The 72,089-nt window shown below is 41.5% G+C and overlaps 1 protein-coding gene and 1 pseudogene across 3 annotated transcripts; both read right to left on the reverse strand.

The window, feature by feature from the left end:
- Positions 1–1,829: 1,829 nt before the first annotated feature.
- Positions 1,830–9,920, reverse strand: LOC140738639 (potassium voltage-gated channel subfamily A member 1). 3 transcript variants are annotated; one of them, XM_073066243.1, is made up of 3 exons: positions 9,903–9,920; positions 8,233–8,353; positions 1,830–7,932 (listed from the first exon to the last, which is right to left on the reverse strand). In XM_073066243.1, the coding sequence occupies exon 3, from the start codon at positions 7,630–7,632 to the stop codon at positions 6,160–6,162; it is 1,473 nt and encodes a 490-aa protein (XP_072922344.1). In that variant the 5' UTR covers positions 7,633–7,932; positions 8,233–8,353; positions 9,903–9,920; the 3' UTR covers positions 1,830–6,159. The 3 variants fall into 3 exon arrangements, with proteins under 3 accessions (XP_072922344.1, XP_072922342.1, XP_072922341.1); XM_073066241.1 differs by lacking the exon at positions 9,903–9,920 and adding an exon at positions 8,675–9,419 and having other exon boundaries at positions 1,830–7,742; XM_073066240.1 differs by lacking the exon at positions 9,903–9,920 and adding an exon at positions 8,675–9,419.
- Positions 9,921–13,921: 4,001 nt separating this feature from the next.
- On the reverse strand, positions 13,922–27,313 carry LOC140738190 (uncharacterized; annotated as a pseudogene).
- Between the last annotated feature and the right edge of the window lie 44,776 nt (positions 27,314–72,089).

Genomic DNA, 72,089 nt, shown 5'->3' on the forward strand with positions numbered 1-72,089 from the left:
ATTGCGACAGGAGACTGTTGTCCAACAGTTTCAAACTAGAGTCAGTCATGTGCTCTTGTGTGGCTGTTAGATAGTGCACCATGCTTAGAATGATCAGTTTTTAAATAGCATCAGTTGTGTGTGTTTGTGTTCAAAAATCAGTGACTTTTGACACTGATAGTTGCCAAGAAATAAGCAGTAAAACAATTCAGAACTGTTCTGCCCACTGTGGTTTCAAGCATTCAGGCTTGGAGATACCAGAAACAGCAGGGAGTGAAGATGAAGCAATTTCACTACTTCAGCAAGTTAGGAATTAGGAAGAACTTGAAAATATCAATAATCATCTTGAATGGTGCGATAAAAATGAAGATTTGGAGGATGCAATCATCTAAAGCAGGGGCTCCCAACCTGGGGTCCATGGACCCTTTGCTAAATGGTATTGGTCCATGGCAAAAAAAGGTTGGAACCCCTCTGGTCTAAAGCATTGTATGAAGGCAGTCCATTATCTGCACTGGGTGCTTGTGTTGGTTTTGTTTACTTATAGTCAATCATAAGAACGCAGCAGATAAATTCCTCTGTCGATAGCTATTAGGAACTAATACACAGTTTTATAGTACTTTAGAGGTATTGGTAGTGTTCTAATTTGTTCTGTTTTTCATTTACGTACATAAATTGTTACTCAGTTAAATGGTAGTTTGTCTTTTTTATACATTTTAACTATTTTCAGGGAATTTTGATAAGTGGGGAAGCCGCTTAATTGGGCCAAAATGTATCGGTCCCAATGGTTCCCAATGAACTGGAATCCACTGTATTCAGTGTTAGAGATGCCTTTGTGAGTGAGCCCCAACCCCAAAGAAACAATGAGTTACTGTTGCAAAAAATAGCCTAAAAATACATCACTGAATTACAAAATTTGGAATTCTATCATTCCTGGTCTGTGCTGATAATGACTAAGGTAACCTTGAGGGGTGGTGAGATGGGGAGTGCGGTTTGTGGTAAAGACTCATCTAAGAAATCAGATTATTATCCAGTAGTGTTAATGGGAACAGAGCCTGCGTGAACAACCACAGAGGAGATGGATTGGTTGCAATGACTTCCTACCCAAGCACTGACAAATGAAACAATTTGTGGCATATAATAGAATTAAAAGTGTAGGCTGAAGACTAAGAGAGAAAGGCAGGAAAACTGGATAAAGTGATCTCTATATTTCAGATATCATTCATACTACCACTGCAGTGTAAAATCATTTAATGTGAAAGGAGTAAATGTTTTAACCTCTGAATTAAACAAATGTAAGGATCAAGAAACTTTTAAAAAAATATTTTGTAAACCAAGTTCTTGCACACAAGTAGCACCATAATATTATAAAATAAAACTGAAAACCTTACCCGAGACTGCAAAATATGGTAGTCTTTCACTCACACAAAAGAACATCAAAGCTTGCTCATGCCACAGGTCTTCCACCACATAAAGCTCTCTGTGATGTGCTAGCCTGTATTGTTTTGGAAGGGATGACTTCCAGAGAACATGTTATTTTACACAGTATTTATTTTAATTAACCCAGATTTACAAGTCAGAGTCAGTAGAAATATGCACACAATAGTCTTGATCTATTTCATTCATAAAAGATTTAAAAAAATTAAAATCTAGCTCAGCTTCAAAAAAAATATTTCTCACTGATATGAACTTAAAGCAGCTGTAAGGTTGAATGGATACAAACGAATTTTGCATGTGGCCCAATGACATATTATTAGTATACTGCACACACTATTAGTTTCAGATCATACATTGCCAATATATGCTGTACACTAATGATTTTATTGAAAATAACCAGTCAGGACATAGCTGAATCAGAGCCTGGAAATTCATCTTTAATTTGTTATTTGGTTGAAGGGGAAGGTAAAATGATTAATACATTGAGCAGATTGCATCGGGCAAGGAACTATACTTTTAAATAGCAATTACTTTAAAAACCCAAATTATAGGTATGATTATGACAGTAAACAAGCAAATTAATAGTAAATCAGAAAATTGAATCAATTATATCCCATTGAGCAGGGATGTCATAATATGTTTTGATAGTATAATATTCAACTTCAAACTAACTATCATTTCTATAGGAAAATTGGAATAAATCTGGTCAAAGTTACCATTTCTTTAGAAATATAACCCATCACAATTGATAGAATGACATTTCCTTTCATGTTATAATTCACATAGTGAATTACCATGATCTTTATATTGTCCTTCTGGAGGAATATTAATGAATGTATTATGAATATGAGGATTTATGAATCAAAATATATTGGTGAATCAAAGTATTATGACATCCCTAAACTGGAAATAAACAAGCCTGACAACATAATAATTGTTTTCAAAATGATATCACTTGTAAATGACAATAGCAATACTATAACCATTCAAACTTGAAAGCCCTGGACCTGATGGTACACAGGCTGCAGAACCTCTTTTCACTTTTAAGATCAATGTACCTGTTAAGGCAATTTGTGCTGAATTTTAAAGTGCATTTTTATGCTAAATGAAAGTTTGACAGTACTTAGGATTTAAGTTTTTTTTTATTCTCTACTTCAACGCCCAATATTATCTTATCAAACTAGGTGCAAAGCCTCTAATGTGGCACCTGGACCACACCAAATAAACCTTGACTTCATGTGGTGCAAATCTGGCTTATTACAGGTTTGATTAAAGAGAATAAAAAACCTATATGTCCTCACATGTATAAAATATCAGATCAAGGCTGAAAATATATTCAAATTGTAATTCTAACAACACTTAAAACTGAAGGCCTCCATCATTTATTGCTGAGCTGAAATGAAATGTGCTCATCAGCAATAGTTTGTGCAGCAGCATCACAATCACACTTTTGTCTCCCACTCTCTCTCTCTCTTACTCACTTCTTCGATCAAATGAATACAAATTTTACCTCAGATACAAATGACAGAGTTCCTCGTTTTAATCATGTCACTTTAATGCATATTATTCAGTGCAAACCACTTTAAACTGGGCAAAATAATTTAATGAAACGTTACACCAAGACAGCAGTCCTTGTTATATTGAATTTCTTCATTTTCACTAATATTATTAATGATTCTATTATAAAAAGAGAAGAGGCTCTTTCATGACTTTGTTCAGAACCAGCCGCCTTGTGTACATTCAGGCCTATATACAATACCTTTGCCAAGCTGGCCCTGAATTAGGAGTATTTACCAAAACTTTATAACCAGAAAGACATGCCTATATTACATCAGCTTTTCTCTCTAGCCATATCTTGTACTTAGCTGTTTTGGTAATAAATAAACATCACCAAACCCTAACCCATCCCACTGGTTTTCAGAACCATCATTATCAAAAAACTGCATGCAGCACACTTCTCAATCACATGCAGATAAATGTTAACCTAAGGTGCAATTTCCCAAAAACTAGAAACTCAATTGCTAAAGTAAGCATGAGCTGCCAGAAGCCACATAGATTTTTATCAAAGCAGTTCTGCAGCATTGGATCATTTATTGCTGTTTATTAAGTGCAGTATTAAAGTCATTTAACACAGGGGAAAATTTTGTCCTACCTCAAGGTTTATGTGATGTGGAAGGATCGGGACAACCAGAGTATGGGTGGTTTACATATTCTAAATGAAGAAGTTAATGCCCTGTTGCCAACAGCAAACGTAGTTCAAGAGTTATTCAAAATTCCTCGGCGCAACTTTCAATTATACTCTCAGTTCAGTTGTCTCAACTAATTCAGTCACATAAAATTGGAGTAGCTTCATTCTTAGTCAAATCCTTTTCCTTTGCATTCCTGAGATTTTCAAGAAAGTACAATTTATAATCAACCCATCATTCCTTTTGGAAGTTAATTGTGTGTCATCCAGTTGTTTCAGTCTGTATTATCCTTAGACAGCAAGTGGTGTCTTCCATTAACACAACCATATCCAGGTAGGTTCCTCTGCTCAAGAGTTGCATGATTTTAATTACAAAAATGTAACGCTTGTTTCTCCGGGTCTTTGGGAAATTGCCATACAGTTCTCCAAATATTGATGTTTCATGATATCTTTGAGAGCTTCTGGGCTTAAGTAGCATGTCAAAGTGAGCTGTGACAAGTTTCTGCATTACAATTAGGCTATGGAGAGTGACTGGCTAAACTAGAGATGTTGGCAACATATGTAAGCACTGAAACTGACTTGAAAATACGGCTCCACAAAATATGATAGGAAAATAACTCGATGATAAACCTCCACTTAAATCATTGTTTATGTGAATTCAGAAGAACCAAAAGAAAAGAATCCCCTCAGCTTGGAGCCACACAATAAAACAGTCCTTTCATCAAACTAAAACTGAGGTAGTCTGCTGAGGAAACTTCATTTTCCTTTTTGGTATATTGCAGATTATGCAGGTGGGCAGAAAGAGAAGAAGGTAACATGTTTTTAGTGTTTTAGTGTAACAATTTGTTCAAATCTTTAATTGCTGGGGACATCAAAGAGGTTCCAAAAATACTTCAGCAGCTGCAGTGTCCATTTGCTGAGGTGAGTGGAATTCCTCCTCCTCTCTCTCTCACCAGTTGGCTTAGATCTGCAGAACCATCTGAAATGTCTCTCCACAAACTTATCATCAAAATAACTGTCCATTAGCGCTCACAGATTTAACAGAATTCCGCCCCAGACTGTCAAGAGGAAGTGAGGTGGTAAATTTTCACTGTGCAACAGATTAAAAGGGTTTCTATGGAGTCATCTCATTCAATCATTTTTTGTGTATGGAGGCACTTCCAACAGTCCAGGAGTGAAGGATTTAAAAGGCACTAACAACTAACTAAGTAATTTACTGAGTTTCGGCCTTAATGAATAGGGAAGCTTAAACTAAAAGTATTTTATCAATGAGGATAAATCAGGAGATGAATGGCTTGGATTCATCATTTACATATATTTTACATTTACATTCTGTTAAAATGCACCAAAGGCATGCTTTCTTATCAGTGTGATTAGTTCCATTTAAATTAAATTATGTCATATATAAGTATATACATTATCTATCCTGTTTTCACGTTTTCCGTTTCCCCGTAAGTAACTGGGCTGATAGCACGATATTTTGAGCATTGTTAGGACGTGAACCAACTCATTTCCCTGAAATTCTGCAGGAAAATCATCAGGTCCCTCGATAATCAATCCTTACAGTTCAAATCTCTTTTGTAACCTAACGTCATGCATAAGTTATAGTGGGTTACATGTTACCATTCCCGAATAGGGCATAATGTTAAGTAGTTGAACATGCTATGATCTAAAGTTACTCTACCTCATACAAGTTAACATTCAGGCCGTGAGTGCTTGGAAATAATAAATGAAATAAGCCATTGCACTTTTGGTGAAAGCAAATGAGAACTAACTCTCCAGAAATATAATTTAAAACGCAGACTTGTTTCCTGGTGGTTGAGGTAATGTTCGAGGCATGCCAGACAAAAGTGAATGATGAATATCAAGGCATGCTGTTGCTTTAGGGGTTTGTGTCTTGAATTATGCTTTTCACATCCTATCGGAAATGGGCCTTTTGAAAGTTCAGTCCTGGAAGGACATGGGTTGCCATTATCTGAAAATTGCAACACTGAAGTGTTTTCAACCGATTCGTTGCCATGTCAGAAAGCAGTCACTTGTTCTCCAGAATAAAGGACGGCGATGTATATATTTTTTTTAAAATATAAGCAGACCTGAACAATCACCTTTCGCAATGAAAAATTCATCAGTGGTTGGAAAGCCGCAGACACTTGCACGTTTCACCAAAACTCCGGGATCTGGTGCTTTTGTTCGTTCGCGATCTTTGTTTGGATGCACGGCGCAGTTTGCAGAATCGTCCCTTAACACATGCATTGGTATTAGTAAATGAACTGTTAAAAACTTCCATTCAAGGTTTGCGAGCAGTTATCAGAACAAGTTCTTTTTTTTTAAAGAATGTACCTTTGCTCACGTGAATGGATCCGGAAAAAGATCTCCTTCGTCACGTAGTTGGAGAAAGAAAGCCATTTAAAAATAAATGAAAATATACCTTCCACGTAATTCTGAAAGCTTAATTCGCTTAGCATAACTGCAATGCAACAACGCATTTAAGGAGGTCAACAAAGCCAATACAAGGAACAGTATCTGGAAAGCGAGGCCTCCGCCACCGAGCCCGCAGATGTTTAAACATCTGTCAGCAGCTTGCTTTTGTTCACACAGTTTTGGTTCACTACAGTGCAGTTGCCAGTTCTGAGATTTGCTTCTCTGAAATTGTCTATGCTGTTGGTCACATTCTCTTCGATCTCCATGTACTCCGACTTGCTGATGGTGGAGGAGCTGCGGCTTCGCAGTTCGCTGTCCGAGGCGATGTTCGGGCAGCTAACGTGCAGGTACTGAGCTTGCTCCTCCCCCTCGGTCTCCCGGTGGTAGAAGTAGTTGAAGTTGGACACAATGACGGGCACGGGCAGCGCGATGGTCAGCACGCCGGCGATGGCGCACAGGGATCCCACGATCTTGCCCCCGATGGTGACCGGGTACATGTCCCCGTAACCCACGGTGGTCATTGACACCACCGCCCACCAGAAAGAGTCCGGGATGCTCGAGAAGTGGGATTCTGGGTCGTCGGCTTCTGCGAAAAACACAGCGCTGGAGAACAGAATGACTCCGATGAAGAGGAAGAAGATGAGCAGTCCCAGCTCCCTCATACTGGCTTTGAGAGTCTGCCCCAGAATCTGGAGGCCTTTCGAGTGCCGGGACAGCTTAAAGATTCGGAATACCCGGACAAGTCGGATGACTCGCAGGATGGCCAGCGAGGTGGCCTGCTCCCCGCTCACATTGCCCTCCTCCTCCTCCGCCAGCTCGGTGCCCAGCGTGATGAAGTAGGGAATGATGGCCACAATATCGATGAAGTTCATGATGTTCTTGAAAAACTCCGCTTTGCTGGGGCAGGCGAAAAAGCGGACGATGAGCTCGAAGGAGAACCAGATAATGCACAGGGTCTCCACGATGAAGAAGGGGTCAGTCAGGATGTTGGACTTGTACGCCATAGTGCTGTTGCCCACCTGCATTGTGCGTTTCCTGTCGTCTTTTAGCTGGGGCAGAGTCTCCAGACAGAAGATGACGATGGAGATGAGGATGACCATCACCGACACGATGGCGATGCCCCGGGCCGGTCCCGAACTCTCCGGGTGCTCGAACAGCAGCCACACCTGGCGCTGGTACTCGTTCTCGGGCAAGGGCCGCTGCTCTTCCCGGATGAAGCCTTCGTCCTCGCGGAATTTCTCCATCGCCTCTTCGCCCAGCTCGTAGAACTTGATCTCTTCCGAGAACATCTCCAGCGGCACGTTGACCGGTCTGCGGAGCCGGCCGCCCGACTGGTAGTAGTAGAGGATGGCATCGAAGCTGGGGCGATTCCTGTCGAAGAAATACTCGTTGCGCAAAGGGTCGAAGTAGCGCATCCTCTTTTTGGGGTTGCCCAGCAGCGTGTTGGGAAATTGGGCAAGGGTCTTCAGCTGGGTTTCGAACCTCAGCCCCGAGATATTGATGACAACTCGCTCGCAGCACTCATGGTCGTCATTGTCCCGTGGGTAGCTATCCTGAGGGTGGCCGGGCAGGGCCGACGCTTCGTCCAAGTTGTCGCCGGCGATCACGGTCATCCTGGTGGCCGGCTTGCTTCAGAGAGGCGCGCCGAGGCGATGGGAGGCTTTGGCTTGGTCCGATTCACTGGCTGCTTCTCCCCCGCGATCGGACATTCGGAGGCAAAACTCTGTAGAGGGCGGGGAGGGGGGGCAAGGGAAGGAGTGCGGGTGGATAGTGGGTAGATAGGTCTGGCCGGGCTAAAGGGTCGCTCTGGGCTTTCGACCTGACTTGAACATTGTGGGGCTCAAACGTTTCCAAGTGATCTCGGTAATTCAGCAAATTCCGTGGCGCTTTCCCTTCACCTCGGGGGCGAGGTGCTGCGGAACACAAACGTTAACATAAAACAGAACTCAGCTTGACAAAAGTGGGCAAAAAGAACACTAAAAATAAAGCTGGAGGGATGGGGGGGGGGTCTATACGAGTGCAGCTCATGCAATGCTACAGAGTTCTCAGGCAGCCCCGATCTCCCATCTTCGCATTAGGCACTGAGTGGCTTTCGCTATAGAGAGAAAAAAAACAGCTGCAGTACTCAGATAGGAGGGGAGGAGGAGGTACTCTGCAACCGCAGGGCTTCTCTTGGAGTGTATGTGTGTCGGGAGGGGGGATTAAACCCTTACCTGACAAGTAAAGGGGGACAGGAATGCGACCAAGCCTCGGAGCGATGCAAAACTCTCCTCCTGGGTACCTTCTACCCTTCCTTAATGTGGATATCGGTTTACAGCTATCCGTGCATGAGATCTGTTGAAATATTAATAACCTATATTACATTGGACCGACACTATTTACAACTCATCTGGTTCCTAACGTTTGCTGCTGCAGGAAGCGATTCGGTTGAGATTGAGAAGTCGCTAAAGCGCGACTCTAAAACAACAGCAGTTAAAGTGCACACACACACACACACACACACACACACACACACACACACACACACACACACACACACACACACACACACACACACACACACACACACACAACGCGCGCGCGCGCACACACACACACACACATACAGACACACACACACAACACACACAAACAGAAGATCATTAGATTACGCACATGGGCTTCATGGCTGGTAACGGGAAACAATCTCTTGGTCCAGTGTCCTGGCCCCTTGTTGAAATATCATGTGGTGCAGTGTGGAGGGCTGAATGTATTACAGCCAGCCGCTCTAGTCATCCCTTAACATTGCAGCATCAGCAAAAAGAAGCCAGGAGAAGAAGTGCTTTGTGGAGTGTAACCAGGGCACCGTCCTACGGACAGCAATCTAACAGCCCGAGCAAAGCAGTATCCACATTGCGGCGAAGACTGCCGCTTCCTATAACACAACTCTTTCTATCTCTCACAGAGGTAATCGAGACATATTAGACGCAGTGCAGCCTGCCCGGTAAGATCCTCACTGCACACGACGCCGACCACACTCGCAAAAATCCGCATCATAAACATCAAAACTGCTGCATCATTTAGCTGGATTTTACGACAATGTTCCTTTGACTGCAACGTACTGTGGCAAACCTTGGAACCCAATCACTGCATCGCGAGTTCAGCCCGCAGGTACCGTGAGGAAAAATAAGGACCATTTACTGTACCAGACATTCAAAGCAGTAGCATGGTTGCTCACATTTATTGTGAAGTTACAGGGGATGCTCGCTCTTCTTTGTACAATCAATTATTATTTTATAAGATTAGCAACGCGCATTATTTTTAAGATAAAACAAAATTGTGCATATTCCGCAGAATTTGGGTAACATCGCTAAGAGAACGCTGACTGCGTTTTCACTGAAGTATGGGGAGCTTGAGAAGTGGGATTTCATTGGTGCATCAAGATATTTTAAAATAAAAATGCTCCTGCTTTTGTATTCCGATCGCATAAACTTCAATAAGCCCATACTTTGTTTAAATATGCAATTGCAAATCAATCACACCTGACAACATCCCGACAATTAAAAGGGAAAGACCCATTGCCGGGCTCAACAGTCAAACGCTTCTCCACTTATGTAATTTGGCTGTTGACAATCGACGTTGCCCTAATATTGGAGTTTGCCATCTCCTACACCATAACAGCTTGATATCTATTTGCAGGAGATTTAGAGTTAAGATATTATATTAATTCTGAATCCTCTCAACTGCAAACAATATTTTTTTTTAAAACAGTGCTGAAACAAGGGTCACAAGAGCATATGGGACCTATGCCCAGTGTATCCTGTGATCGCTGGGGATTCCCTCTCCGCCACCCCCACCCCCCAGCCCCGTAGATATTAGAAAGAAATAATTCTCAGATAGCTACCGAAAGTAACCCGGAGTGACGGGTCATGTGGCGGCAGCAACTATTTTCCTCTAATTTTCTTTCAATTTGTTTTGATCTGGCGGTGAAGCATTGGAGGAGGCAAAGATGGCTGTTTGACAGACAGCCATGAATCTTCCAATGGGATAATGAGGAGACCGTTTACTATCCAATTAGCAAGGGAAGGAGGCAGCCAATGATGAGAGCTTTGAGGCGGGATATTGGAAGCGGGAGATAACTTGTTAGTAATTCTGGGATTGTGTCCAGAATCAGCTGGCAACGGTAGGAAACCCACCCGGAGATAGACCTCTTTTTTGTTTTTTTTTAAGGCCTGTCTGCAATAAGCAGTAACACCGATTTATATACACAATATAATTGAATTATACAAATATATGACACACTTAGAGTCCATCTGCTGCTGAACAGCATAAGGTGGGTTCAGCGTTTAAATTACTGGACCAAAAATCCAGAGAGCTAAGTTTAAATGGCCGCTGTGGAATTGGAATTCAGTTATTAATCCGCTTTATTAAAAAAAAATCGGCGCTGGCAGTAATGATGTAGTAAAAAAACTCATTGAACAAGGGGCAATATTTTATGTGCCTATGGACCCGCCAATATGCATCCTCTGATATGGCCCAGGAATTATTCAGTTCAAGATAAATTAAGAGGTATATATGTTCGGTAAAGCAAACCCCAATTCCCACTTCCCAGTTAATCATCCTTATATTTTTTTTAATGCATTGAGATTTCTGCATTTCTTTCCAAGCAATAAGTGGAGACCACCCTCCCACCAAAATCTCTGTTAATGCTAACTTTATTTAACTTTAAGCCAATGCTCCCCAGCTGCCAGAAACCAGATCACTCCCATTCACCTTATGTTGGCCTCATCAGTATATTAATGCATCCTAGAGAAGACTCTCCCAGTCTCAGCAATCATTTTTCATGTCCAAGGTTCCTAATAACATTGTTATTAGTCACTTTGATAGCCAGCTAAATTCTCATTTATTGTGGTATTCTGGCTGTGGCCTATCGACTGTTGGATATCTTTTGAGTATGATCTTTCTCATAATCTTCTCCTCAGCCACTAAAGTAACGTGTCCTGCATGCCTTGTCTTCCTGTTCTGGTAATGCCCAGCTACCTGTGAACCACAGCTATTTCCTTTATCTTTCTCAGCTGTTATCATTAATTGTGTATTCCCTTCCTTTAATTACCTACACAAATCCGTTACCTTAAACAACTTAGAAATTAGCTCTGTTTTCTAATTATCTGCCCAACTTGATAAATCCCGGCAATCTACAGCTTTCTTCCATTTGACCACACACCAACTGCTGTATCACTGCAAGCTTTTCAATCATGGTTCCTACTATTGAGTCTAAATCATTGATATATATCACAAAAAGCCAAGGTGTTAGCATGAAATTTATTATCGAAGTGCATATATGTTACCATTTGTAAATAGAACACAGAGCATTACAACACAGTCCGGCCCTTCGGCCCACAATGTTGCGCCAACCTTCTAATCTATTCTAGGGTCAATCTAACCCTTCCCTCCTATATATTCCTCAATTTTTCTATAATCCATGTGCCCATCTAAGAGTTTCTTAAATGTCCCCTATGTATCGGCCTCTACCACCACCCCAGGGAGGGATTTCCGCCCTGAGATTCATTTTCTTGGATGCATTTATAGGAAAATTAAGGAATACAAGAGGAATTATCAAAAACTATAATAAACAAAGACAGGCATATAGCCAATGCACCAAAGAAGGCAAACTCGGGTGAATAAAGAAATAATACTGAGAACATGAGTTAAAAAGAGTCCTTGAAAGTGAGTCTGTAGATCATAGAAGCAATTCAGATTCCAGTTTAAGATGTGCTACTGAAGGTGGGCAACAGCCTACTGGTAGTTCAAAAAGCAAGAAATTTGACCAGAACATTACTAATAACACTTTTCCAAAGTAAATAATGGTAAACTATCACTGCAAACAATAAAGAAGCAAGTGAAGGTGAACCCGATTGGAGGCATGAGCCATACTGGTGCGTTACAAAGCCAAAATGTAATGTGTTCAAAACAGGATCAGAGGTGGAGTTGGAGTGAGCAATTCAGAGAGGAGGAGTTTTGATGCCCGTCCAACTAACCCGCGTGCAAGGATGGATCGCTCTAAGCGCCAAGCCAATTTGGAGAGGTCGAGAATGGCTTCGGACTGGGTGGCGAGGTCAATGCCCAGAGCGTATCACTGTGATGGGGCCCTGGTCCTTATGCGAAGCATGATCTGCTGTTTGGACAATTTAAATGCCAGCCCACATAGACTGGAAAGGCAGGGCGTTGGGATTTGAGAGAGGGCCGGGCCAATTTCACTCTGAGGTTGTGAGACTGCCTCGACTGCTACGCGTCGTGTCTGCAAGCTTTGCGGCGGTTTACCCCATTCTGGGCTGCTCCAGAGATTTGGATCTAAGGACTCAGTTTGGTTCGGAATGCTGTCGCTCGCTTCTATTGTTTGCAAGGTTTGTGTTTTTTCTCTTCCTCTGTGCATTGGCTGTTGGTCTTTATTTTGTTTCAATTGGGCTCTTTCAGGTTTCTTGTTTTGGTGTTGCCTGTAAGCAGACAAATCTCAAGGTTGTACAATTTATACATGCTTTGAGTCTTTGAGAGTAGTGGTGAATGAAGCTATCCATGCAAGTTCACGAGCCTGATGGTTGTCGGGTTATAACTGTTACTGAACCTGGACATAAGGCTTCTGCACTTCTTGCTCAATGGTGTAAGTGAGAAGAGGGCATGGTAACAATGAAAGTCTTTGATGATCGATGCAGCATTCTTGTAGCTTTGTTCCAAGTGCTCAGTGTTGGGGAGGACTTTGTCTTCATATATGGGCTCTATCCACCACTTTCTGTAGACTTTTCTTTTGCTGGGCATTCGTGTTTCCCTACTAGGCCATGTTACAACCAGTTATGATATCGGCTGTGTGCCAATGGAAGTTTATCATTGTTGTTGGTGACATGCCAAATCTACAATTTGTTAATAGATGTATTATCACTGGAGATAAGAATGAGGATCGAAGGGGGAAATGACGATTTGCTGTTTTGTGTTTCACGGTTCATGGCTCACTTTGGACACACTTTGGCCTATGTCAGTAAGAACTAAAGGCTTCTTGATTTACAAGGTGGACTGGACTGCTGATTTGGAGAAGGCAGAAGGTGTGGGGTCTGTGTTTCATGATAAACTCTCTGTGATGTTCAGACATAGCTGTCTTGTCACACTCTTGTTCTCCCAGCCTGGAACATCTAATGATTCAGTGCTGAGCATTCCACTTACCAAGAGAGTTCACCTGACTGCAGTTTATGGGGATGGGGGAGGAGAGAGGGAGGGAATTACCGGAAGTTGGAGAATTCCTTCCCTCTCCCTTCCCCAATCCCACTTTCACTCTGTCTCCTCTTCTAGCTGCCTATCATGCCTATCAACCTCTCTCATGATTCTGCCTTCTTCTACTACCCATAGTGCTTTCCCCTTACATTGCTTCTTCACCTCTCCTGCCTATCCCCTCCCTGCTTCCTCTCCCCCACCCCTTGATCTTTCCTCTGATTGGTTTTCCACCCTCCCCCCACCTTTTTTATGGGGCCCCTGCCCCCTCCTTCTTCAGTCCTGACGAAGGGTCTCGGCCCGAAACGTTGACTGAAAAATGCTCGATAGCTGTGGCAGAGCTTTATTGCTATACCCTCTTATAAAGTGAAACCAAGCGACATAGGTGGCAACAAGGCTTCGCTCCCAGGTGAGCTCAATGCCTTCTATGTTTGCTTTGTCCATCAAAACATGGAGAAACTCCCACAGCCTTCCCAATGACCCTGTGATTTCAGTCTTTGAGGCCAATGTGAGAGCATCCTTCAGGATAGTGAAACAGTGGAAAACATTCAGCCCAGATGGGGCACCTGGCCAAGTACCAAGGTTGTAGAATACACCTCCTGGTGCTACTTGGACACGTCTTCAGTGGTGAACCCGGAGCCGTTGGATGTTTCGGGTCTTTACTCATCAGACACCCTCACCTGGGCGACCCAGCCGGGGATGATCAGCCCCCGATTTGTGTCCAAGTGGCGCACTAATCCACGGGACCCCCCTCCGGATCCACAGACACCGCGAGGCCTTTTCAGCAGCCTCCAGAATGTTCTTGGTGGCTCTTCTGCACTGCAGGCCTTTTTCTCCAAGGAGTTTAAGAGTCCGCTGTAATGAATGGCCAGGAAAGCTCTGGCTCCCAGCGAGCTCTCCAGCCATTGCTCCAGCATTCTGCAACAAGATCGGTGTATTTAGCCCTCTTGCGCTCGTTGGCCTCTTCAATCCGGTCTCCCAGGGGACAGTAAGTTTCAGCAGGACCACTTGCTTTGTAGACTCCGATATTAACACCATGTCCGGGTGGAGCGGAGTAGCTGCGATGATCTCTGGGAATTTGAGCTGCCTCCCTAGGTCGAGTTGGAGCTGCCAGTCTCATGCAGTGGCAAGATGCCCTCCCGAGGAGCTAGGCCGATGTTGAGCCTTCTCCCCCCGCTCTAATAAAGGTGATGGACTCTTTCGGAGCGTGCTGATTTTTGCTGTCTTGAATCGCTGTGCTGATTGCGTCTGACCGAGACCATAGGATTTGGTCATGGCGCCAGCGATATCGCTCTTCCCCCAACACCTTCGGACAGCAGCTAAGGACATGCTCCAAAGTGCCCCTCTTCTAGCACAATTGGCATGCTGGAGTGTTTGCCATGCCTCACTTGTGCAGGTTGGCCGGGCTTGGGAGAACATCATAGACTGATTGGATGAGAAACTTGATGTGCAATGGTTGGGCTCTCCAGAGCTCTGTCCAGGTGAGCTTGCGAGGTTCTGCATGCTCCCATCTAGTCCAGGCACCCTGTTTGTACATGCTGACCATCTTACTGCATGGATCTTCCTCCATTTCTGCTCGTATCTCGTCCTGAACCAGTTGACGCTTCTCCTTTCTGCGGGTTTTGTCGTAGGGTGGTTTAGAAAACCAACCCAGTCCTGCCCGCCCCACCGTCACAGTGCCTACCAAAATGTTGTGCCGCAGCCCTGCCTCTGCTCTGTTGCCAGCTTCCTGTCCCTGCCACTTCCTTCCGGTCTTTACGCGGATCCCTGCCGAAGCAACTTTAACATCAGAGGAGTCTTGGTACATCATAACCTCCCTGGCTCGAGTGACTTTGAACTCCTCTGATAGGCCACTGATGGGGAGCTGCAACTTGGTGGAATGCCCATACAGGGCAATGCTTCTTAACGTCCGGGGGAGCCCAACCACCTCCAGAGAAACTGACTGATGGTCTTCTCTAGAGCCTCCACTGTTGGCATTGGCACCCCGTAGACTAGAAGGGGACAGAGTAGCCTTGGCAAGACTCCATATTGGTACATCCAGGCTTTGAATTTTCCTGGAAGCCCCGATTTGTCAATCGCAGTGAGCCAGGTTATCAAGTCGCTCCTGGTTTGTTGAACTGCAGCTGTGTCCTTCAGGGAACTGTCAAAGGTCTTGCCAAGGCTCTTGACTGGTTTTTCTATCACCATTGGAATCTGGATCCTGCCCAGAGTAAAGCGAAACTGGTTGGCCACTCTTCCCTTCGTCAGGACCAGAGACCTGGACTTGGCTGGTTTAAAGCTCACCCTTGCCCATGAGATGAGCCATTCTAGCCCTTGAAGGAGCCATCTGCACCCAGGGGCGGATGTTGCCATCACCGTCAGGTTGTCCATGAATGCTCTTATGGGGGCTGCTGAGTGCCAGATCTGGACATGGGGCCTCTACCTTCCACCTCCACTGACTTGACAGTCATGTTCATGGCTAATGAGAAGAGTGACCCTGAGATTGTGCAGCCAGTGATTATGCCCTTCTCCAGCCGATGCCAGGCGGATGTTCATGACCCTGAGGAGACTCTCAACCTGAAGTTGCTTTAATAGTCCAGAATGAGGTTTCAGATCATCTCTGGAACATGGTGTCTTGTCAGTGCTATTTCAATGAGCTTGTGTGGGATGGATCCATAGGCATTAGTTAGGTCTAGCCAGAGTGCAGCAAGATCTCCTCTGTTTTCCCTTGCCTCCCGGATGAGCTGGGTCACCACTCCTGTGTGCTCTAGGTAGCCAGGTACTCCTGGGACTCCCCCCTTCTGTACTGAGATGTCTATGTATCCATTCTTCAAGAAGAACTCAGTTAAACGTTGGGCCACAATCTTAAAGAAGATCTTCCCTTCAACGCTGAGCAGTGAGATGATATGAAACTGCTCAATTTTGCTTGAATCCTCTTCTTTTGGTATCCAGTCACCCTCCTCTTGCCTCCACTGAGCAGCGACCTTTCCTCTCCACCAGATCACCTTTAAGATCTTCCAGAGTCGCACAAGGAGCCTTGGGCACTGCTTGTAGATCTTGTAAAAACCCTTGTTGATCAGCTGGCTGCAGTTCACTGATATCTTTAACCCCTTGCTTTAGCAGTCTGAGGTACCCATTTGCTTCAAGAACACTTCAATTAATCTGGTGCCTAAGCGGATTAACCTGCCTCAATAACTATCATCCAGAAGCACTCATGTCTAGTGATGAAGTTCTTTGAGAGACTGGTGAAGAAACACATCAACTCTTGCCTGAGAACTTAATTTGCCTTCCATCACAACAGGTCCACAGCAGATGTCATTCCTTCGGCTCTTCTCTCAACCTCGGAACAACTGAACAGCAAAGATACATATATCAGGATGCTCTTATCGACTACAGCTCAGCATTCAATACTATCGTCCCCTCAAAACGAATCAATCATCTTTAAGAACTTGGCCTCAATACCTCTTTGTACAATTGGAACCTCGATTTCCTCACTTGCAGATCCCAGTCGGTTTAGATTGACAACAACATCCCCTTCACATTTTTCCATCAGTACTGGTGATTCACAAGGCTTTATACTTATGACTATGAGGCTAAGCACAGCTCTTATGCCATATTTAAGTTTGCTGATGACACCACTGTCAATGGCCGAATCAAAGGAGGTGATAAATCAACTTGTAGGAGGGAGATTGAAAACTTGGCAGAGTGGCGCCACAATATCAACCTTTTACTCAATGTCAGCATGAATGAGGAACTGATTATTCACTTCAGGAGAAGGAAACCGGAGGTCCATGAGCAAGTCCTCATTGGGGGATCAAAGGTGGAGAGCATCAGCAACTTTAAATTCCTTGGTGTTGTCTTTACATAGGACCAGCATGTAAGTACAATTATGAAGAAAGCATAGCAGCACCTCTACATCCATAGAAATTTGCGAAGTTTCAGCATGACATCTAAAACTTTGACAAACTTTGATAGATGTGTGGCGGAGAGTATATTGGCTGGTTGGATTATGGCTCAATATTAACAGAAAGTCCTAAAACAGTGTTAGATAAGGCCCAGTCCATCTAGGGTAAAGCCTTCGCCACCACTCAGTATATCTACATAGAAAGCTGTCTCAGGAAGGCAGTCTCCATCATCAAGGGTCCCCAACACCCAGCCCATGTTCCCTTCTTGTTGCTTCCATCAGGAAAAAGGTACAGGAGCCTCAGGACCTACACTACCAGATTCAGGAACAGTTACTGCCCCTCGACCATCAGGCTCTTGAACCAGTGAGGATAATTTCATTCAACATTACTCGCTCCATCACTGAACTGCTCCCACAACCTATGGACGCATTTTGAAGGACTCTTCATCTCATGTTCTCGATAGTTATTGCTTATTTATTTATTTTTTTATTATTTTCTGGTTTGTATTTGCATAGTTTATTGTTCTTTGCATATTGGTTGTTTATCCATCCTGTTGGGTGCAATCTTTCATTGATTCCATTGTGTTTCTTGGACTTACCATGCATGCCTGAAAGAAAACGAATCTCAGGACTACTCTCGGAATGCTAACATATACAGTGCCTACAAGAAGCATTCACCCCCCCCCCCCCCCTGGAAGTTTTCATGTTTTATTGTTTTACAACATTGAATCACAGTGGATTTCATTTGGCATTTTTGACACAGCTCAACAGAAAAAGGTTCTTTTGTGTCAAAGTGAAAACAGATCTCTACAAAGTGATCTAAATTAATTACAAATATAAAACCAAAATAATTGATTGCATAAGTATTCACTCCCTTCAAGTCAGTATTTAGTGGATGTACCTTTGGCAGCAATTACAGCCTTGAGTCTATGTGAATAGGTCTCTATCAGCTTTACACATCCGGACACTGCAATATTTCTCCATTCTTCTTTAAAAACTGCTCAAGCTCTGTCATTTTCCATGGGGATTATGAGTGAATAGCCTTTTCAAGTCCAGCCACAGATTCTCAATTGGATGGAGGACTCTGACTTGGCCACTCCAGGGCATTAACTTTGTTGTTTTAAAACCATTCCTGTGTGGCTTTGGCTTAATGCTTGGGGTCATTGTCTTGCTGGAAAACAAACCTTCTCCCAAGTTGCAGTTCTCTTGCAGATTGCATCAGGTTTACCTCCAGGATTCCCCTGTATTTTGCTGCATTCATTTTACCCTGAACTTTCACAAGCCTTCCAGGGCTCGCTGCAGTGAAACATCCTCACAGCATGACCACTATGCTTCATGGTAGAGATGTGTGTTTTTGATGGTGTGTGGTGTTTGGCTTATGCCAATCACAGCATTCAGTCTGATGGCCAAAGAGCTTGATTTTGGCTTTGTCAGACCATAGAACCTTCTTCCCGCTGACTTCAGAGTCTCCCACATACCTTCTGGAAAACTGTATCTAAGATTTCATATGCGATTTTTCCAACCATGGCTTTCTCTTAGCCACTCTCCCATAAAGCTGTGAATAGTGAAGCACCCGGGCAACAGTTGTTGTATGCGCAGTCTCTCCCATCTCAGCCACCGAACCAAGTAACTCCTCCAGAGTTGTCATAGGTATCTTAGTGCCTTTCTTACATGGTCACTCCGTTTTTGAGGATGGCCTGATCTAGGCAGATTTACAGCTGTGCCATATTCTTTCCATTTCTTGATGATTGATGTAACTGTACTCCAAGGGATATTCAGTGACTTGGAAATTTTCTTGTGTCCATCTCCTGATTTGTGCTTTTCAATAACCCTTTCATGGAGTTGCTCGGAGTGTTCTTTTGGTGTATTTTTTGCCAGGATACTGACTCACCAGCAGTTGGACCGTCCAGATACAGGTGTTTTTTTACTACAATCAATTGAAACGCCTTGACTGCTCACTGGTCTCCGAAAACAGATCTCCATTTAACTGAGTATGTGACTTCTAAAACCAATTGGCTGCATAACTGATGATTTGGTGTGTCATATTAAAGGGGGGGGGGGTGAATACTTACCCAATAAATTATTCCGTGTTTTTTTAATTTTTAATTCACTTAGGTCAATTTGTAGGGATCTACTTTCACTTTGACACAAAAGTGTCTTTCTCTGTTGATCAGTGTCAAACTTAAATCAATGTTGTAAAACAATAAAACATGAAAACTTCCGGGGAGGGGGGTGGGGGTGAATACATTTTAGAGGCTCTGTATATATATATATGTACTTTGATAATAAATTCACTTTGAACTTTTACCTTTGAACTATGCAAACTTATCAGAAATTAGAAGCATTGTCTGTGGTGGCATTCACCTGCTAATTCCAGGAGTGATCTTTGATATGTTAACATCAAAGAATTTAAATTTACTGTGTTACGAAAACCCCGTAACCAGGTAACTTACCAGCAAAGATAGATGGATCAGCTGAGTCTGATGCTACTATTTTCAAACGTTTTATTCAAAAAGGGGCACAAACGTAAGGTTAATACAAAACATTCAGATCATATACGTCGTCAATACTCAATCTAAAACACCGGTGTAATAATAATTAATCAGAAATAAGCTCTATAGTTGTCTAGGGGTAATACTGAGTCCAATTGAATATTAAAGTCACTTAGAAATCTGCAGTCTTTTCCGTTTGGGAACCGCTGGCATTTCACGTGTTGGAGAGAGAGAGGACTGGTGAAAGAAAAACACTTGCCCGTTGTCTTTGCGAAACAATTCCCTGGAATCAGTTGTTAGCTAAAAGCGATTTTCCTTTGGCTTCAGCCACAGATTCCCGATCCGGAATCTGACGCACGTGGCCTCCTAAAAAAAAATGGCTTCCCGCTCCCACGGGAATCGGTATCATGCTTCCTTGGTGTCTCCTTGGTGCGTCTGAGGGTCCTCCCCTCAGACCCGCCTTTATACTTCTTCACGGGGTCGCAGGTGTCAATCAAGTTGCAGGTAATGCGATCTCTCTCTCAACCAGCCCACTTTGCCCGAGGGCTTTTCAGGTGGTCTCCATGAGACAATAGTCAAAGTCACTTTTTATTCTGCATCTTGGAAGAACGTGGTCTTTCGCACGTCTCTCTCTCGGGTCAGTTGACCCCCCCCCCTTAACTAGAGTTCTTGCGATTTTCACAAAGGAGGGGGCCAACGGCATAACAACTGACCCTCTCCATCTCCTATCCCCCAATATGGATTGGCCTCCAGACCTCCAGTTTCTTCCTCCTGTAGCTGATAATCAGCTCTTTGGTATTGCTGATGTTGTTTGAGAGATTGTTGTGGCACCATTCAATGAGATTTTCAGTCTTCCTCCTATATGCCATTTCATTATCACCACTATCAACACCCAGTATGAACTCCACTACTATCAGCTTTCCAATCATGAAAGTACTCCTCAACCATCAGCATTTGCCTTCTGCTACTAACCTAACTTTGGATCTCTGGGACCTTGTGGCCTTTTGCTTTTCTGAGCTTGTGTCACGTAACCTGTGACACTTTGCTAAAACCCACAGAGACAAGGAAGAAATACCTATATTTATGTAGAACTTAATGCATCCCTTTCCAGAAATCCATCATCAGTTTAACAAGGAAAGGCGTACCTTTAAAGTGCAATCTTTTGAAGACTACAGTAAATACGGTATCCATTTTGCAAATAGAAAATGTCTCCAAACAGCAATGTGATAATGACCAAAAAACTTACATTGATAATGTTCACTCAGAGTATTAACCAGTTTTCTGAGGCTGACCTCAGCAATGAAGAAGAATCTTCAGCCTGAAACATCAACTGTTTGTTCATTCCCATGGATGCTGCCTGACCTGGTGAGTTCCTGGTGTGTTGCTTTGGATATCCAGCATTGCAGAATTTCTCATGTTTCAGGTTGTCCTCTGCTGCTTTTTCTCTGAGTGATGCATTGGGGTCCTTTAAGTCAGCCAGGAAAGCAAATAAGGCCACAATTCAAACATATGAGTGAATGCACCTCTCACAGTGGTGAAAGCCAGTATTGTGTCCTGGATTGTGCCCGGAATCTTAAAAAGCGATAAATTAGGTCAAGAATATCACAAATAGAGACTAAACTGACAGAAAAATATGTTCCGTTCTTCAATCTTCCCTCTTGCCTCCTCAAACAAAATCAAAGTTATATTGTCCTAAAATATGCAACATGACAATGAAATATTGAGCAGCTCTTTCAAAGACAGTATCAGATAGAAGAATTAAGCCCCATGAAACCTCTATATCCCATGGTCCTGTTGAAGCACAGAGAGTCTCAACCATTATGTGTGTCTTAACCATAGTACTAAAATAATGTGGTCATTATTTTATTGGAGATGCTGGGACCTTGTTCCATGCAAATTGGCCATTATATTTCTTATATTGCAACAGAGACTGTGCCAGAGTATTGGCTGGCTATAAAACTGAGATGCTTTGAGGTCATGAAAACCACTATATAAATACACGTCTTACAAATCAAGTTGTTAAATCACATGGAAAAGCACAAGATGGAGATAAACAGATCATTAAAACAAGAATGCTAGATGATGAAGCCATAAAGGATATTGCTGAAATACATGCACACAATGTTGAACATGCCAATGTGACAGGAGGAAAACGTATCTACACCATGTGTGGCTAGAATAGAGAATACAATACTGGGGAGTAATGAAGGAGAAATTCAGCAGGAGCTGGATTGTTACTGAAATGAAAAATAAAATTGAAGAGTTATGGGGAGAGAGCAGTGGAGTGGAACATTTGAAATGGTCAAGGATGGATTCCACAGAATGAACTGCCTCGATCTTTTCCACTTTGGTATTTTGTGTTCAGCTGAGGATGCACCATTACAGAAGAGATGTAAACCGAATGGCAAGGATGCAAAATAGATTGGAGTGTTATCAAGATGAAAAATTTTCCTCAAGGTAACTACAGTTCACTTGATAGAAGTTTTCAATGTCGTTCATGATAATAGTCAGATAACAGAGAACAACATCGAGAGCGTGGGAATTGAGATTATACAAAGTGGAGTTAATCTTGATACAGGAGTTCATTTTACAGTTCTTTTGATTTTTATTTAAATTGAGTTTTAGTAAATGGCTCAAGTAAAAGCAAACACCCATATAGAATTGGGTTGAATGACAGGCTTCTGCATTAACTTTTTTTTTTACAATTTTCTCAATATAGTAATAGCTTTGCCCTTCTCCAGCTTGGATATTCCCTCTGAATTCCAAAGGGATTGCAGAGAGGCCATCTGCTTGGTTCCAAAGCAGGTATGGTGGTGGCAGTATACCACTTAGGGGTTCCAGATGGTCATCAATTCTGGGGCTCATTTGCAGTTTCATTGAGTGATTTGCTGGAGCTAAATGGCCAGTTTTCTGTGGTTCATCTGTGGAAGATCTGCTGGCCATTGTTTGTGGATTGGAAATAGATGCTGAGCAGCAGAGTGGCCAACAATAACCCAATATAAGTCTGGAAAAAATAGAGAGCATTATTTTGTAAGGCTTCAGGCGACTCCATGAAAGGTTAATTTCGGACCTTTCACGAAGAACATTAGAACATAAAAAATCCCAGCAGGAGTAGGCCAGGCAGCCCTTCCAACCGGTGCGGCCATTCATTAAGAGCATGGTTGGTCTCTACCATTTTCCTGCACTGTCCCCACATCCCTCGATTCCCTTAATGTCCAGAAAAAACTGTTGATAGTGATTTAAATGATCACAATGATTGAGCTTCCACAGTCACCACAGCACCCTCTTCCCCACCCGATTGAGAATTTCAAGGTTCACTACCCTCTGAGTGAAGAAATTTCTCTTCACCTCAGTTCTAGATAGCCTGTTCCTTCTGAAAATGTACCCAGGTCCCAGATTCCCCAGCCTGAGGAAAAATTTACCCTGCATGTAGCCTGTCAGACAGTTTAAGTGTATATTTCTCATTCTTCTGCAACACAGAGTGCATCTTCAGTCTACTCAATGTCTCCTGAAATTCACCATCCAGAAAATATAAACTTACTTTTTGTGACACTTCCTTGATAGCAACTGCATCCTTTATGAAGTCATACAGCACATATAACAGACCCTTTGGACCAACTGGTTCATGCTGTTGAAGATTCCAATCCAAGGTACCCCTTTGGCTCGTATTTGGTCCATATCTCTCCAATCTTTTCCTATCACTCAGGTAAGAACAAACTGCAGACTATACCCCAGATGCAGTTTCACCAAGGTGCCACACTATCACAAAAGGGCTTCTTTATTCATGCTTTCCACCAGGAGGAGGTACCTGTGGTCCCTTTCCCAGTCACTTCCACAACTCTGGGGATCTCTCTCTCCTGCCTTCAATGGACTGGTCTGCACTTTATCCTCTGCCGGCTCCACACTTTCAATCGCTGGCTCTTCGACTTTCTCAGGTCTTGCAAGGATCGGAAGATCACCCGGCTACCGACCACAGAATCAGCCGTCTCCAATGCTGGCAGGTATGGATGTCCCCAGATCGTGACACCTGCTGCCTTGACCAACAGCATTTCCAGGCCGGCTCTTCACACACTGCCACTGGAACACCCCCAACCCCGTCTCCCCTTCCCCCAGCCCACTCTGCAGTCCCACCGCCAGCTTTTGGGCCCTTGGACAATCCAGCCTCTCACCCCACTTTCCCTGAACACCCCAACCCTCCCTTCTCCTCTGACACCACCAACCGCCTATTCCCCTCCAATCCCAGCTCTCATCTGTGCCGGGTCTTCAATATTCCCTTTGACCTTCCCCTCTCTGAGGCAGTCCTCAGTAGGGACTTCAACTTTGTCACCCTGCGCCCACACCTCAGTGAGTTCCGCACCCACCATGATGCTGAGCATTTCTTCTGCCACCTCCATCTCTGGGCTTACTTCTTTGGCAAGGACTCCCCACCCCGAACTGATGACCCCCCCCCCCCCTTCTCCTGTCTTCAACCTCCCTCTTCTTTCCTGGACACCCCGCTCTGGTTTTCTGCCTGCTCCGCACTAATTCTAACCTCACCATCAAACCTGCAGATAAAGGGATGCTGTAGTAGCCTGGCAGACTGATCTCTACCTTGCTGAGGCCCAGTGACAACTCTCAGACACCTCCTCTTACTTACCCCTCAAACAGGACCCCACTAAGGAGCACCAGACCATTGTCTCCCACACCATCACCAACTTTATTGACTCTGGAGATCTTCCGTCCACCGCCACCAACTTCATAGTTCCTGCACACCACACCTTCCATTTCCTCCTCCTCCCCAAGATCCACAAACCTGCCTGTCCAGGTTCACCCATTATTTCAGCTTGTTCCTACCTCACTGAATTCATATCTGCATATCTTGGCTCAACTTTATCCCCCCAGTTCAGTCCCTTCCTACCTACATCCATGACACTTCACACACTCCTGATCTTTTCAATGATTTCAAGTTCCCTGGCCCTAAGCATCTTATTTTCACCATGGATGTTCAGTACCTATACACCTCCATCCCCAACCAGGAAGGTCTCAAAGCTCTTCTGTTCTTTCTGGACACCAGACCCAACCAGTTCCCCTCCACCACCATTCTCCTCCGTCTAGCGGAACTTGTCCTCACTCTCAATAATATCCCCTTTGGCTCCTCCCACTTCCTTCAAACAAAAGGTGTAGCCATGGGCACCCGCATGGGTCCCAGATATGCCTGCCTGATTGTCAGCTATGTGGAACAGTCTGAGTTCCAAGCCTGCGCTGGTGTCACTTCCTGTGCTGCATCGACGACTGCATTGGTACTGCTTCCTGCACCCATGCCAAGCTAACTGACTTCAACTTCACATCCAACTTCCACCCTGCCCTAAAACTTACCTGGTCCATTTCTGACACTCCCTCCCCTTACTCAATCTCTCTATCTCTGGAGGCAGTTTACCCCCTGATGTCCATTACAAACCCACTGACTCTCACAGCTACCTGGACTATACCTCATCCCAACCTGTTACTTCTAAAAATGCTATCCCCTTCTCTCAATTCCTCTGTCTCCGCCGCATCTGCTCTCACAATGAGGTTTCTCATTGCAGAACGAAGGAGATGTCCTCCTTCTTCAAATAAAGGGGCTTCCCTTCCTCCGCCATCAGCACTGCTCTCAACCACATCTCTTCCATTTTGCGCCCATCTGCCCTCACCCCATCCTCCCACCACACCACCAGGGAGAGGAATCCACTTGTCCTCACCTACCACCAGCCTTCGCATCCAGCACAGAGTTCACCATAACTTCTGCCATCTCCAACGGGATCCCACCACCAAGCACATCTTTCCCTCCCTGCCCCCCACCACTTTCTGCAGGGATTGCTTCCTATGCTACTCCCTTATCCATTCGTCCCTCCCCACCGATCTCCCTCCTGGCATTCATCCTTGAAAGCAGAACAATTGTTACACTTGCCCCTACACCTCCTCCCTCACTACCATTCAGGGCCCCAAACAGTCTTTCCAGGTGAGGCAACACTTCATCTGTGAGTCTGTTGGGATCATCTACTGTATCCAGTGCTCCCGGTGTAGCCTCTTGTATATCGGTGAGACCCAGCGTAGATTGGGAGACTGCTTCGCCAAGCAGCTGTGCTCCATCCACCAGAAAAAGCGGGATCTCCCAGTAGCCACCCATTTATTTCCACTTCCCATTGCCACTCTGACATGTTCATCCATGGCCTCCTCTACTGTTGCAATGAGGCCACACTCAGGTTGGAGGAGCAACATGTTATATTCCATCTGGGTTGCCTCCAACCTGATGGCTTGAACATCAATTTCTCAAACTTCCAGTAATGCCCCCCTTCCTTTCTCTATTCCCCATCCCCTTTTCCCTCTCTCACCTTAACTCCTTGACTGCCCATCACCTCCCTCTGGTGCTCCTCCCCCTTTTACTTTCTTCCATGGCCTTCTGTCCTCTACTAGATTTCCCCTTTTCCAGCCCTGTATCTCTTTCACCAATTTCCCAGCTCTTTACTGCACCCCTCCCCCTCCTGGTTTCACACATCACCATGTGTTTCTTCCTCCCCTCTCCCCTACCTTCTAAATCCAACTCCTCACTTACTTTTTTCTAGTCCTGCTGAAAGGTTTCAGCCTGAAATGTCAACAATACCCTTTTCCATAGATGCTGCCAGGCCTGTTGAGTTTCTCCGGCATTGTGTGTGTTGCTTGGATTTCCAGCATCTGCGGATTTTCTCTTGTTCTTTATTCCTGTATTCAAATCCACTTGTATTGAAAGTTAAAATGTTTACACATCTAATCACTTGCTGCACCCCACCCCCATGTTGGCCTTCAGCAACTTATTTACAAGCATGCCTCATCCTTTTAAACATCAATGCTACCCAGCTCCCAACATTTAACAAGTGCTCTGCTTTACAGTTTCATGCAATTTGTTTGGCAACAAATTCCATCTGGCATGTGCTCACCTACTCCCTCAGATCATCCATGTAGTCCTGAAACTTCTTTACAAGCTCCTCCATACACACAATCCCATATAGCTTATCATAGAAACAAACTTGAAAATATACATTTCGTCCCTTCAGCCAGTTTGCTGATAGAGATGATGAAAAGCTGGAACCTGAGCACTGACCTCTCTTGTACCCTACCTGGCAACTTAATACACTTCATTGGTTCTCCTTTGTTCTTTGTGTTCAGTCAATAGCCAATTTCCAAACCATAATACCGTCAGTTCCGAATGTCCAAACCTCATTAATCAACTTTCCTGTTCAAGATCCCATTCAATGTTGTTCAAAAATCTAAATATCCTACATCCACTTTTCCACAATGCACACCCCCAGCCCTTGCCATTTATTCTGTTCCTCACATTTCCAAGATGCTGCTGTAAATTCCAGCATTTTCCCAACCATTGACTTCAGACTATCAAGTTAGTCTTTCAGTATTTTCTCTTCCTGTCCTTTCTTAAACTGTGAACTTACCTTTGCGATTCTGAGATCTACAGGAAGAATTCCAGAATCTGAAGGTAACCAGGGCATGCATAGATTCACATAATCGTACAGCGACAGAAATAGGCTCTTTGTCCAGGAAGACCACGGTGCTCCCATTTGCCTACATTGGCCCTGTATACCACTAAACTTTCCTACCCAAGTACCAATCTAAGTTACTTATATCGTTGTTCCTCTTCACGCCTTGTGGCACATCAGGCGGCATTTTTGCCATTTCCGTAGCATTTGTCCGCTGTTTATGATTTGCTAGCTCGATGCTCAACCCTGAACGGATGGAAAGCATGCAATGAGCTGGCCAGATTCGAACTCAGGACCATTCGCCTTGAAGTCTGGTGCTGATGCCACTACTCCACTAGTCAGCATAAGTGACTTTTAAATATTATAATTATATCTGCCTCTCTCACATGCTCTGGCAACTCATAGCAAATAATTGCCACCATCTGTTTTAAAACCTATCCTCCAGATCGCATTTAAATTGCTCACCCCTTACCTTATATCTACGCCCTCTGATTCTAGCTTCCCATGGTGTGAAAAAAACTTTGAATGTATTATATATGATCTTTATAATTTTATAAACCTCTACAAAGTCATTCTCAGCCTCCTCCATTCCAATGAGAGTAAACCAATTTATCCAATCTTTCTATACAAGGCCTTGGCACAAGGGGACAGGAGACTGGACCCAAGTGCAGGACACAGGCACTGAAGTACTAGGGGCAGGACAGGAATAACTAAAGGATAGAACCAGATGGGGAGACCAGGGCATGCAAAAGAGACAGGGCATGCTAGGTAATCCTGGGGCTGAGAGACAGTCCGTGGCTAGGCTGGATCCCAGAGTCCCCTGGGCAGCTGCATAACTCCTGGGCAGGGCTGCCTCCCAGGCAGGAACACAGAGGCCCAGGCAAACAACAGAACACCTGGGCAGGTGCAGGCACAACCCATAGGGAGCAAGGGGTAGGAAGGGGCAGAGACCTCAGGGTGGGCCACATATTCCTGGGCAGGGCCACTTCCCAGGCAGGAACACAGAGGCCCAGGCAAGACACAGGACACCTGGGCAGGTAGCAAACACAACCCATTTGATGCACCATCAATAACTCACGCTGAGACTTAGGAAGCGAGCTATCGGCTTTTATTGACTGGAAGAATAAACAGCACTACATCCTGGGGAAAATGAGAGAGAGCAGCAGCCCACAGTCGCCTTTATACAGGGGTCTGTGGGAGGAGCCACAGGAGCAGTCAGCAGGGTCTGTGAGAGGAGCCACAGGAGCAGTCAGACAGGTATATCTAATTCACCACACCATCAGAGGTGAGGGGTAGGAAGGGGACAAAGTCCCCCCACCAGGCAACAGCAGTCCAGCCTGCTACCCAACAGAGGCAAGGGATCAGGAGGGAACTTGGTCCAGGGTGACTCCAAGGCTGACTCACAGAAGTTGGGGATGAAGCCATGGGCCCTCCAAGCCAGGACAACCAGAACAAACAGAGCTAATCGGAGAAAACACCTCAGAACATGGCAAACCAGCACACACACACCACTATGCTCTCTCTCTCTCCGTCTTGTTTTACGGCGGTTGGCACCCAGCTTAATGGTGCATTACCGCCACCTTCTGCTCCTGAGTATGCGATGGACTCACATTCTAAATCCCTTCACCCAATCACACACATACACATACCCTAACCTACACTTTATCCTCCCCATCCTAGTACCCTATTTCTGTTTATCCATCATATCCTATAAAAAAAAACCCTGTACTCCTTAAAAAAGCTAAAAATGCCCTAACCTGTGTTCTCTCACCCATGCCCAGCAACCCTTTTATTGTGAATTCCTGCACCCCCAATTCCCTTAGATTAAGTCTCATCATCTCTCTCTGAATCCCATACTTCCTGCAACTCAGAACTACATGTTCTACTGACTCCTCTTCCTGACATTCCACACACAATCCTGTCTGGTGTTTCCCTATCAATTTCAGTGTTTGGTTTAGTGCACAGTGCCCCAGCTTTAACCTAGTTCACACAATTTCCTCTCTTCTGTATCTACTTCCTACCCTAGTACCTGCAACACTTTTTTGTATTTGATATAAATGCCTCCCTTTCCCCTCCCTGTCCCATCTTTCTTGCCACATTTGGTTAATGTTTTCCCAGATTACACACTTAACCTCTGCTTTACTGATACTAATGTGCATTTCTATATTTTCTTTCTTTATTGCCCTCTTTGCCAACTCATCCACCCTTTCATTGCCCTTCACCCCTACATGAGCTGGAACCCATAGAAATTTAACCTGACCTCCCTGATTTGCAACTCTTGTGACTGACTGAAGGACTTCATGAAGTACATCTTGCCAGCTGTTTAGTTTTCTCCACCCAACGCAACACAACCAACACTGCCATCATCTCCACTGTATACACCGCTAACTTATCAGATGTTCTTCTGCTGATTGCAATTGCTTTTGCTGGTATAGCCACCCCAAACCCTGTCACTCCTGTCTCAGGTTCCTTAGCACCATCTGTATAGACCTAAGTATAATCACTATATTTTTCCATCACATAACAGTTAAATGCACTTACCAAATCAGTTTTATACTTTCCTTTCCTTTTTACCTCCAACAAATGCCAGTCTACATCAGGCCATACCAGCTTCCATGGAGCTACAACCGGATAAACTACTGAAGGACTTATCCTTAGATCAAACACTCCACATGATCTAGCAATATCATTCCCTACCCGACTAAAGTTTTCCCTCTGAAACCTCCCATTTTCCCAGGACTCCTGCAACACTCCTTTAGCGGGGTGAGAATCATTGTGTCCCTGCAAATTAGCCCAGTAGTTTGCCATCAATTGCATCCTTCTTAATTCCAAAGGCATTGTTCCCATTTCTACCTGCAGGACTGATACTGGTGATGTTTTAAAAGCCCCACTGCACACTCTCAAAACCTGACGCCACTATGCTCAGTCCCAGAGTCCCTTATATGCACCTGCCAGCTAATAGGCAACAGGTGCACCTTCTTAAGCCAAGATGATCCTATTTGGCTTAAGGGTGACAGGAGAGATGGCTGCAAGATCCGGAGTCTGTGGACCGCATCAAGACCCGGAATGCAGGCTCTGGACCAGACCATAAGACGGCCTATTGACTTGCATCCTAAGATCTCTCTAAATGTCAATACTCCAAAGGTCCCTGACATTTACTCTACATATCCTACAAGAATTTGACTTCCCAGAATGCATTCCCTCATATTTACCTGGATGAATTTCCATCTGCCTCCTCTTTACCCAACTTTCCAAGTGATCTAAGGTCAACTGTATCCTTGGACAACTTTCTTTCCAATTCTACAATTCCAATATGTCATCTCTAAACTTAGTAATCACACCACCTACATTCTCATCAAATCATTTACATATATTATAAACAAAGACCCAGGACAGATCCCTGCAGCTACACCACTTGATACAGACATTTAGTCAGAAAAGCACCTATCTACCTTTATCCTCTGCCTCCTATCAACCAGCCTATTTTGGATGCAGTTTGTCAACATGAATTGGATCCTCTGTGTCTTAACCTTCTAGGCTAGTTGATCATTAGGATCTTGTCAAAATCCTTAATGAAGTCTATTTTAACCCCATCGACTCTATTGACATCAATAATTTTCTTTGTTCCCATCTTAAAAGTTACTTTGTAAGTGAATGTAAATCCTGTTGCTTAGTCTTGTTCCATAATGTCCATACCATTGATGTATGGCTATAGTTTCCAGGCTGATTGCTACCATCCTTTCTGAATAACGAGACATCAGCTGTCCTCCAGTTTTTCTAACACTTCACTCATTGCTAACAAAGATTGCAAATATTACTGTCAAGGTGATTTCTTACCTTACTTCCTGTGCAACCTGGAATAGATCCCATCAATTTCAAGGATTATCCTCTCTAATGAGCACCATCATTTCTCCTTCCTGTTATCGACATGTTACAGAATATCAACATACCCCTTGCTGATCTCTCTTCCATTCTTCTTCCTCGTGTATTCCAGTAAGAAGTATTCATTTAGCACCTTGGTCACATTCGCTGGCTTGATGTACAGATTATTATCCCTAAAGGGACCTACTCTATTCTTAGCTAAATTTTTCTTTCAATAAAAGATAGCTCTTAATCCTATGTGCTAAGATATGGCTCCTTTTTGCCCTGTGAATTTCTTCCTTAAATTCTCTTCCATATCCTCTACAGTATAAACCTCAAGAGCCTCATTGATACTAATTTTCTGTACTGGATGTATCTGGGGTTTTTTTCCTAATCAAACTATCAATCTCCTTCATTAACCCTCTTTGTAATTTTAAACAATCATTCATCTATTTTACAAGGAGAGGAATAGCTAGGCTAAAACTTGATTCAAATGAGATAATGAGGGTCTCCTGGAGATTTGCCTCTTCTTATCACTCATTTGTCAAGCAAAAAAAAAAGCAGGTAGTTGTTGAAACTGTCAGTAGCCCTTCTTGTTCTCCTTTGGATCAAATACCACCTCATAATAGGTTTCAATTTCAATTTCCCAGAAACTTCTAAGTTAGGTGATTGGGCAGGCTGCATTACACTCTGCGTAAACAGCTCATCCTGATCAGCTCGGAAACTAGTCATTGCTGGAAATTGTTAAGGCCCCAAGGTAGATTAAAATACCTCTTGGACACCTAAGTAAGGAAGCAAAACTCTCCAGGTGCAAGAAAATGTCTGGGAAAAAAAAGATTTCCAACTATGGCCTCAAGCTTTGAACTACTGGTGGAACACATTCAGAATAGAGAAGTTCATCTCAACAATCAGTGACTGCCAAAGTAAAATGGTGAGTTCTACACAAGGTTGGAATACCTCCAGCAATATCTACGGAATTTGTCTTCAATGCGGAAATAAATATCAATAACCCTTACCCTTTTTTTACAAAGTCAATAAGGTTCCATATGAGACAGTTGGTAGAAATGGTGATGCTGTCAATAGAGTAGATAGGAACGGAAAATAATAAAAGTATATTGATAGACGCAATGAAGCTATGAGAGGAGGAATTCATCATGGGGAATGCAAGTGATCCTTTCCAGACTCATGAACAATCTGAATATTTTCAGATTGTTGAGGAACTGCAAACAATGAAGGCGCAGTGTGATATTGGGATCTGAGCACAGAAATCATTAATAGCTAGTCAAAGGGTATAAAAAGTAATGATTATCTAAAGAAATGTTAGTCTCTATCTCAGTGGAGCTGTAATACAAAGAACCAGGAGTTCCATTGATATAGATGTCTAGTTAGACCACATTAGGAATGTTTTCTTTAGTTCTGAAACTCAGGAATTATATATTAAACAATATACAATAGACAATAGGTGCAGAAGTAGACCATTCGGCCCTTCGAGCCTGCACCGCCATTCTGAGATCATGGCTGATCATCTACTATCAATACCCGGTTCCTGCCTTGTCCCCATATCCCTTGATTCCCCTATATATTGACCTTGTTTGAAGCATAGAATAGATTAATCTGATTAATACTGTGCCTAAAAGGCTTAAATTAAGAGGATTTGTTGTACAGTTAAGGTGAGTAATTAGACCATTAAGTTGAGACCAGACATTGTCCTTGTGTCTGAGTCTACGAAGCAGGTGGTGATGCTGGAGCTGACAGTCCCATGGGAAGATCACTTGGAAGAGGCCTTTGAAAGGAAACTATCGAAGTACGCAGGACTGGTCAGCGACTGCCAGCAGGCTGGATGGAGAGCGAGGTGTCTCCCAGTGGAAGTTGGTTGTAGGGGATTCGCAGCCCGTTCCTTAGCCAGCGCCTACGGCAATTTGGGCATCGAGGGAGAGAGGAAGAGGAGAGCTATCCACAGTACCACCGATGCAGCAGAGAGGGCCTCAAGGTGGCTGTGGCTCAAGAGAGGGGTGTCATGGAGTCATGTGTAGCTAGCCATCTGGACACAAGCTGGGGTCTGATCAGCCCCGGCTGGGTCACCTGGAGAAGGGTGTATGATGTTGAAAACACCCGATGATTCCAGGAACATCACTGATGATGTGTCCAGAAGCATCAGTAGATGTATGCACACAGCAGAAGATGAAGGAGCAATGAATGAGAAAGCTGAAGGATTTGATATGGCTGATAGAAAGAAATCAATTCCTCTGGTAATCAGAACAAGGTGAGGAAAAGACGGGAATCATAAAATTACTGCCACCTTTTACAAGAATGATGAAAAGAAGGACTTCACATAAAAGCTGCTGGAAATCTTGAACCCTCTTCTAATAAAGCTTCTGCTGCTGTCAATTAAAAATGTCAAAACTAAGATTGGCCTCTGAAATTAAAACTGAGGAAATGAAAATACTCAGCAGGTTGGACAGCACCCATAGAGAGAGAAACTGTGTTCATGTTTCGGACTGATGACCCTTCATTGGTTGCAGAGGTCTTTCTGGCCCTGGATCTTGTGTGACATTTGCCCAGTGGGGGAGCCACCTCTGCCCTCTAATTGATATTGTAGATTGGATCACTAAAGCACATCTACAAGTTTTAAAAAATGATCATGTTTCCTTCATGCACACTCCCTGCTTGACTACACAAAAGAGGAGCCAGTGTCTGTTAAATATTGAAAAATATGAACAGGAAGGAATGTGCAATTTGGTCTCTTGAGCTTTCTTCACATTCAATACAATCATCCATCTGATCATCTGTCACAGGACGTGCCAGGAACCAAATAAAATCACTGCAAGTACATCAGCCCTGTTATTTTGATTGCTTCCCCTGTTTCTTCCCCTTGGATTGAGATGAATTGCAAATATTCACAGAGGGGGAGCAATGAGAAAGAGTTCACGGAGGGGGAGCAAGGAGAAAGAGCGGGATCGGCCAGTAAAAGCAGGACTACCCTGTAGCCACCCATTTCAACTCTACTTCCCTTTCCCATTCTGACATGTCAGCCCACCGCCTCCTCTACTGCTGTGATGCGGCCACACTCTGGTTGAAGGAGTAACACCTTATATTCCATCTGGGTTGTCTCTAACCTGATGCTATGAACATCGATTTCTCGAACTTCTGGTAACTTCCTCTACCATTCCCCACTCCTGTTTCCCTCTCTCACCTTATCTCCTTACCTGCCCATCACCTCCCTCTGGTACTCCTCCCTCCTTCCTTTCTTCCATGGTGTTCTATCCTCACGTATCAGATTAACCTTCCTCCAGCCCTTTATCTCTCTCAATCAATTTCCCAGCTCTTTACTGCACCCCCTCCCTTCTCCCAGTTTCAACCATCACCTGCCACCTTTCCTCCCCTCCCCCCACATTTTTACTCTGACTTCTCCCTTTCCTTCCAGTCCTGAAGAAGGGCCTTGGCCCAAAATGTCAACTGTTTACTCTTTTCCTTAGATGCTGCCTGACCTGGGGAGTTCCTTCAGTATTTTGTGTGTGTTGGTTTAGATTGAGATTAATTTGGACCTTCTCCTTTCCACCGTATTCAATAATTATACATAAGGAGACCTAAGTCATACTCACTACACATTGCCTGTCCATTGTAAGATTATGACTTAACTATCACCACTGCAGTTGTTAGTCCTTAAAAGAGATTTGGTGTTTTTTTGCTAGGATTACTAGAGATGTTGCTACTATACTTCAGTCATCTGTAATAATCCGTAGAGCATGCATAATATGCCAGCAATGAAATCTGACATCACTTCCCCATGGGGCAATGCATTTTCTCATTGTCTGGAGTTCTGTAATACTTCCCTGAACTATGGGGACAGTTTTAATTATAGGACACAAGCAAGTAATCTGCAGCCACAGGATGGTCAGGGGTGACTGAGTGGGTCAGATTTTAAATCCTTATGAGACAGATATGAGAGCATATGAGACAGATTTTAAATCCTTCCTCTTGGCATAAGCAGGTTAATAATGAGCTGAAATGGCTCTGATCACACTACTCTGTTTATGCTGTCTCTCCACTACAACATCATCAGCAAGGCCCTGAAAATAAAATCAAAGCCCTCGTACTTTTCAGGCTAACCTAAATAGCATACATGATCCAAAATACAATTTTAAGAGGCAGAGAATGCTCTGCTTATCTTTTCAGGATTTTGAATGGCCTAATAAAATATCTTTAAAGGGACTTTTTCAGGTTGCTTAATATATGGATGATGCCTTTCCACTTAAGACTGTCAAAACCTGTCATCGTTTCTGGAATACAGTAAATTCTTCAATCAACTCCTAAGGCACATATCCTTGCTTCAGATAAATCCTGTTGCTTTGCCAACAAATGTACAAATAAATGTGAGTGAACAAGTATCAGGTGTTCTGTGTAGAACAGGGCAAAATAAATTAAATATCTCTCAAACGGAGCAGTCTCCTTCTTGTTGTCTCGTCTTTCCAGATCATACTTCTGCTGAGTAGGGTGAATAGCCTGGTATTTCCAAATGACCACACATCAGGCAGCATCCCAAACATTCTGACTCATTAGGAGTGACTGTGTCACACAAGGCTTCCTCTAATCAATGTGCATCATTGCAGGAAAATCTATTATGAGATAGCTACTGATATAATCCCTCTGCACCTTTAAAGATCAGTATATAATAAGAGATCAATTTGGAAAATACCAGCAAAAAGTTACTCGTATTTTCCCCCCACATTATTACTGAACAATAATTCTGTTAAAGTGCTGTCGTTCAGCTGCCAATTGGATTAACAACAGGAAAGGCCCCACTGAAAATTTACTTGTAGGTATCACCATAATCTGGTTTGATTTTGAAATGGTCATGTACAGCGTCAAGGTAACCAGTTAGAGAATTTCATCAATATAAACAGACTTAGAGCCAGATTTCAATCAGCCATTGCTTCCTGCTGGTCTTTCACTTAGTCTAAGAATTTAAACAGTTATTTTAAGGGTACTGGTTAAGGATCTGTGTATTTAAACTGCTGAAGAGAACATACCCAAAAATCATAAATGTTCCCATTGTTTTATAGATCCTAAGAGGCCTAATTTTTAAAATTTTATTTGAAACTGGCTCATGAACTCTCATCATTATGTGTTGTGCCGTATGATGTAGGCGATTGTGACCGACAGTGATTATATAGCAAATACTCCAGAAGTGGTTTGCCAATGCCTTCTTCTGGGCAGTGTCTTTACAAGACGGGTGACCCCAGCCATTATCGATGCTCTTCAGAGATTGTCTGCCGGGCGTCAGTGGATGCCTAACCAGGACCTGTGATGTGCACCAGCTGCTCATACCAGCTCCACCACCTGATCCCTTGGCTTCATGTTACCTTGATCAGGGAGCTAAGCAGGTGCTACACCTTGCCCAAGGTGACCCGCAGCTAACGGAGGGAAGGAATGTCATACAGCTTCTTTGGTAGAGACGTATTTCCACCTTGCCACCCATCATACAAAATATTTAAAAATATTTCATATGAAATATTTTAATAGCACACTTCCATCTTATTTGTACAAAATACCAATACAATAACTTGAACATAAGAACATAAGACATAGGATTGGATTGCCAATAGACCAAGTGTTATTGTGCCATGTACTAATACCATTAAGCAAGGTGTCCACGGATCCTAGGTTGAGAAATCTTGCTGGCAATCTGTTTACAAATGAAGAGCAACCTGGCAAGTTTTCACTTTAATCAATTCTGCTTGAAGTGGGGGAGACTGGGAGTAGAAATACTTAACTCTTTTACTTTTAACTGCCTGGAGATTGTGTAATGTTCACTCATAGTCAGCAACTAATGGGAAAATGGTAGATGGAACACTGAGGAAATTCCACACAAGTTCACCGAATTGCGCACCATACCCCTGGCACAAGACCTGCAAAAGTCATAGACAAGTGACAGGAAGATATCTTCTCAAAGATTCTCCCCTCCTGCATTCCACATCAAAATTAATTATATAGAACTGAAATCCATGAAGCCACTGAACACGATCTGAGTGGATTCTACTTGATCCAAAGAAGAAACGTATGCAGTAAGAACAGAAGCACCCATTGTCTGCAGAAGGCCATGGAAATAGTGCCTATAATGGGATATTTCTGGGTGCAAACAGCAAAGAATGAAGGACAGATATCACATTCAAAATGCATGTTTCTGTCACCTAGCCTTACCAGCATGTTTCTGTCACATAGTCGTACCACTGCTCAGGCCATCAGTTGGCCATGAGCCTTCCCATCAGTGGCATTACTTTCTAAAACCAGTCTTCACTTTCCTTCTCACTTCATTCGGAAGATGAATTTTGCATTACTGCCTCTGCTCAGCATGAGTCTCCTCCCGCCTCATCAACATTAGTTCATTCCACCTTACCTGTTTACTCCACTTCCCTTCAAAGGCATCTCAACCGTTCCTTGGGGTTGCAGGCTGCTCATTCTAATCACTGTCTGGGTAAACAAGTTTCTTGTTAATTCCCAGTTGCATTTAATCTGAGAATTATGACAACTGCACATTTGGAAGACGCCATCCCTTTGCCTTCAACAAAAAGGCACCTTGGAGAGTGACGGTTTTGTGCAGCTTGCTGGGTTCCTTTGAGTACAGAGATTCCCATGTAGTACACCTGGGAGTTGGAGGGCTCTAAACATCAAGAACAGGTGCTTCTTGAAGCTAAATGGTTTGGTTTTCCAGGAAATATACTGTATATATAGGACTCCAAGATGCCAACATTATTAGAAGTAAACAATATGTGCCTAACTCTTTATCTCTTTACAAGGGTCTTCTTTAGATCAGTACTCTTTATTAACAGCAGAGATGTCTCCCAATCTGGACCAACCAGCTCTTGTTTCTTAAGCCTCTACCTTTAAAGAGAACATGCATACAACTTGCATGCAACTAAACAATGTATCTCAGAGCTTCAATTATTGACTCTAAAAAGAGCGGAGATTTTTTAGTTGTTAAATTGCACCATGGCTGGTAAACATAGCTTTATGTTCCTCTTGAGGTTAGGATACTTCAACATCATTTGCAGCCAGGTAGACAGAATCTGAATGACTGCATTAAGTGCCAGTGATCACCCTTTGCTGATGGATGGAAAATAGTTTTCTGTTCTATCTTGGACTGCTTCTGACAAAGGATTGCAAACTCAGCAGCACCAGTGCAGGGAATGATGGCTGATGTTTAGATTGTTTTATTGTATACAATTTGGCAAAACGTGTGGCATGGTTCAGTGCTATGCAGCTTCTCTGCAATGAACTCCAGTTGTATTATGCGGTGTAACAAAGTCAAAGCTGACACTGTGCTGACATTGGAGAGGGTTCAGAGGAGGCTCATGAAAATGATTCCAGGGTTGAACAGCCTGTCATATGAAGAGCATTTGATGACCCTGGACCTGTATTCGCTGGAATTCGGAAGAATGAGGGGTAACCTCACTGAAACTTATCGAATGGTGAAAGGCTTGATAGAGTGGATGTGAAGAGGATGTTTTCTATGGTGGGGGAGTCCAGGAGCAGAGGACACAGCCTCAGAATAGAGGGACATCCATTTAGAACAGAGATGAGGAGGAATTTCTTCAGCAGAGAGTTGGGAATCTGTGGAATTTGTTGTCACAGACAGCTGTGGAGGCCAAGACTTTATGTATATTAAGGCAGAGGTTGATAGATTCTTGATTGGTCAGGGCATGAAGGGATATGGGGAGATAGCAGAAGATTGGGGCTGAGAGGAAAGATCGAACAGCCATGATGAAATGTTGGAGCAGACTCGATGGGCTAAATGGCCTAACTCTTCTCCTATATCTTATGGCCTTAGTCTATATTTTTGTTGTACTGGAGTGATATTTCTACTACAAATAGGAACATGTTACTTCATACTGATGGCATTTAGGGCATATACTTCTAGCTTGTGTGATCATTTCATCACACATGATGTAATTCAGAGTTTCCTAACTGGGGTACATAGATAGATAGATAGATAGATAGATAGATAGATAGATAGATAGATAGATACTTTATTCATCCCCATGGGGAAATTCAACATTTTTTCCAATGTCCCATACACTTGTTGTAGCAAAAACTCATTACATACAATACTTAACTCAGTAATAATATGATATGCATCTAAATCACTAACCCAAAAAGCATCAATAATAGCTTTAAAAAAAGTTCTTAAGTCCTGGCAGTTGAATTGTAAAGCCTAATGGCATTGGGGAGTATTGACCTCTTCATCCTGTCTGAGGAGCATTGCATCGACAGTAACCTGTCGCTGAAACTGCTTCTCTGTCTCTGGATGGTGCTATGTAGAGGATGTTCAGGGTTTTCCATAATTGACCGTAGCCTACTCAGCGCCCTTCGCTCAGCTACCGATGTTAAACTCTCCAGTACTTTGCCCACGACAGAGCCCGCCTTCCTTATCAGCTTATTAAGACGTGAGGCGTCCTTCTTCTTAATGCTTCCTCCCCAACACGCCACCACAAAGAAGAGGGTGCTCTCAACAACTGACCTATAGAACATCTTCAGCATCTCACTGCAGACATTGAATGACGTCAACCTTCTAAGGAAGTACAGTCGACTCTGTGCCTTCCTGCACAAGGCATGGTATTGGTTCATGATATTAAAAAAAGTTGGGAATCCTGATAACTGAACACTTGGTTTTGAGTGTGACTTAATAAATACACAGTTCATGTAATACATCCTGACTTAGTTAGCTAAATATGCCAAAAACAGGTAGCAGCTAATCTGATTTTGTTAAAGGACCAGATAGAAAACTTCAAAAAATAGTAGTTCTCCATGAAATGGCAATCAGAGAATGGTCATTTGGAGAATAATTGACACTATCTGGAGTCAAAACACTAATGAATAGGCTTCCAACATTTATCATTGAAAAATTAAATTCATAAAAAGTTTGGTGTCAAATAGTGCAAATGTATTTTGGCAGATGATCCAGTAATACTTCATGAGATGCCACGTGAAGAATTGTTAAATGAATAATTCTGAGCATGCAGGTTTAAAAGATGTAGTTAATAAACTCATTCCAAATAGGACAACACGGTAGTGCAGTGGTTAGCACAATGGTTTACAGTTCTTGCCACACAGTTCAATTCTCACCGCTGCCTGTAAGGAGTTTGTACATTCTCCCCATGACCATGTGGGTTTTCTCACACACCAGTTGGTAGGTTAATTGGTCGTTGTAAATTGTCCCATGATCGGGGGTTGCTGGGCGGTATGGCTCGAAGGGCTACTCTACCGTATCTTAACCAATCAATCAATAAATGAATCAATTGATAAATCAATAAATTTATCTATAAATACATCAAAGGCTGGAGAGGAAGGGGTAACATCCTCTGTAACTCCTGCAGAGAGAATGATTAAAGAACAAAGGGATATCTTGGAAAAGCTAGCTTTACAGAAATATCAGTGCCTTAAGTTAAGAGGACAGTGAGAGAAAAGATAAAAGCCATAAAATGTGCAAATAGAATATAAAGAGGAGGGTAAGAAAAGAAGGCATTTTTTGAATGACTTCCTCTTGACATTTGCTAAAATGTAAGGAACATGTCAGTCCAAATGATAATTCTAAAACTCATCAGCAGCTTTCTTAAAAAAAGGCAACCAAATAGATAGATAGATAGATAGATAGATAGATAGATAGATACTTTATTCATCCCCATGGGGAAATTCAACTTTTTTTTTCCAATGTCCCATACACTTGTTGTAGCAAAACTAATTACATACAATACTTAACTCAGTAAAAAATATGATATGCATCTAAATCACTATCTCAAAAAGCATTAATAATAGCTTTTAAAAAGTTCTTAAGTCCTGGCGGTTGAATTGTAAAGCCTAATGGCATTGGGGAGTATTGACCTCTTCATCCTGTCTGAGGAGCATTGCATCGATAGTAACCTGTCGCTGAAACTGCTTCTCTGTCTCTGGATGGTGCTATGTAGAGGATGTTCAGAGTTATCCATAATTGACCGTAGCCTACTCAGCGCCCTTCGCTCAGCTACCGATGTTAAACTCTCCAGCACTTTGCCCACAACAGAGCCCGCCTTCCTTACCAGCTTATTAAGACGTGAGGCCTATTAGTCTTCTATCCTGCGTAAAATAACAAGATCAATTATCATAAATAGAATCGAAGAAGGGGCCACAAAAATTGCTGAATGAGTTGGATAAAATGTACGTAGAAAGTGCAATGGCACATGAAATGTAATAGCATTAGCAATTTACTGCACATACGAGACAAATAGACAAGTCCAAAAAATAGCTCTGAAATGGTTAATGTTGAGGCTAAAGGAGGAGTAGGATTTTATGGAACTGTTATGTAGCAAGATCACCAAGTGAATGGCAACAATCCACAAATGCTAAACTTCAAAGGCAAAGAAACTTTGGCAAATTGAATAATGCTGCAGTCAGGTCATTCCTTGAGTAACACATTCAGTTCTGAGTTGCCGATATCCAGCAAATGTTCCGGCACCTAACACATTGCAGCATAGTGCCGCTATATTGATCACTTGTGTGATGTAAAAGGAGAAAATTAATATATCTAAACTTTCCAATCCTACAATCTTATGAACTAATTTAAAAAAGGAAAACTAAATGCGCAATATTTGATTGTGACAAAGTAAGGACAGAACAAGGGATCATAATTCAAAGTTAGGAGTTTGTTCTATGAAGAAACGGTGGTTACACGCGGAGCCGACTCCATATACTCCACTGTCTCATGAAGCAGTACTGGGCACACAATATGGCATGCATTCTGTCCTTGAGTCTTAGTGCAATGCGTGGTGAATTAAGAAAGGAAAAATCTCACAATCAGCCCAATGTTTGATATTTTCAGAAGTGCATACCTCTCTAATATTTTTATGGTCCTTCCCACAGCTGCACATTGGTTGACAATGTGCAGATCTCTAATCATGAATCAAACAGCTCTGGGAAATGTAACACAAGAAAGGTGAAGCATAGACCTCATTTAGAAATTGTAAGCAACTTCAACTTTTGACCACTATTTAGAGGTTTGCATAACAAACTGTTTCATTTGGGTTGCTATCCTGATTGGTTGCGTCATGGCCTAGTATGGAAGCACCAACGCCCAGGAACGAAACACCTACGAAAAGTGATGGAGACGGCGCAGTCCACGGCAGGAAAAGCCTTCCCCACCATTGAGCACATTTACAAGTAATGCTGCCACAGCCATGCAATTTCCTCGCTGCTACCATCGGGAAGGAGGTCCCACAACACGAGATTTAGGAACAGCTATTACACTTCAACAGTCCTGCTCCTGAACCAGCATGGATAATTTTACTCATCTTAATTCTGAACTGATTCCAGAACTATGAACTCACTTTCAAAGACACTACAGGTCACATTCTCTGCATTATTTATTTATTTTTGTATTTCCACAGTTTTTCTTTGGCACATTGGTTGTTTGTCACGCTCTTTGTGTAGCTTTTCGTTGGTTGTAATTTTTTAACTCTACTGTGAATGCCTGCAAGAAAATGAATCTCAGGAATATGTACTTTGATAATAAATTTTCTTTGAACTTTCTGCTCAAACATGATGATTTAGGAGATGACATAGAACAAGGAGAAAGGTGGTAACAGCAATACAATCAAACATTGGCAATGGAAGCAGCCACTGTAGGAGCAAGGTACTGTAGTGCCAGTATGCTTCAAGACTTCAACTCTATTCAGCCCTTGTTTCCATGAAGTAACACACAGCATTGACAGAATAAACCATAAGATATAGGAGTTGAACTAGGCCTTCAGCCCATTAAGTCTCCTCCCCTATTCCATCATGGCTGAGTTATTATCCCACTCAACTCCATTCTTCTGCTTTCTCCGCGTAACTAATCAAGAACCTGTCAACCTCTGTTTTAAATGTACTCAATAACTTGGCATCCATAGCTGTCATTGAATGAATTCTGCAAATTCATTCTTCGGCTGAAGCAATTCCTCCTCATACGCTTACTCAATGTCAGCAAGACCAAGGAGTTGATTATTGACTTCAGGAGGAGAAAACTAGAGGTCCATGAGCCAGCCTGCATTAAAGTGTCAGAGGTGGAGAAGGTCAGCAACTTTAAATCCCTCAGTGTTATAATTTCAGAGGACCTATCCTGGGCCCAGCACACGAGTGCAATTAAAAAGAAAGCACGACAGAACCTCTACTTCCTTAGTAGTTTGTGAAGATTCAGCATGACATCTAAGACTTTGACAACTTCATTAGATGTGAGGTGGAAAGTACATTGACTGGCTGCATCACAGCCTGGTATGGAAACACCAATGCCCTTGAATCCTACAAAAAGTAGTGGACATGGCCCATTCCATCATGGGTAAAACCCTCCCCACCATTAAGCATTATCTACATGAAGCATTATCACAGGAAGCATCATCCATCATCAGGGATTCCACCACTCAGGTCATGCTCTCTTCTCACTGCTGCCATCAGGAAGAAGGTATATCAGTCTCAGGACACTCACCACCAAGTTCAGGAACAGTTATTACCCCTCATCCATCAGGCTCTTGAACCAAAGAGGATAATTTCACTCAACTTGCCCCATCATTGACATGTTCCCACAATCTATGGACTCTTCATCTCATGTTCTTGAAATTTTATTTATTTATTTGTTTGGTTGTTTATTAATTATCGTTATTTCTTTTTGTATTTGCACAGTTTGTTGTCTTTTGCACACTGGTTGACCACCCATGTTGGTGTGGTCTTTCATTGATTCAATTATGGTTATTATTCTATTAGAATTTACTTGGTATGTCCACAAGGACATTGATAATAAATTTACTTTGAACTTTAATAATGGACTTCAACATCTTTCAAGACACTGAAATCAGGGCTGACTGGCCTACAGTTTACTTTCTTCTACCTCCCTCCCTTCCTGAACAGTGGAGTGACATTAGCAATTTTCTAGTCCTCCATAACCACTCCAGAATCCAGCAATTCTTGAAAGATCATTATTAATGCCTGCACAATCTCTTCAGCTACCTCTCTCAGAACCCTAGGGTGTGTAGTTCATCTGGTCCAGGTGAATTATCTACATTCAGACCTTTCAGCTTCCTAAACACCTTCTCCTTCGTCATAGCAATTATGCTCACCTCTTCCTGCCCCTGCCCCCCGCCCCCCGGCACTCTCAATTTTCTGGTATACTACTAGTGTCTTCCACAGTGAAGACTGATGCAAAATACTTATTAAGTTCATCTGCCAATTCTTTGTCGTCGGTTACCACCTCTCCACTGTCATTTTCTAGCGATCCAATATGCACACTCACCTCTTTATATATCTGAAAAACTTTTGGTATCCTCTTTGATATTATAAGCCAGCTTGCCTTCATATTTCATCTTTTCTCTCCTTATGACTTTTTAGTTGTTTTCTGTTGGTTTTTAAAAGTGTCCCAATTCTCAAACTTCCCACTAATTTTTGCTATATTGTATGCTCTCTTTTTTACTTTCATGCAATCTTTGACTTCCCTTGTCAACCACAGTGGTGCCATAGTCTATTCAGAATGCTTCTTCATTTTTGGGATGTATCTATCCGGTGCTTACCAAATTGCCCCCAGAACCTCCAGCCATTACTGTTCTGCCATCTTCCCTGATAGTGCCCCATTCCAATCAACTTTGCTCAGCTCCTCTATTCCTTTTATTCAACTGTAGTACTGATACATCTGACTTTATCTTCACCCTCTCAGATTGCAAAGTGAGTACTATCATATTATGATCACTGCCTCCTAAGGGTTCCTTTACCTTAAGCTGCCTTAAATAGGATTTAAACAGTTTCATTTAAACTTGTTTCATGAATCAGGTATTGAAATAGACACTGCACTAACTAGCATAAGACCAAAGTGGATACTTCAGATATGTTTGAATGCTTTGAACTTCTGGAAACAGATGTACTGGGATGCTTATAGTACTAGGATAAGTCCATATAGGTTGCATGTTCTGGGTTATAAGTTGAAAGAATTTTACTGGATTGGCAGAGCTAAATTAATACTGAAGTTTTCTAACTTAATTTGTAACTGTTGAATTAAATCATGGAATTTGCAATCATCTGATATTAAGTTATGTTGTCTGCAAGCTCCGGGATTGGACTTGGGCACTGGCTAGTGGAAGCACTTCTTGGAAAACCCTTCACCTTCAGCCCACAATGACTGACCAGGATCCATGTCAACATACACAAATAGAAAATGCACCATTTCCATGAATAATTATCTCTAACATGAGATTGATTTAAATAGATAGGTCAAATAATTATGAGGAATTTCATTGAAAAGCAGGAAGGTGAATGGAAGATTCTTTAAAGAATGTTGAGGCATTCTGCAGTAACTGTGATGAGATCTGGAGAGAATGCCTTAGGCAAAAGGCCAAAAGAGAATCAGAAGCTAAAGATGCTGAAAGAAATCCTCTACTTAATGGACATCAGAAACAGGTCGGAAGGATGAAAGGGTTTTAAATGTGGTTCATTTAAACGTTCAAAAAGTGTTTGGCAAAATGCCAGATGAGGCTTAGTGATACAATTAAGACGCATATTAAAGGCAAATCGCCATGCATAGAAGAATGGATACTTGAATTCTCTGAAATGCATGCCAACTCCTGTAGCTACAGATGCACGTGGCATAAAGCTCACAGATACTCTTCCACTCTAATGTACCAAGATATCAAATACTGACAAACTTCAGCCTAGATTTCATTGACCCTGTAGCTGCCCAGAGTTCCGCTTTATGACACACTGGGGGAGTTTCAAATGGCAATACATGAGAAGGCTCATTCTCTCAGGGAAATGCCATGTAAGCAGGACAGCAAATTTCCCAAATTTTTGCAGAAACAGGTAAAGTAATGAACCAAAGAGATTCTGCAGATGCTGGAAATCAATGCAACACACACAAAACACGGGAGGAACTCAGCAGGTCAGGTAGCATCTATGGAAAGGAATAAAGAGTTGACGTTTCAGGCCAAGACCCTTCATAAGGACTTAACAGGACCTAGTTAGAATAATGGGAGGACATAGATGGTTCAAGTTCAAGATCTACTGCCATCAATATTCCAGCAGGTTGGCAGTAAATCTTAGCCAGCACAAATATTTTCCTCAGAATAAGCAGGAGAATGAATGGATTGGGGGTGTTGCACAACATGGACATGCGATCTTTAGAATTCCAATGACTTTCTACGATGCAGATACTAAAAAGCATACTCACTTAATTTGCTGAGGACATAAAGATAGGAAGAAAGTTCTGAGGAGGATATAAATGGGATACTTCAGGATCCAGATAATTTAAGAAAATGGACAAATCTGACAAATAAAGTATAATGTAGGAAAATGTGCAGTTGTCCAAGAAAAATAAAATGAAAAATATATCTAAATGGTGAGAAATTAGTTAGTTTTGAGGTTCAGGGAGATCTGATTTTCTTAGCATATGATTTAAAGTAGGTTAGTATGCGAGTAATTAAGGGAGCTTACAGAATGTTCATTGTTTATTGTGAGAGGAATTAGATTCAAAAATATGTAAGTTATTCTTCACCAACACAAGGAAATCTATTGTCTGCAGATGTTGGAAATCCACGTCAACACAAACAAAATGCTGGAGGAACTCAGTAGGCCACGCAGCATCTATGGAAAAGACTAAACAGCTGATGTTCCGGGCCAAGGCCCTTCTTCAGGACTGGAAAGGAAGCAGAGAAGTCCGATTAGGAAGGTGGGGGAGGGGAGGAAGAAGTACAAGGTGGCAGGTAATAGGTGAAACCAGGAGAGGGGAGGAGGCGAAGTGAAGAACTGGGAAGTTGATTGGTGAAAGATATAAAGGGCTGGAGAGGGGGAAATCTGATAGGAGAAGACAGAAGACCATGGAGGAATGGGAAGGGGGAGGAGCACCAGAGGGAGGTGATGGACAGGTGAGGAGATAAGTGAGAGAGGGAAATGGGAATGGGGAATGGTGGAATAGAGGAGAGGAGGCAAATACCGGAAGTTAGGGTAATTGATATTCATGCCATCATGTTGGAGGCTACCCAGATGAAATATAAGGAGTTGCTCTTCTAACCTTATTGTAGCCTCATCGTGGCAGTTGAGGGGGGGGGGGGGGGCAAGGAGTTATTCTTCATTTAAATTGGGAATTGATTAGATCATATCAGCAATACAGTGTTCAGTGTTGATGTCCTTAAGGGAGGATATAAATTTATTGGAAGCAGTTCAAGAAGTTTTACTGGACTGATATCTGGAATGGGTAGATTGTCTAATGAGAAAAGATTGCAGAGACCTGAGATGTTGTCACAGGATTTCTGAAGAGCATGAAATAACTTAATTAAAACATATATAAGATTCAGATGAATTTTGAAAGGGTGGATGTTGACAGGTGATTTTCTCTGTAGGAGAATCTAGAACTCATCATCATCATTGTTATGTGCCATGTCATAAGACGTAGGTGATCATGGTCTCATAACCATGTTTATTCTCGGTAAAATTTTCTACAGAAGTTGTTTGCCATTGCCTTCTTCTGGATCCTCTTCTTCTGCCTCCTTTACAACACGGATGACCCCAGCAATTATCAATACTCTTTAGAGACTGTCTGCCTTATGTCAGTGGTCACATAAACAGGACTTGTGGTATGCACTAGCTGCTCATATGACCATCCACCACCTGCTCCCATGGCTTTGTGTGATTCTGATGGGGGGGCTAAGCAGTTGCTACATCTTACCCAAGGGTATCTTGGAAGCTAGTGGAGGGAAGGAGTGCCTTACACCTCTTTTGTTAAAGATGTATCTCCACCCTGCAATCTAGAACTAAGATTGTTTAAAAAAGAGGGGATCCCCATTTAAGACCGAGATAAGCATTTTTTTTCTCACAGCCAACTACAGATCTTTGGGACGCTTCTTTATAGGTGATAGATACACGGTCTTTGAATGTCTTTTAAGCAGAGTGACATTGATTTTTGACATTCAAGGGGATGAGCAAATACTGGGGAAGGCAGGAATAAGGAATTGAGTTTACAGTCAGACTAACCATGGTCTTAGTAAGTAGTGAAAACATATTGAGGGGCTAAATGGCTTCCAATGCTGATTCATTCTTTTGCATGCACACTACAGCTCCATTCACAGGCAGGAAATAACTGGAGATTAAATATGAAATCTGTTGTGCCTCACACAGGTCCTAATGAACAGATAACAAAGACTAGAATAAACATGGCACTTTATATTTGAATATTGTGTTAAGCCTTCAAATATCATCATGTAGTTATCAGAAAAAGATGGAAATCAAGGAACCAATTGGAAAATTGTGCAAGTATTTTTGATACAGCTTTTTTCCTGACTTGTGCACAAAGCTGGGGTCATCTTCTTCACTAGAATGGTGGCACCCCATGTTCCTCCAAGTTATTTTCACCCTGCTGCTCTGCTATATGTTGGCATCTTATTGCTTCTACATGCTGAGGCACTTTCATGAGGTGACTCTATGCAGTCGCTGATTACTAAGTCTGGAATGGAAGCACGGTGGTACAGTCATTGATTGATTAATAGGCATGAAAGGATGCTTCAAGATTTTTAATTCTATGCCCAGGTTGTCAACCTGAACTGTTTACTCTTCAACCACGGTGTTTACCTGATCTGCTGAATATTTCCAGCCTTTTCAGTTTTCATCTTGGATTTTCAGCATCCACAGTATTTTGATTTTCTGTTCATTGATGCATTTTTTTTGCCTCCCAAATAACATTCTACTGATGGTCAATAAGGGGATGTGTCTAGAAAGAATAGAATATTATCAGTGTTCTAAGACTGTAAGACATAGGAGCAGAATTAGGCCATTCAGCCCATCGACTCTGCTTTGCCATTTGGTGATGGCTGATTTATTTCCCCTCAATCCCTTTCTCCTGATTCTCCCCTTAACCTTTGACACCCTTACTAATCAAGAACCTACCAACCTCTGCTTTAAAAATACTCAAATGACTTGGCCTCCACACCTATAAGTGGCAATAAGTTTCACAGATTCACCACTCTGTGCCTAAGATTACTATCAAAAGAAAAGTAAAGCCACAATAGACAGACATGTTTGAAAGCTAGAGAAGCATAATTAGCTTTCCCTTCAAACAACCCTGCTCCACCCCACCCCACCCACCTCCCCTACTCTCCTATGAGTTAACTGGCAGACTGAGCCCAGTTTTCATGTGGAACACAGCAGGCCAGGCAGCATCTATAAGGAGAAGCACTGTCGACGTTTCGGGCCGAGACCGACGAAGGGTCTCGGCCCGAAACGTTGACAGTGCTTCTCCTTATAGATGCTGTCTGACCTGCTGTGTTCCACCAGCATTTTGTGTGTGTTGTTTGAATTTCCAGCATCTGCAGATTTCCTTGTGTTTACAGTTTTCATGTGTTACCTGCTTAAATTAGCAAGGTGGAGCACCTGCTGTGCATGTAAAATTCCTCCTCACCCTCCATTTCCCCAGGGGAAAATCCAAAAGAAATGATTATGTTACCACAAAGTACTGTTAATAATTTTAGGGGCAGTATGATAGAAATTTGACATTGGACTCATGTCAAATTCATAAAACAATAAGAAAAACTTACTGACATCTGTGTCCGATTGTTGGTGAATGTACCCATCCTACCTATCCCTGGGCAATACTGGGCAAAGGTGTAGAGCAGCTTTCTACCCAGTATAGTGCTGACCTTCTGCTTCTGACAAAAGTTTTAGTCCCCCAGAGTCTAACAGAGCAGCAAGATTTCTCATCGATAACCCAGCTCACAGGCTGTGAAATCCATCCACTGAACTCGTTCCAGATTGTCCTAGTGGAGGGGTTCCCAAACTGGGGTCCACAGGCCCCTCAATTAATTGTAGGGGTCCACGGCATAAAAAGGGTTGGGAACCTCTGCCCTCATGAGATACAGTGGGCCCATTCAAAGGAATGGACAAAAATATGCTACAGAGAGATCAGTAAGCAGAAGATTTAATGATGTTTAATTATGTTTAAAGCAATGATTAGTGGTAAGGGTCCATGGCATAAAGAAGGTTAGGAACCCCTGGTTTAAAGTATGTATGTGTGTGTGGGCATGTATATGTATGAGTGCATTCTTAGTTTGCTGGCTTCTAAATATTTTTATAATTTTAAAATTTTTATATTTTACTCACAGACCTGAGTGATTTTAAGTCTTTCTGAGTGTAGATGACATTCAGAAATATGTAATTTGAAAACCGGGCTTGACGGTTCGGAGGGCAGTTTTCACCACTGCCAAAGCTTTCTTAATCAGTGCAGCAGCTTGTTCTACTGGAAGAACCCTGCACTGCCCTGACCCTCTTCCATGAACCGGGGACTCGGCTCCCCGCAGAACACGTTGCCTGGAATACTACTGGAAGAAGCATCACTGGCCAAAGTGCTCTCCTCAATACAGCAGAGGATCTGTCCTGGAAAAATATCCAATTTGTTGTTAAGTGTATTTATCTGATACGGCCGAGGGTACTGTTTTAATCCCACAGTTATTTTTTGTCCAGGGAACCAAAAGTAAGTAAAAAAAACCCCACAAAAACAGTTTGTAAAGAAGTCATATAACAAGACTTTGCAAGTGCCACAGAAATAGGGAAACTATATGATTTCAGCTGAGCCAATCAGAATCAGAATCACTTTGTTGCCAGTATGTGGCTCGGTGCCAAGCTTAAAACACAGGACAATACTGTAACATACAACACAATAGCAACCAACAGTTTACAAGACGATCGTGCAAACAGCAGTGAGCAATTAACAATTAGCAGAACAGTCACATGAATAAATGTCAGTATTCAAACTTAAGTAAATGTGAACATATGAACATTCTCAATAATTATCAACAGAATAAGGAGAGCAGGAAAGACCATTTATCGGATGTTGTCAGACAGACAGACATACTTTATTGATCCCAAGGGAAATAAGGTTTCATTACAGCCGCACCAACCAAGAATAGTGTAGAAATATAGCAATATAAAACCATAAATAATTAAATAATAATAAGTTAATCATGCCAAGTGGAAATAAGTCCAGGACCAGCCTATTGGCTCAGGGTGTCTGACACTCCGAGGGAGGAGTTGTAAAGTTTGATGGCCACAGGCAGGAATGATTTCCTATGATGCTCAGTGTTACATCTCGGTGGAATGAGTCTCTGGCTGAACGTACTCCTGAGCCTAACCAGTACATTATGGAGTGAATGGGAGTCATTGTCCAAGATGGCATGCAACTTGGACAGCATCCTCTTTTCAGACACCACCGTCAGAGAGTCCAGGAACAGTTAGAGAGTCAGAGAGTTGTGCAGGAACAGTTAGGGTATTACTCCTGAGTGAGTTTTGTTGACAAACTGGACAGCTACAGGAAAATTGCTTCAGGTATGACGTGTAGTCCTGGTGGTGATAGCTCCTTGGTGGCAATTTGGTGAATAGGTGACGGTTAATGGGTTGGAGTCTGCAGTATTTTTTTCAGCTCTTTTCTTTGCTCTGGTGAAGAACAGCTCTTTTAATGTTGGTAGAAAAAAATTAACTCATGTTAGAATTTTTAATGGGATGCACTGATGTTTGTAACTAGTAACCTGAGCTTCTGGGAAGATGCAGTAGCTGTTGACTCAGGGAAGCAGATATGGTGCCTAATCTCAGTGGCTCCAGTTGGCTGGGAGTTGACAGGGGTCTATGAGGTGCTCCTTGAGAAAAGCCAACTCTGTTGGGAGGTTTTTGAGCTTTGCCACAAATCTACCTGCAGTAACATTCCTAATAATACTAGTGTTTTGGAGCCAGTTTGAAGGCAATAACAAAATAGATTAGGTCAGACCAGTAGTCAATGGTGCCCATCATGGCATGGGTGATGCAAATAATTTTGTGGTTCCTCACTCAGACAATGATGTAATCTGGTATGTGCCATTGTTTGGACTGGTCAGAAGTCATGATGTCTTCTATTTGCCTCTCTGATGAAGTAGAACATTTGTTATGGTGGTATTGACTTCTAGCTAAAAGAAGGACTCCATAGTGTCACCTATTCCCTTCTTGCTGCTCATGCCTTCCCGTGGGTGGCTGGACTTTACACTTTGATGCTGAAATAGGCTCCTCCCCCCCTTACCCCTTGTGTACTATTCACATGCCCATCCTTCTCTCTGGTGCTCCTCCTCCCTCCCTTTCATCCATGATCAGGTCTCCTCTCCCATCAGATTCCTTCTTCTTCAGCCCTTTACCTTTTCCACATGGAGCAACTTCCCAGATTCTCACTTTATCCTCCTTCCCTTATCTTACACCTTTCCCTTCACCTGAATTCACCCATCACTTGTCCCCTGTGTAATTGTTCTGTGCTCAGCAGGTCTATGGAAAGGAATAATGCCTCCTTCAGGACAAGATTCTTCATCGGGACTTGAAAGAAAGGGAGAAGAAGCCAGAATAAGAAGGTGGGAAATGGGAAGGAGTACAAGGTGGAAGGTAATAGCTGAGGGGGAAGTTAGTAGATGGGAGAGGGAGGATGAATTAAGAAGATGGGAGGTGATAGGGGGAAAAGGTAAACAGCTGAAGAAGAAGCAATTTGATAGGGGAGGACAATAGACCATGGGAGAAAGGGAAGGAGAAGGGCACCAAAGGGGGTGATGGACATTTGCAAAGAAGAGAAGGGGTAAAAGGGGAGCCAGAATGGGGAATGAAAAAGGATAAAAGGGGAAAGGGTAGTAATTACTAGGACTGGGAGAAATAGTTAAAGTGGAAATCGGAATTTGAAGGCCTTAATCCAATGGTGTTGTAAAAAGATTTTTTTTGAAGTTTCGAAGATTTCAAAGTACATTTATTGTCAAAGAATGTATAAATTATTCAACTTGTGATTTGCCTGCTTACAGGCAGCCACAAAGCAAGAAACAGAAGAACCCAATCAAAAAAAAAGAAAGACCAAATCCATTGTGCAGAGAAAGCAAAACACACAATCATGCAAACAGTAAAAGCTTTAGTTGTTTGGACACCAGACGATGTTGCTTACACGTTAGTGGATGCATGTGTAGGTGCTGCCTAGCAGATGTGCTCTCCGTCACCCACCAGCACAGGAGCTCTTGTTTTGCTTCCAGCTCTGTAATTTAAGGCCTGCTTCACTACCCCTAACTGATCTCTATGAAGTACATAGCTAACTCCCCAATCTTCCTTTCCCTAAACCTTCCAGCATCCCATCCATTTTTTGCCTCCACTATTGGCTACAATCGGGCTGCATAGATAACGGCAATACAAATCTTGGGTCCAGTCACATGCCTAACCAAGGACTATGGACTCTGGATATGCAGAGTGTTTGGAGAAGCCTGTCTTCTTGACAGAAGGCATTTAGTGGAGGTTATTCAAAACTATGAATGCTGTTGACAGCTTAATAAAGAGAAACTCTTGCCAGTTTGTCAACACCCAAAGGGTAGAGATTTGAAATGACTGACAAAAGATCCAGAGCTGGCATGAGGAAGTGGTTTTGCATTGTGCACACTGATGTGGCATGGAATGCACTGCCTTAAAGGCTGGTAGGAATGTATACAAGCACATTCCAAAATGAATTAAATAAATCATTGAAGTGAAAACATTTACAATCCGTGGAGAAATAGCAAGAGAGTTGAATTAGTTTGTCCGTTTTACAAAGAAGCTAACACAGGCAGCATAGCCCAATCCTTGTTTTATGTGCTGTATCATTGCAAGAACATTTAAGCATTTCAGACACTGAAATTATCTATTGCACCCTTTGTATACCACTACAGATTCAAACCCTTGTTGTTTCTGCACAGCGTGCTTCGACAGTTGCAGCAAAAACTGAGCACTAAATTTAATATACATGAGTGGGCCACAATGCAGCTCAATTCTAATCCAAAAACAGCTACAAGTGCATCAATGCAGACAGAGTACAGTCTCTGCCACAACAATACATTTAAATGGGGATTAGAAGTCACTGTGTGTGGGAAGTGAAAAAGAACTTAGGTTCAGGTTCAAATGCTAAATATGCTAGAAATAATGAGCTAAACAAACCCCACACCTTGTCAGTGCTGCAGCAATAATAACAACATTCCTTCCAGTGTTAATTTCCACCTTATAGTTTTAGCTGTGTTTTTTTCACATTTCCTGTTTAAAATTTCATGACTCTATTTCCACTGGTGACGTGATGGCAAGAAATGGAACTGAGAAGCAAAGTCACCTCCTGAGTTCAGAATTTGTTGGAACTTCACTGAGATCTCTTTTTGTAAATACCTATGTTTAATTCAAGATTAAAAAAAAATCTTTGGGCAGTTGATAACATGAATAATTCAATGATATTCACCCATTTTACCTTTTCTTTCCAAACAACTAGCAGAAATTGTATGCAGTAACTTTAGACTTTGGCACTGGACAAATAATTCTAGATTCTGCAATGAGATGACAGAAATAAATCTTTAGATAAGATGCATTTGCTTTCTACCATCAAACTTACTTCTAAGCACAATTGCTGTCAGCATAAGCATAATATTGAAAAGGATTTGAAATTACAGTACACGTGCCAAACAAACCTTGAAAGCTTTATTCTTAATCAATATATTAAATTGCCAAAATGCAAGTTTTCTTGTTTTTGCTTTATATTTTTGAATTATGCTCAGCAAAATAGAAAAATAAGCAGCCCACAAAGAAAATGAATGTCCGGGAGGCAGTGATCTTTTTAAGAGTATTTTAAGATTTTCGGTATGACAGCACATCCATTTGGACTCGGTTACTGTTGGTAATTGATGCAGCTTCCTTAATCTGGAGGCAAAAAGCCGTCCATGACCAAAGCAAAATTAATACATTGTCAGTGGCCTTCTAGTTTTGGAGTTCATGTCTCCTGATCTTCTTGTCCACCCATACGGTAAAACAATATTGGTATCATATTGTTGACTTCTGTCTGGGTGATTTCCGCATGTAATTTACTGCACTCATTTCTCTTGCATGAGGGATTTCCATTCTATGATTTCCCCTAGTATCAATGGATCTTTCATGGTTACATGAGATAGTTTTGTGTCTTATTTGTGGTACAAGCTATATTAAGAATGGTCAGATTGACTGTTCTTTATATGTTCATCTGTACTTTAATACTGTAAACAGAAAGCAGATGTCCCTCTAATAGGAGAAAGGACATTGGACCAATGCTAATTGAATGTATATTTTTCTGAGTTGCTTTCATTATTCTTTGGCTTGTTTTATTCATTGGGCACCGGGTATTAGCCAACTTTAATTGCCTCTAATAAGGTGGTGTGCAATCTTTCTGAAATATTGAAATCCTTTCGTAATGGTCCTCCGAAAGCTGATGTTAAACCCCAAGCTAAACTTGTTGTTAGGCATTGCTGCTGTCTATGCTTTTTTCACAAAACAATCCTGAGTCATCAGCAGCAGGAGGGTAGCAAGATATCAGCAAGAAATTTCCTTGGTCATATCTGACTCCAATCTCATGAGGCTGCTAAACAAGATAAGAGCCCATAGAAGATAGATAGATAGATAGATACTTTATTCATCCCCATGGGGAAATTCTACTTTTTTTTCCAATGTCCCATACACTTGCTGTAGCAAAACTAATTACATACAATACTTAACTCAGTAAAAAATATGATATGCATCTAAATCACTATCTCAAAAAGCATTAATAATAGCTTTTAAAAAGTTCTTAAGTCCTGGTGGTTGAATTGTACAGCCTAATGGCATTGGGGAGTATTGACCTCTTCATCCTGTCTGAGGAGCATTGCATCGATAGTAACCTGTCGCTGAAACTGCTTCTCTGTCTCTGGATGGTGCTATGTAGAGGATGTTCAGAGCTACCGATGTTAAACTCTCCAGTACTTTGCCCACGACAGAGCCCGCCTTCCTTACCAGCTTATTAAGACGTGAGGCGTCCCTCTTCTTAATGCTTCCTCCCCAACACGCCACCACAAAGAAGAGGGCGCTCTCCACAACTGACCTATAGAACATCTTCAGCATCTCACTACAGACATTGAATGACACCAACCTTCTAAGGAAGTACAGTCGACTCTGTGCCTTCCTGCACAAGGCATCTGTGTTGGCAGTCCCGTCTAGCTTCTCGTCTAACTGTACTCCCAGATACTTGTAGGTCTTAACCTGCTCCACACATTCTCCATTAATGATCACTGGCTCCATATGAGGCCAGTACATAAATGTACAGTAATGTACAGTAAAGATACTACAATGGATAGAAGATTGGCTGGCTGGCAGGCAGCAAAGATTGGCTGCCGGTGACTGGTGGTGTTCTACGGCGATCAGTGTTGGGACCACTTTTTTCATGTTATATGTCCATGATTTGGTTGATGGAATTATTGGCTTGTGGGCAAGTTTGCATTTGATACAACAATAGGTGGAGAGCCAAGCAGCATTGAGAAAGCAGGGAATTTGCAGAAGTGTGGGAATGCAGTGTAGGGAAGTGCAAGGTCATGTATTTTAGTTGAAGGAATAAAGGCATAGATTATTTGCTAAACAATGAGCAAATTCAGAAATCAGAGATGCAAAAGGACTGGGAGCCCTCATGCAAGGTTCTCTGAAGGTTAACTTGTAGATTGAGTTTTTGGTAAAGAAGGCAAATGCAATGTTGGCATTCATTTCGAGAGGACTAGAATATAAAAGCAAGGATATAATGCTGAGGTTTTATAAGGCATTAGTCAGAACACACTTGGACTATTCTGAGTAGTTTTGGGCACTTTATCTAAGAAATGATGTGCTGGCATTGAAGAGAGTCCAGAGCTGTACACAATAATGTCCCAGGAATGAAAGCTTTACTTATAAGAAGCATTTGATGTCATTGGGTCTGTAGGTGCTAGAGTTTAGAAGAATGAGGGGGAATTTTATTAAAACCTATCAAATAGTGAAAACCTTGTCAAGGGCACCTAGGGATGGGCAATAAATGCTAGTTTATCTGGTGACGCCCACATCCCATAAATGAATACATTTTTAAAAAATAAATAAATATTGAACGGCTCAGATAGAGTGGCCGTGGAGAGGAGCCTAGGGCCTGAGAGCAGAACCCCAGGATACAAGGACAAGCCTTTAAAACAGAGATGAAGTGTAACTTCCTGAACCAGAGGGTGGTGAATATGTAGAATTCATTGTCACATGCAGCTGTGGAGGCCAAGTCATTGGGTATACTTAAAGCAGAAAATGAGCGGTTCTTGCTTAGTAAAGGTTATCAAAGCTTACAGAAAGAAGGCAGGAGAATGGAGCTGAGAAGGATCATGAATCAGCCAAGATGGAATACTGGAACAGACTTGATGGGCTAATTGGCCTAATTCTACTCCCATGTCTTATGGTTCATTGTGTGAGATACAGAATCCAATGTTGAGGGCTTCTAGGTCCATTCCTTCCTGACAAAATAACAGTGGAGGCAATGTCTTTTTTATACTTTGGGGTGCATGCTGATGTTACTTGACTCACTGTGTTCTTCCAGCAGTTGCTTCTTTGTGCCTTTGTAGAAGTAGTCTATAAAATTCCAAAAAACTATGGCTTGTTTTTGTATAAATTTTACTGTGCTCTGTGACGCACCAAATTGAAAAATGCCAGATTTAATCTCTAGCCTATTCTGAGATAGCAATGAGAATGTTTTAATTGACCTCATTAAAAGCAAGTGACAGCAGAGAGAAATCAGATATCGTGCATGTTTCTGATTGTACTTCAGTGGAGACCCCTACTGGAATATCAAGGTGTGTGTGGGCATCTACACCGACTGCAGGTATGTTATTAAAATAAAATAATTACCCAGTTTAGCTTTAAAAAGCAGACACGTGAACACAAAAGTACTGTGACTGGAAAGAGCTGGAACTGAATCAATAAATAGCAGGTTGCTAAAATATTGGACAATTCCTTCAAATTCTACCCCGATAGTAATTAGGAACTAGTGGAAAAGAGAGTGAGCATAATCCCAGTTCAATCTAAGATAAATGCCACATTTCATGTTATTTTTTGTGTATGTGACTGTAGAGCAACTGAACAAAATTGGAGGCAAGCATAATGAGGCCAGGTAACCCTGAAATAGATTCTGATGAATCCTAAAAACACAGAAAGCTGTTATTCAGAATGCCTGAACCAATTCCTTCACATGGCCTGATGCACAATTTGCAGACATTCATCATACTTTGGCAGGACCTGTCCATTAGTGCTCCTTTCAAAATATTTACTGCGGAATGCAAACCTTTGCATCTTGATGGGAATGATCTGGAACATTCTAAGCAGGGCCTGATGTCCAAATGTCCTCCCTCCTCTCTCTATCGGCGAGTCTCCATTACTTCTTTAAAAAGGAAAGAAGAAAGGAAACTCAACACGAGCTAGAGATTGTCCTTCAGAAATCTGCAGCAGCAGCATTCAAGAGCCAAGAAAAGAAGCCATATTCATTTCAGGAGAACTGGGAAAAGGCAAAGAGATTGACAGAAGTAGGAGCAGGAATGAAAGATTCCCCATATACATTTACACGTATTAGGAATTTGCTGTGGTGTGTTGGTGCGACATGCAACAAAAAACATTCAACAAATATAAGAATAAATAATTATATGAAAATAATATAAAAGTAGAGTTATTAAAAAATGAAGAATACAAAAGAAGTCATACCAATAGGTATGTACACTATTTGGTACACAGCATAGTGAAATATATTTAATTTATATATTTTATGGGTGGTAATACAGTATTTACTCCTGGAGTGAAAGGCAATTTCTGGAGTGGTTTAGGGAAAGGAAGATCAGAAAGTTAGTTATATACATCATAGAGAATAGTTAGGGGTAGTGAGGCAAGCCTTAAATTACAGAGTAGGTTGTAGGTAATGGTAAAGCATATAGTGAGGATGGCACCAGCAGACTTGAGCAAATGAAGAATATGGCCAATAATGAAAGAAATGTAAAGGGAAGTTTCAGAGTGAACTTAAAGTAAGGTGCTCGATGGCAGGCACGTGGGTTGGTGAAAACCCAGGCAGGTGGCTGATTAATGAAATGCAAGACAGGCACAGACATTTCATCCTATTGAACTATTACAGAGGAGAGGATTAAATCGATGATATTACACTTCTACTGTTAAAATAGTGGAAGCAGAAACTATTGTTATAGTTGAGGTATAATATTCACATACTATCAAGTGTCAAGTTGGTAAGTGTCCAAAATAATTCTGTGTATTTTGAGCTGAAGTATGAAGACAAAAGATTGTGGAAATAAATAGGAGATCAGGAAACGTGGAGACAGAAGTAAAGTTTCACCAACAACCTGCCATCACAACTAGGTAAATTTAGAAAGCAATCTTGCCTTAAATTGTGGAGAACAAAGAGAGGTATAGAGTACAAAGGGAATGTCTGTAGTAGAGCTGAGATACTGAATGATACAAATCATGGTAGTACCAACTGGGAGAGGGTGATAAAAGCTTATAAACACATCTGATCTGACTGGAGGACAAAGGAAAAGGACAAGAAACGCAATGATAGAACTGCACAAAACAGGAAAGAGCAGCTGCTGGGAATCCAAAATTATATAAACAAAAACAACATCTCTGAGAAGGGAAAAACTGGCCAAGCTTTATTGACCTTTATTGGACATGGTCAGTACTGACACAGATGGAAGGTTGGTTATCTGAAGGTGTTAAGTCTTGAGTGCTATAATATACCTCAATGGAAGATGAGATGCTGCTCCTACAGCTGTTAAAGGGGTAAAGTCAGATGTTTGACCTGAGCTCCTGTAAAGCTCCATATACCAAGTTATTGACTACTGCCAACATGTTTCTGTGAGTTTCAGAACTCTGCCCCCTTTTTTCTCTCCTACTAATACTTTTTGCTTCTTTGGATTGTAGGTAGTGGGCGATTTCGGGAAAGGAAACACCAAGACTACAGGCTGAAGTTGAGATGAGGATTTGGGGAATATGGGGGTTTGAGGATTTGTGATGAGGATTTCTCATCACATTGCTCACTTTGTGCCTCTTATTCCGTTATTCCAGAAGCAGGGGAACTGAGGCAGAGACGGAATTGGACACACTTATGGAGGTTCAAGTTGTTTTTTGAGATTTGGGACAGTGGTTGTAAACTTGATGGGAGAGGTGCCAATCATTAACAATATGAACTAACGTCGAATAGAAAACCTGGATGGCTGGCATTCTGGTGTGAGCGAGAGACAGTGGGGTGGGGAGGAGCAGAATGAGCTCACAGAGAGCACGTTGAGAGATAAGAGATAACAGAGAAACTAGAAAATGATGTGAATTCAGGGCAGGGACAGGAATGGAATGGTAGGATGCTTGGTAGATGAGCTAGTGGAAGAAAGAAAAGTAAGAGGCAACTTTTGACTAGTCTAAACTTTAATATCAGCTATCTCCACGAGCTCCTTAAACATTATTGGTGAAGGTGGAATGACTGAAAAAACTTTTTTAAAGTGAACTTAACTTGATTTTTCATTCCAGAATAATGTTCATCGTGTACCCTTAAGAAATGAGTATCCCAAATGGTACTCATTAGCACATTGTTATACCAGATACTGCTAATTTGCTCAGAGATTTTCACTGATTTTCCAGTGAGTGCATAGAACTAGTTACCATTAGGAGGTTAATGAGGAAGGCGGTGGAGGTCCATGCGATTGGTAATGGAATAAAGAAGAAAGTATCAATGTAATGGTTCACTGTGCAAAATTGTCAATAGGAAATAAAATGGGCAGCTGGGATTGTTTTCTGTAAACTAGCAGTGATGCAATATTTGGGTGGTCACATTCTGGTGGGAATAGTGACAACAAGACAACAAAGACAAAGCAATCACTTTACTATTTTTTTCTTTCTCTTGTATGCCTAGGGAAATAGGAACAAAGGATAGAAAGATTAGTGACTTGCCATGTCACTAAGTTATTAACAACATAGAGCTAATATTTATCTTACTCAGATCTAATGAGGAATTCTGCATGTGATGTTCCCAGGCCAGCCAGCTACACTGTGTTATAATGTATAAAACACAAGTCCCATTATGTACCTTCATGCTATGTGAAATTGGAAATCCATTGTCTTTATTTCATTTTTCAAGGTTTGAAACTCATGAGACAGGAATTATAATTATGTGGAAAGGGATTTTCCATACTCAAGGGAAGTGTCAGTGGGTAACTCTACATGGCATTAAATTTCCTCTTTTAAAACTAATTACATTTTCTTAAGGTGAGAAATAGTAATTTAGTAAATTCTAATATCAATTCACTGATAATTCACAGATAATTTTTTTTAACAAAAAGACAGAAATATCTCTGAACCCCATGCATAGTAGAGCAATGGTTATGAGAATTTTTACTTCAAGCTTTAGAACTTATTTCTAAAATTTAAGCATGACTTTTGGAATCAAAAATAAATGTTGGATGTTAGCCAGAAAACTTGTTTTGACTTTGGATGGCTGATTAGCAAACCGTGTGAACTTCAGTAAATCTGTTTTGATTTATGAGGCAAAATGCTAAGCAAAACAAGGAGAAGCAATGAACAGTCAGCATTGTGAACTGTATGTGGAGAATACAAGTTCAGAAATACAGTCAGAAAGCTAGCAATGTATATAGGCTGGCACCAAAGAATGTATACATTTATTCTCATATTTTTAAATAGGAACAAAACAACAAAAGTGAAAAGATGACATAGTGGACTTTTAAATTTGAACAACAACACACACAAAATGCTGGTGGAACACAGCAGGCCAGGCAGCATCTATAGAGAGAAGCGCTGTCAAATTTTAAATTTGAAGCTCACATTTCAAAAGAATGATAGGGTAACTAGATGCTCAGTAGGCATTTTATATAGTTCAGTTCCAATAAGTAACTGATGCATTAAATAAAAGTCAAGAAATTACACTTCTAGTCCATATTAAAATTCCTTTATATTCCTAGTTCCCTTTACTTCTATTGCTTTCTCAAGCTTGACAACCTCCAGCAATATCTCAATCCATCATCTCTGGTTTATCCCTTTGCCAGCCATGGCTTCAGCCACTTTTCCAGAACCTTCTACCATAGTCTTTTTCCTCCACACTTCCCTGCCCTTAAATCCTATCTCCTTGTTCAAGATTTTAGTCACCCTTGCTTATAGATTCTTCTTAGTCCCAATGCCCCTATTGTTCAATTACATTTCTGCAAAACCGATTGAAATATTTTTTCTTTGCGACAGATATCATACAAAAATGCAAGTGGAACAACATATATGCAGGTGAACACTGCCCCGTCAACTTGTTATCTGTAAAGTTAAAACTAAAACAGAAAATTGCTGGAAATATGTAACTAATGTACCAACATCGTTAAAGAAAAATGTCATTAGTTTCCTGTGTCTGAGTTACACACATGTACATTTCGTTGCAGAATGGTGACCCATTTGTAAGTGCAATTTCTCTGATGGGGATGTTAAAATGAGGATATTTTAGGTGAATGTAAAAGATCCCTTGAGCAAAATAAAAGACCAGGAATTATCTCTGAATTCTGGTCAAAATCTCTGAACATCTAGTTATAACTACTTGTACAAATTTGTTGCTTGGTTACAGCCATGGTTCCACTTGAAAAGGAAATTTTCATCTGTGGAGCATTTTGGAAAAACCTGAAGTCACAATTTCTGATATATAAATGTAATCCCTTCTTATTTGTTTTACACCTTCATCAGTGATACAGAAGGGGATTGAAACTGTGAAGGCTAAAGGTATGGTGAAGATATTAAATCCATATTTTGCATTATGTTTTACAATTGATTGAGGCAGATATGAAGGATAACTGTGGAAAGGGAATAAGATTAAAAATGTAATTTGCATAATTTAGGAATTTAAGATCATGCTTGTTATACAAAGAGCTCAGTATTGGGAGTAACATCACTAAAATGTGATAGGCTAAGAGAAAGTGTATTGGAATCACTTCATTGAGAAAGATATTGATACGAGAAAATAAAAAAAATATCCTGATATACAACACACATGTAAAATTTTTACTGTTCAGGTGATTCAACAAGAAATTTCTTGATGAGTGCTATTGGAGAGGTCTGTGTACTTCGCATACTTCTGTTGTTTTCAGGACAATACTAAGCAAGTCTCAACAATGGACATAGTTACAAGATAAGGAGACATACATTTAAAAATGAGGTGATTAAGAATTTCTTTTTGAAGAGGATGCTGGTGATATTGGCTTGCCATTTTCTATTGGAGCGGAACCCTGGCCTTTAATAAAGGCATCTGCTAAACATCATGTTGTGGTTTCACAGGCTTGTCTCTGTACATTATCTCCTTCTTTTGAAACTGGTTGCATGGGATTCTGACCATTTATTTATTCAGTATTTTTCTTTGGTAACGCTCTCAGAAGTTGCCTTATGCGAGGGAAGAGTACAAGATTCTTGATAATCTCATCTAATGAGTGCTGTGAATTTCTTTGTGCTTGCCTTCACTCCATTTGGTGTGAATATCACTCCAGAGAGATTACTTTCCTTCCATTTTACAATGAGTTTATCATCCACTCTCTCTCTAGATCTTTAGAATTATAAATATAACATAAATAATGACAGACTGATTTATCTCATCAATGATAAAAAATAATGTTTCATTGCATGATTAATAAAATGACAGCAAGTTAAAAAGGTTGGAAAAATTGTCTATATTCAAGCTTGCACAAAATTGTAAGTCCATCACCAATAAAATATAAGATCACTTGCAACAAGAGACCAAATATTTCCTGAAGAGGAACATAAATAAAATAGAAGAGCCCCTATTGACATCAATGGGAGTGTAGTTGAGAGGGTGAATAGTTCCTCAGTATACACATCACCAAGGATCTCACCCGGACTGTACATACTGGCTGTGTGGTGAAAGGAGCACAACAACGCCTCTTTCACCTCAGACAGCTGAAGAAGTTTGGCAGGAGTCCCCAATTCCTCAGAACTTTCTACAGGGCCACCATCAATAATTTCCTGACTGGCTGTGTCATTGCCTGGAACGAGAATCGCACTCAATAGCAGGGCACAGCAGAGAGTGGTGCGGACAGCCCAGCACATCCGTGGATGTGAACTTCTCTCTATTCAGGACACTTACAGCAGCAGGTGAGTAAAAAATGGCTTGGAAGATCATCAGAGACTCCATCCACCCCAACTACAAACTGGTTCAGCTGCTACCATCTGGCAAATGGTACCGCAGAATTAAAGTCAGGGCCAACAGGCTCCGGACAGCTTCTTTCACCAGGCCATCAATACACATTGATCTGATTGCGTATCTGACTGTACATTGATCTAATTGTGTATCTGACTGTATGTAAGTGTATTCAAAACAATTATGTGTACAATCTTAGTGTTTGGCCAATACCCTCCCACATATCCCCGCTTTATTGCTTATACATTGCAATGGAGATGCAACATGAAGATTTTTACTCCCTTGGGTAAAAGAAATAAATAAACAAGCAAACAAAGAAATAAATAGCTAGCAAGATAGATAAATAAATAAATAAAGTATGGAGCAAGAGTACAGGCTAAAATTCAACGAAGTTCATCCAGTCACCCATGTGATTGTAGTATAGTAAAAGAAAACCAAGGCTTGAAATTTCTGAGAGTTTCTTTCTTACTTTTTAAGTAACAATCTCTGCTCATGTCTATCAAGATTAGTTGTAGTAATGGTTATTCATCACAATCCGCCAGCCATTTCCATAGTCAATCTGACTACACTTCTACTCAACCTTCAATGGACCATTCTCTCATGATGGCCACTGTCCAATCTTCCAAAAAGCGTTTCTAGATGAAGCAGAGCTTTACTTGTATTCTTCCAGTTTAGTTTTTTTCATTTGATTTTATCTGCTTTGTGGAAACTATGTGCAGATTTAGTAAGTGCATTGTAGAACTGCTCTGTACAGTTTCAAGTGTGACATCAAGATTTCAGTCAACAGCCACTTTAATTCTCTGTTCGACTAACACTTTGACTTTTGTCTTTAGCCTTCTATACTGTTCGTACAAAGCTCTATGTTAGCTTAAGAAACAGCAGTTTCTCACTGGTCACGTTAAAGTCTTCCAAACTCAATGTACATTTCAAAAATTTCAGTGAGTCTTTTTAGCATACTTCTCCAGCATTCATAGTTCTCTTGTTCTCTTCTGTTTTAAATTTTCCTTTTATATATTTTTTAAGATTTTAGATTTTGCTCATCTTCTCCACCACGCTGACCTTTCGTTAGCACCATCTTTCAATCAACTCCATCACCATTTATTATCATTATTTATTGATTGCGATGGAGTATTGAGGGTCCTTCTGGCCATTTGAGCCACACCATGCAGCAACCCCCAATTTAACCCTTCCCTAATTACAGGATAGAATTGTGTTGGCGCATGGCCTAGTGGATAAGGCATCGGTCTAGTGATCTGAAGATCACTGGTTCGAGCCTCAGCTGATGCAATGTGTTTGTGTCCTTGAGCAAGGCACTTAACAACACATTGCTCTGCGACAACACCAGTGCCAAGCTGCTTGGGTCCTAGTGCCCTTCCCTTGGACAACATCGGTGGCGTGGAGAGACTAACGGATGCCTATAATTACTGGACAATTTACAATGGCCAATTAACCTAGCAACCGGTATGTCTTTGGACATTGGCAGGAAACCCAGAACCTGGAGGAGATCCATGTGGTCTCGGGGAGAACATAACATCTCCTTACCGACAGCAGCGGCAATAGCTGCTCCTGGTCAGACCTGCCCCTTTCTCCTTTCTCTGCAATAAAAAAATCTCTGAACTCTTCCCAGTTTTCTTGCAAAGTCATCAACTTGAAATGTTAACTCTGCTGATCCCTCCACCAGTGCCAATTCCCTTCCATCATTTTCTGCTGAATCATCTGGAAACACATGTTTCAGGTCAAAGGAGGCAGTGTCATTAAATGGACACTTGTGCTTTTGTGTGTCCAAAATACTGGGGAAAACCAAACTACAGTGATGTTTATTCCTGTTCTGGGATTTTAGGGTTCCCAGCATATTATTCTTTTTACAGAAGACACATTATCAACTGAATGAATACTAAACTCATAATTAAGCTTTAGACCATGGGTTCCCAGCCTTTTCTATGCCATGGACCAATGCCATTAAGCAAGGGGTCTGTGGACCCCAGGTTGGGAACGACTGCCTAAAGAGATTGCATGGATAATCATTTAACAGCCCAGTAACCAAGATCAATTATCACTATCCTAGGCATATTGATCTGAGGTTCTTCTATTGATTTGATGCCGTAATATTTTAAGGAAGGCAGACCAAATTTTAAATGCTTTGATCAGCTTCTAGAATAATTAGTCCATTTCCTAACAACAACTTAGAGCATCTATTCCACCCTCAAAATCTCATAATTCAAGGGGCCCTTTTGAAATAAAGAAACAGAAAACCAGGGGAAAAAGGCGAAATTAAACTACACTCAGTGGCCACTTTATTAGATACACCTGTATTCCTGCTTGTCAGTGCAAATATCTAATCAACCAATCATGGGGCAGCAATTCAGTGCATAAACACATGCAGTCATGGTCACGAGGTTGAGTTGTTGTTCAGACCAAACGTCAGAATGGGGAAGAAATGTGATCTAAGTGACTTTGACTGTGGAATGTTTGTTGGTGTGAAATAGGGTGGTTTGAGAATCACAGAAACTGCTGAATTCACACAGAACAGTCTCTCGAGTTTACAGGGAAAGGTGCAAGAAACAAAAAAAACATTCAGTTAGCACGCTTCTGTGGGCAAAATGAATCATAAAATGTGAAAGGTCAGAGAAGAATGGCTAGACAGGAAGGTGACAGTACTCAAATAACCATGTGTTACAACAGTGGTGTGCAAAAGAGCATCTCCAAACCTAGAACATGTCAAACCTTGAAGTGGATTGGCTACAGCAGCAGATGACCACGGACATACAACACAGTGGCCACTTTATTAGGTACAGGGGTATCTATTAAAGTGGTCACTGAGTGTACCTATCAAACAGTGGCTAAGTACTGTCATATTAAAACATCTACTGTAACTCTCTTTTCCCTCCTTCCATTGTACCCTCCAATCACCTCATTTCAAAATCTGTCAAATGATTAGGTAGTGGATAGATAGTGTCTGTTTTAGGCAATCTTAGAGATCATTACTATGTGGATTGGAGACATTTTTATGAGTAACGAACAGAAGTGTCTCAGGTTAATTGAAGAAGACATAGTTTCGGACACAGGCAAGTTACATCTATTTCCTCCAGAAAAAATACTTTGAAGCTTTTTGAAGCTATTATTTTGGCTTTATCAAGAGAAATAGAGATGTTCTTTTGCTTATAGAGTCTAAATTTCTTCAGTGAGTTTCTCCATGAGCAGTTAGTGTTGCCGATCCATCTTTCAGGGAATAGGTCCATCTTGACCTTAGGTGCTGTTTGTGTGTAGTTTGCACATTCTCCATGGGACATTATTGTTTCTCAGATGTTCCAGTTCCTCCCACTTCTGATAGGATCATTGGAAAAAATTGACTCTAAATGTAAGTGAGATGTTAAAGAATTAAAGGCGAGCTGTGGGTGTAAGAGAAGGGATACATGGCAGAGTTTCAGGGAAATAAAGAGAGGGATTGAGACTAATGGCATTACTTAGTTGGGAACTGGGGCAGATCTGTTGGGCTGAATGATCTCTTCAATATTGTAAGAAAATAAGAAATACAGTGGATTCCGGTTAATTGGGACACATTGTGACCAGCACATTTTTGCCCCATTAAGTAGCTGCCCCAATTAGCCAAAGTTTCATGGAAATAGTTAAAAAGGTAATAAAAAGAAAAACTACCATTTAACTGAGTAATAAATTATGCATTTAAATGTAATGCAGAACAAACTAGAACACTACTGTTGCCTCTACAGTACTATAAAACTGTGTAATAGTTCCTAATAGTTATCGTTAGAGGAATTCATCCAGTGCAGGCTCCTTTGATTAACTGTAAGTGAACAAAATCAGCAGACACTTAGTGCAGATAATGGGCTGACTTCATATAATGTTTTCGATGATTGCCTCATCCAAATCTTAATTTTTATTGTAACATTTAAGATCATTGTCAATACCTTCAAATTCTTCTTAAACTTAACTTGTTGAAGTAATGAAAATGCTTCACTTTAACTCCTGGCCATTTCTGGCATCTCCAAGCCTGAATACTTGAAACCCTGGTGAGCCAAACAGTTCTGAACAGTCTTACTGTTTATTTCTTGCCAGCAATCAGTGACAAAAATTGTTTTTGAACATAAACACATGCAACTGATGCTTCACTCTAAGCACTGTGTAGCAACTAATGGTCATGCAAGTGCCACGACTGACACTAGTTAGAAACTGTTTGGCAACAGCCAGCTGTCCCAATTAAGCAGCATAGTGTCCCAAATAAACAAAAGGAATTCTGGCTCTTTTCTCAAATAGTTTTTGTTCTTTAAGAGCTGTCCCAAATAAGCAGCCTCCCTGATTAACCAATGTCTATATATATATATATCAGATGAGAGATGAGCTAATAGATTCTTATGTGACATAATATAAAAGCAAGAAACTTTAGCCATAACTATTAGGAAAAAATACACAGTTTTATAGTACTGTAGTAGCATTGGTAGTGTTCTAGTTAACACAAAACACCAGGTTTACCTGAAAGACTGAATTGCAGATCTGAATGCATGCTTAAAAATAAATCAAAATGTTTCTATTTTGAACAGTGCATTTAAAGCTGCTTCCAACGCCCACACTGACCCATAACACAATGGAAGTGCTTGAGATCCTTCAAACAGTAATAGTTACCTTCTCATGGTATCCTCATCTGGTTGATTGGTTCATAATGAACACAACAATACATTAGCTATATTAGTAAACTAGACTCATTGTGATCTTTCCAATAATGATCCCTTCACATGCTGGCACAGACTGGTAGTGGAAGCTACCACGGAGTGCCACAGTAGCGTGGCATTAAGCGCAACTCTATTACAGCTTGAAGTGTCGGAGTCTGGAGTTCAGTTCTGACATCCTCTGTAATAAAGTTCATACGTTCCTCCCATGGGTGTGTGTGTATCCTCCAGGTGCTCCGGTCTCCTCCCACGATCCAAAGCCGTACCTGTTAATAGGTTAATTGGCCATTGTAAGTTGTTCTGTGATTAGGCTAGGATGAAATAAGTGGGTTGCTGGGTAGTATGGCTCATTTGGGCCGAAAGAAATTTATTTTGTCCAAATAAATAAAAAATACGATAATTGAGTTCAAGAGGCTTTTAGATAGGCATGTCAATATGGATGGAATGGAGAGAAATTAAGGCAGAAGGGATTAATTTAATTTGGCATCATGCTTAGACAGGCAATGTGGGCCGCAGTTCCTATTTCTGTGTTGTACAGTTCTGTGCTCTATGTTATGTTCAAACAATATGCTAATGGAAACTGACTCATTTGAAGTGTTACCATACAAGGAAAGAATAGTTAACAAGTTGATACATCCATGAAATTGCTTTACGTTGCCTCTAAAATTATCAATACAATAAGTTTAACCTTCTATCATCAAGAATGGCAATAAAGTAATGTTGATAAGATAAAGCCATTCCATCGAAGCAAATGAAAATCTACAATCATTGTCAGAACCTTGAGACAGATGTAACGGTCTATTGTTAATGTCTCATATTGATTTGGAGCTTTACCTTGTTGGTGGTGGAACGCATGGTGAAGCTGCTAGAAAGAGTAATGAGAAGATAAAGAAAGCTGCTCCGTGACTGACTGGACTTGATTGAAGAGAGGATGTAATATTTGAGACTTGGAAACAATTGGTCACAACTATTGATCTTGCTAAGATCTATTTCAGGCTGGAGACAATGTCAGAGACTTTGGGTGTAGAAAGTTAAATAATTGAAAAAAAAAGCACAAATTGGAAACTGAAAAAAAAAAGAGATCAAATCCTCAGGAGATATAAGCAGAAATGAAACATGTGGTTGAGATTTGTTGAGGAATACTTATGAATATCTGTGCCAGAAATGGAGAAAAACTAGTTCAGGGAAGGGTAGAGATGAGTCAGAGGTTATGAGAAGGAAACTGATAGAAAAAGTAATGGCATTCTCTAAATCAGATCAAGAGCCAGGAGCAACATTAACACACTCAACAATAGTACAGAGGAAGTGGTCAGGAAGGGAACGTGAGTAAGATTGGAACAAAGTGTGTTGTACATGAAGCCCATTGACATTCCCCTGAGACAAAGATTTATTTTAACTTTAGACAAAAGCTAAAAGAAACTTACATGATTATCAAAAATTAAGTGTATGTAGGTTTCCAGATTCTAAAACTACTACCAAGTTAAAGTTGGAGGACATTTAAATTCATTTAGTCTTAATGAAGCCACTTTCAAGCCTAAAAGCCATGAAATCTGGGTGAATTTTTTAATAATCACTTCAATGACTTGCCATTGTAGTTCCTTGAAGTACATTGCAGATTTCCTGAAGTATGTCTCCCTTGCAAAATACATTGGCATCATAGGCTTATTGTCATTTGTGTAGTTGCCTACTTCACCCATTCTTGAACATTCATGTGGCACGTTAACTGGTGTTGCTTCTTCACAGCATCACTTCAGTTACAAACTTCAGTTTTGACAATGTATAGTTTGCACACTCTCTGTAGCATGGGGGTTCCTGCAGGAGCTCTGATTTCCTCTTTCATCCTAGGCTAACAGACTAATATATGTCAGTCCTTACACAGGCTGGTGATGGAAGTATTAGCATGGGCATGTCAGAGAGTAAAATAATGGAGGAATGGGTTTGATGCGTAGAATCAATAGGTCCCTATGCCATAAGAAACTTTGAGGGATTTATAACTGAGCATTCAGCTATGTCATTGGTGAAAATTTGGTGGAAGATTAATTTATAGATCATTCAAATGATTCTCATTCATTTTGCGAAGTATGCGCCAAACCATGGGATCTCTAGTGCATATAAGGATCCGGGCAAAAGACATAAATATAGCTCGGGCTTGTGTCAGTGGGAAAGAAGTTGAGCTTTCAAGAGCATGGGATGATGGATACTCTTTCAATATGTTTTCAATTTGTTTTCCCCTTTTTCCTTTTTTAGTGATTTGTTGCTCCTTCTCAAATTATTTCCAATCTCTGGGCTATTCACACAATTAAACCCTTTAAATAAATGCTCTTCTTAAGTTCTTTAATTGGTACAGATGGGAAAGTTTTCCAGAAGAGCTTTGATTTTTCATTTGAACAAAATGTTGGTTGAGATTTCAAAACTTTGTTCATAAATGTGTCATTGCTCATTTAATGTTACTTTTTAAACTGTCAACATTTGACAGCTCAACTCTTATGCCAATGTATTTGTCTTCATTTATTTGTGTTTAGAACTCTAGTTTTAAACTTAAGATGCCACCATTTCAGTATAAAATTCTATTATATTGCGATCACTCTTCCCCAGAAGACTCTTTAACATAAAACTATCAATAAACTCTGTTCTATCACAAATGGAAAGATTCAATCAGTTTGTGACATCAATGGTTCCTTCACATATTGATTCAAATGCATTCTATGACCTCTTCTGCTAGGTTACTATTGCCAACATTTGTTCAGTCCCTATGAAAAGAAAAAGTCCCCAGAAGTTATTGCATTTTCCTTATTCGAAGGTCAGATACTGTTTGACCAATGATCTGGTGTCACCACTATTAAATAATTCCCACTGGAGTTATCTACCCATGTTATTTTTAACTCTGCTCATACTAATTCTACTTACTAAAACTAGTCCTTTCCTACTCACTGTCTTTGCAATATCCTGCATGCATCATCGAGGTAGCTGGACTTTCCTGTAATGCTGCATTTTAGACAGAATTGCAGTGAGATGAAGTGTATTTAATATTGACCTTTTACTTCTTACATTTTTTTTGATGATACACCATCATCACCATTAAGCTCTCTGCTCTTCTCTGACACAGTCTGCTCATTTTTCTACGTGGCACTGGATGTTTCTTTACCTTTTAGATTTCTAACTTAAAATTAAGATTTCTCCTTACATGAATGCCTCCATTCCTTTTATCAGCTGAAAGCTATAAAGTGCAGAAAGCCTTAATTTAAGGAAAGTGAGGAGGAAAAACCACAGAATGACGACATAACAATGTAGTGGTTAGCACGCTTTACAGAGCAGGTGACGCAGGTTCAGTTCCCATTCCTGCCTGTAAGTAACTTGTATGTTCTCGCCGTGACCACATGGGTTTCCTCCCA

The sequence above is a fragment of the Hemitrygon akajei genome, chromosome 14, assembly GCF_048418815.1.
Source record: "Hemitrygon akajei chromosome 14, sHemAka1.3, whole genome shotgun sequence".
Taxonomy (NCBI): domain Eukaryota; kingdom Metazoa; phylum Chordata; class Chondrichthyes; order Myliobatiformes; family Dasyatidae; genus Hemitrygon; species Hemitrygon akajei.

Coding starts and splice junctions, on each gene's coding strand:
- LOC140738639 (XM_073066243.1), bottom strand. CDS start 7,632: ATGACCGTGATCGCCGGCGACAACTTGGACGAAGCGTCGGCCCTGCCC.